General features: G+C 44.7%; 2 protein-coding genes across 4 annotated transcripts; one reads left to right on the top strand and one right to left on the bottom strand.

The window, feature by feature from the left end:
• The first annotated feature begins 15325 nt into the window (after positions 1-15325).
• Positions 15326-38224, top strand: MRPS18A (mitochondrial ribosomal protein S18A). 2 transcript variants are annotated; one of them, XM_086628262.1, is made up of 6 exons: positions 15326-15426; positions 15647-15678; positions 18969-19073; positions 26308-26431; positions 27699-27765; positions 37476-38224. In XM_086628262.1, the coding sequence occupies exons 1-6, from the start codon at positions 15327-15329 to the stop codon at positions 37618-37620; spliced, it is 573 nt and encodes a 190-aa protein (XP_086484388.1). In that variant the 5' UTR covers position 15326; the 3' UTR covers positions 37621-38224. The 2 variants fall into 2 exon arrangements, with proteins under 2 accessions (XP_086484388.1, XP_086484395.1); XM_086628269.1 differs by lacking the exon at positions 37476-38224 and adding an exon at positions 33768-34016.
• A 1337-nt stretch (positions 38225-39561) lies between these two features.
• Positions 39562-58935, bottom strand: RSPH9 (radial spoke head component 9). 2 transcript variants are annotated; one of them, XM_086628242.1, is made up of 5 exons: positions 58709-58935; positions 58307-58469; positions 57602-57731; positions 56887-57033; positions 39562-39722 (listed from the first exon to the last, which is right to left on the bottom strand). In XM_086628242.1, exons 1-5 carry the CDS (start codon positions 58933-58935, stop codon positions 39562-39564), a joined length of 828 nt encoding a protein of 275 aa, XP_086484368.1. The 2 variants fall into 2 exon arrangements, with proteins under 2 accessions (XP_086484368.1, XP_086484377.1); XM_086628251.1 differs by having other exon boundaries at positions 57602-57686.
• Positions 58936-71147: the final 12212 nt, after the last annotated feature.

Raw genomic sequence — 71147 nt, 5'->3', positions numbered from 1 at the left:
GAGCTTTCCAGGGGAAGGTATGTTTTCCAGCTCTTTCCTGTGCCAGTATTGCCGCCACCTGGAGATGAGAGGAATGAAGGGCTCCCAGCCATTTCCCTACCTTCATCCCTCTGCCTTTTCTCAGCCACAAAGCACCCTCCTCTGCTTCAGCTGGAGGGAGAGCTGGCAGCCTCCCAGCTCCTGTGGTTACCACGTCCCATGCGCGCAGCCTGTTGCCAACCCTGCTCTGAGAAGGACGGAGCCCTTACGCTCCGGGTAAAAACACAGCTCCTGGGCACCAGGGGAGGCTTTGCCAAAAGAAAGCAACCCCCACTGAGCGCACTCTCAGTGCTGCACCTTCTGGGAGAAGGCAACTTGCCCTGGGCTTTCCTGTCCTTGTTAGTTTAGAGTTTAAGTTGCAGATCTATGCGAATGAATACAGGCCTGTGTGCTCGGCAGAGCCGTGCACGTAAAGGAGAAGGGGTTTTCTGCACGTATTTTATGGCACTGTCTGGGTACAGAGATGGGAGGGAGCCTATACGCTGCATGTGCACGTGCACATTTTCATGTTGTCTGCACGTGTGTGCATGCGTATGTGCATTTCCATATTGTGTCTAATAGGCTCTTTGTTTCTCCAGAGAAGAAGGAAAAGGAAATCCGCATGTAATGAATCCATTTATTTTATGGAGCTCCCCTGGAGAGGGGCAGGGGAGCACGATTTATGCAAAAAAACAGGCAGCTGCTGTTGGGAGGGGGACATCAATCTGGTTTTGATTTTCATTCATAAGTGGAGGTGGCCACACAAGCCAAGGCCTCGTAAACTCCCTGTCGAGGAGAGTGGCCCATTGGTGTGAGGCTGTCAGAGCCTATCTGGCCATCAGTATCGAGCCGCTCTGCTTTGCATCTGACTAATTCCCGCCCTGTTGTTCTGCCTTCCTAGGACGCGTTTCCCCGTGCTGAGGCCTCCCATTAGAAGACAGAGGCAGAGCTGTACTGGGGCACAGACTGAAATCTTTGTATCGAAGGGCAAAAAGCCCTTTACAGAGCATTTGCAGTTCATGTCACAATCCAGTGTAAACTGTATACTATTAAAAAAAAAACAAAAGCAACATGACTTGTATGCTACAGTCCAGTTCCTCTCTGCCATTTATAAAAACACAAGGAGTGAGATGAGATGGAAAGACTCCTGGGCTGGAAGAAATGGCCTTGAAACTAGATAGCACTCATCAGTCTTTTTTTCCATATAACTCAATGCATATTGTCAGCACTGTAAGTGCAAAGGGACAGTGGAGAGTTTCCCAGTGGGAAACATGTCTTAACAGGGGCAGAGCTCTCAATAGAATTGCTTCATTATCTGATTCTTCATCAGATTAAGAGTCCATGGAGTTTATCCATCAGTAGCACAAGCAAAAACTGCCCTTAGCATACTCTAACTCACACTATGACTGTCCCATACGACAAGGAAGTTATATTTGGCTTCCTGATGATCTGCCCTAGCTGTCTGCGCCAGGCACAACTCATATGCAAAGAATCTAGCTCAAAATCTAACTAAGGATTTGTATTCTTCATCATCACCTCATGCATGCCTGGTAGAGATAGGCAGGTAAGTGGACAGACAGATATATCAATTCAATAAACCAAGAATGAAAAGTAGTCTTTTCTGAAAACTGTCCTCACATGCTACCAGCAACTAATTACTGGGCAAAGTTAATAAATTTTGTATTGTAGTTACTCTCTGTAACTCAGGTCCCTACAGACTACACAGATTGTTCAGTTCTCAACATAGAATGGTATTTTTAGATCCCTCAGATACATGTTGTCCTTACAGAGAACAGACAGCACTTGCCTGTTGACACTGAACTTTAAAAGATTTTCCCTTGGCAGAATTAAGGCCCAGTGGTGGGTCAGTGAGAAGAATTTGGAAGAAGAGGTGTGGTTCGCTTACCACTCCCTAAAATGCCCAAACCACCTTGCAGGAGAAAGATTCATTTTGAGAGCTGCAAAAAGGAAAGTGGCTCATTCACACATAACACCTTTGTTGATTTTCCAGGTAGTCTTTCCCTGGCTTTCTAAGAACTTCCTTCGCCACCTGCTTATAAGAGAAGCATGTTTACGCTATGCTGCCAGCAATATAGCCTCTGGCATCACACTGCTCTTGCATTACCAGACATTCTGAACCTCTTGTTCCCTAATATCTGAGGAAAAAAAGAAAAAAAAAAAAGCTGCTTTGAAAGAATAAAGGCCGAGTATACACTGATGTGAAATGCTGACTTGAAAGAAGCAGCCACATTGTTTGAATGTTTGTTTCTGAAACCAGTGGGATCAGGGCCTCTTCCTGAAGCCAAAAGTGGTAGGTCAACTGGGCCATCAGTTTTCAGGCCAAAAGAAGGAACTGCTTTCACAGGCAACACTGTAAAAAGCTCCCATAACAGAGTCTCATCTGTGGAGAAATGGATCAGGTCACAGAGCTTCCACCAGCAGAAGCTTTCAAGGACAGAGCTGCATCCATTTCACAATTTTGTTTTGAAAAAGACCTAATTGCGCACCAAGTCTCAGAACTACTAGCCCTGTAGCAGAGACTAAGAAAGATCAGCTGAAAGGCCTTGAATTTACAGTAAAGTGCCATTATACACACTTGATCCTTGAGAATCCTCAGTTCAATGATTTTAGTCCGTTTGAGACCAAAACACTGTGCAAGCCGAGTGAGTAGCTAAAAGTAAACAGATCACCTTAATGCTCTCCTGTTTTACATTCTCCTTCTTTGTATATAAACATGGGAATCTTTAGTAGCATTGCAAAGGATATTTAGAATTAGGGAAACATTGAACTGATCTACCTCTCCACCTCGTGCATGTTTTCACTTCCACTTACCAAGTGCACAAGTTTCAAGTCATCTTACCAACCAAATATCTTACAAAATCTTGGCTGAATAATACTGTATCTATCAAAATTTTTCAATGGTTCCTTCAACTACAGCTTGCACAACTCTTAATTTTAATGTGTTCAACTTCATACAGACCTACAGAGAAGAGAGGTACAATTATGTCCTGGTTATGGCTAAGTCCCTGAGGAACTCAAAGACTAAGACTCATTCCACACTGCAAAGCTCATTCAGCCAAAGAGGGCTGCTGGTGTAACTTGGAGTTTGACTTTTGCTTCTAAAAGTGTGTCATTTGATTGGTCACAAGAAAATGGATTTTCCAAATGTTAGAAAAATCACTTTGTGACTTGACAAAGTCATGCAAAAAGTCTGTGGCAAAGCAGAGAATTGAACCCAAGTGGCCTGCATCCTCAGCTAGTCACCTAAGGACACGGATCAGATGCTGCATTAGAAGCAGGACAGCTAGGAAGCATCCTGAGAAAATTTACGCCATCATCAGGATGTAACAACCCAGAAAACAGGAAGCAAAATAATCCTGGGAGAAAGGGTGAGCTGCCCTGACAGACAGACACAAGGGCTTGCTCACATATGCTACTGCATGGCTAGGGACATGGCATGCTGAATAGCCCACAACATTGCACTACATACATTTGCGTGTCATGCTATGATATTACACCTCTTCTCCAAATAGATGGCTCTGAGGACGAGAGGAAATAGTTCCCTGCAGTATCTCTGAAGATCAAGAGAAGCCTCCATACAACTGGTGTGAGGACTACACAGTGGAATGAGACAGCAGCTGTGAGCAGAGAAGGTTCCAGCCTGGCCTCAGGGCACCCACAATGTGCATAGTCAATTCTGCTACTCCTTATACAAAAGCTACAGGTCCACTGCTGCCTGTTTGGAAAGGGTCTTAGCATACAACCAGGAAAGTTGAGAAAAACTTAGAGTCTAGTCTAGTTCAGCTGACTGAGAACAAAGCCCTTTCTAGCAGCAAATAACTCAGAATGGCTCTCACTCCATCTAGGAGGTGACTTCCATCCAAGAGCTCCTCACCAGGAATTACACCTTTTCAGCCATCTCTCTGCAGTTTTTACAGACGGCTTAATGAAAGTGACTTGTAATCAAGACTTGTTTAGTAAAGTTCCTACCAGATCAAAACTGACCTCAGCTGGCTCCTGTCGCTTCCAAAAAGCTCCTGCTGATTTGGCTGACCATCTGAGCTCCAGGAGAATTGCATGTAAGCTCTGCATTTGCAGAGGGTAAATTCTTCTTTTCTGAAACACAAAGGAGACAGGAGCAAAGCCAACAGGAACAAACAGAGTCAATTTGTCTGGATGGAAATGTTTGCAGCAGCCCCTGCTCTAGGGCTATTGACCCTGAGCAGGACACCAAGACATCCTGGCCTCAGTGACACAAGCTTCCCCAGCCCCTCGGCCACTTTCTTTCTAGCTTTTTTTGACTGCTCCAGACCTGGACATCAGCACAACTTCACGCCGCAGCCACTTGCAGAGAGAACTATCCTTACAAAGAGTTATTTCTTCTTTCAAGGGGCAAATAATTTAGTCCCAAAGAGGACACTCAAAAGCACCCTGTACTTTGAAGATCAGCCCAGCAGGACTTTCATGCACTTTCCTCACTCCTCTCAAGCCCTTGGCAAAACTGGGATCCAAAACGATCGCTTTGATTAGAGACTTACGGCCACTTAAGCATCTGACTTCCATGCATGGCCCACCTGACAAGGCAGGCACACCTCCCCCAAACCCACGCCGGGCCCATAACGTTTGCAGGCTGTGTGGGCTGCTCTGCTTCAGGGCCGAGGAGCCTGCCGCATTCCGCTCCAGCTGCGTTGTCGGCAGTATCATGCTGTCAGGTTCAAGCCGTGCAGAGAGGGTTGTTTTTATAACCCTCTCTCTTTTAACAAAACTTTCCCAAGCTTATTCCTCTACATTATAGTCAAGATCACCTGCTGCTCAGGGAGATTCAGATTCTTAAAGGAAAATTGCAAAAAAAAACCAGGAAAGATTGACACATCGTGGCATCCAAGGAAGAAGAAAGCACTTTAACTAGCCAGTTACTCCAAATACTGAGCTCTGCCAACATCCCTTGCTCCTGACTGGCAACTTCCCTCCTTTCTTTGTTGTTCCCTGGTGTCACCACAACAAACTCTGCAGATGCTCCTCATACTGTAACCTGCAGCTCTCCTACTATCCCAGCCCTGGGACTACAGCGTGTTGCCCAGTAGTCATCTTTGAGCCTTGATAGATAGCCCCCAATGCCACAGTGACATGCTGGTCTACTCGAAAGTTAATCACAACTCAGCTCTGTGATCCCATAACCCACCTCTGCTGGCACGCCTTGGCCTTCATTATGACACTTCAACTGTTCTTGTCCCAGATTCACAGCACAGCTCCTTCCATGCACCTCAGTCCTAACTCGCCACCTCCTTTAGCCCACACAGACAGAAACCAGCAGATATGGAACATGTGAGTCGCTCTGCTGTATCAGTCCCAAGGTCTCTATGGTTCAGTATTTTACCTCTAGAAAAATTTAACAGACAAGTCAGGGGAGGATGTAAAATCCACTTAGTAAGCTGTCCACCACCCAAATTGGAATGATATAAGTTTAAAAGACTGAAACATTATGTTTATTAAGGCTTTCGTTATCAATAACTCCAGTAACTCCACGTACTTGCAATTCACACACTGCCCAGTTGAGAATATTCTCAGTAATACTGATGAGCACACTGAGTAGTGTTGCTCAGGTCTTTTCCTGAAAAGAATTAAATTAGAGCACTTGAAGATATTTGAGCAAATTAGTTTTCTCCCAATCATGCATTATCTCCTGGCATTCTACACGGAATTTTATTTGCTATTGAGCTGCCTTTTCAGTAAGCTTAGCTGGGTCTCTCTGAACTTCCTCACAGTTCCTCTCTAATCTTGACCAACCTAAATTTGGCTAGTGCTCACATACTAATATTTAAAGCTTCCACAGTGCAAATGGAAAAAAAAAATGCTATAAAAGGATTCTAAACAATGCCATTATTTTTTGGTTTAAAATTTTTGTATTGAATTTCATGCTTTTGAATCCACAGCCCTGCAGACCAAAGCCCCCTTCTTACCCAAAAGGAGATGAGCAGGCAAGACAAGGACAAGTTTCTTCACAGTGTGCTGGAGGATCAACTTCAACATTTCCTAGCAAGTTTAGACTCTGAGGAATATTTAGTCCACAACTTCTTTGATTAAACTATCAATGAGCGCAATGAAAGTCCAATGCCTTGTTGAGACAGGGATATTCTTGCCCGCTAGGAACTGGACTACAAAAAAACAACTTATTTCACACATGTGCTGCCAAAGAGCTGTCAAATGGAAACAACTTATTGTGAAATGTTTTTGTCATGAGAATGAATATTCACTCAAGAACAAAACAAAACCTATCAACCTCTCTGGCTTTAAAAACAAAAAGCCCTCTGGCCAAGAGTTTCAAAGTTGTTCACCACCCTCAGTTGGCTTGAGATCCAGGATCCAACAAAGTTCAAGAGCTGCTGCCCAGTAGGGCAGAGAATTGGATCCCAAACAGGTGTGGACCAGGTGTGAAAAAAGTAGAAGTTAACACACCACATCCATCACTGGACAGCACATCTGTAAAAACGGAAATAAATATTAACTCAAGTCAAAATCTTGTCTGGAGATGAGCAGAATTCTCCCCAGTGGCAAGTAAGAACATCACGTGGTGAGGACTGCAGCTGAGCTGATTTACTGCTCAACTGTGCTTGTATGGCTGCAAGAGGCTCTCGTTCCCTTGCTGCTGAATTGCTTCTTCTCAACACAAGAGACAAAGAGTCCTAGTGCCCTTCTGAATATCTCTCTGGTTCATTTTTCCAGTTGCAAAGCAAATGGTTTGAAGTTTCATTGTCTTGCCAGACTCATAAAAAGAAACTATCAAGAGCTAGCCAAATTGTGAAGAACAGCATGTTTTATGAAAACTCAATTAAATCTGGCCATCAGTATCTCACTTTCATCTCTGCTGAGCACTGTCTCTGCTTTCATGTTGCATGCCAAGCTCATATTCTTCTCTGATTCACTCAGTGAGATTACAGCTAACAGTTTTGTTTTGTTGTTTTGGGGGGAATGAAGGCAGTGTCCTTCTCGTTTATATACCAGATCTGCAGGGTACCAGAAACAAGTATCTTTGGGGTCAGGAGGGGAGTTTATTTCCATGTCTCAGATATCAAAATGGGAATTGCTTGTCATTATCATTCACACAAACAGACACTGAATGCCTTTCCCGGAAAGAACTGACAAAAATGAAATTAAAAGAGAAAAAGCACTGCACTGCAATACACTTTGGAGTATTGCAGTGCAGTGCAATACTGCACACTTCGGAGCACCTCATCAGAGCTCAAATCCTCGTTGAGCTGCAAAATATGGCAGAGGCCCATGTAGACCCCACAGTCCAATGTACCAGGACAATTGGGAAGTGTCACAAAAGTACTCTTATGCCCTTCTTTCCCCAAGGCAAATTCCCTTATCTGTCTCTAAACAGATTAGGTATCCAGCCAGCTGTGACTCATATTAGGATGCCATAAGAAATGCAAGAGCATATTGTGATTTCACCTGACTGGCAAGGAGGCCAACACTGTTATTTCCAGCAGCCTCCAAGTCTCTCTCAGGCCACTGATTAATGCAAGTAAAGAATTCCCTAAAAAATGCAATGCAACCGATCACAAAGCAGAAAACACATACAGCTAGTATGAAGTAAAACTGATTTTAATAGACCAACAACCATCGCTCCAGCCCATTTGATCTTTTTTCCAACATGCCAGTCCAGGAAGCAAGCTTGACAATGACTGAAATGAAACAGAGATATCCTGCTGTCTTGTACTGTTATCGCTCTTCTATTGTCTTCTACCATCTTCTATTTAGAAGACTAATAAGACTGCCTTCTATTGTCTACTGCTCAGTGTCATTTTTGTGCTAAGTGATAAAAATGCAGTGAGAAGGGCAGGCCCTGCTTTTATTTGTCATGATATTCGAGGCTTTTTATGCTGAACAATATCAGAAAATGAAAAAAAAAAAAACAAAAAAAAACCAAACCTAGAGAGCAAATACGTTCTTTCCAGATTTGCAAAATGCAAAGATAAATTGAGGTTCAGATAACTGTGTTCTGTTGATTAGGCAAACCTGCTAGGACTCAAGGTGGTGGCAAACAGAGGTGTGTACAAGAAGTGCCATGTTCTAAACTTCTAACCAGCTGGAAAACAGCAGCATCACAAAGAAATACCACTGGGAGGGCTACATCAACAGCACAGTTGCCTAAGTGAGTGCTCTTCTCAGAAATACTCAGAGGAGTTAGATGACTGAAAGCCTCCATAAGCGAAGGACTTTGAGGCAAATCCAGCTGATATATTTTTTATATGGTGCCAGCATAATTTCCCCGAATGGCTAAAGAAGAGGGGAAGTATGAAAAGGGTCAGTTGGGAATATATGTGCGTGTGGGGGAGGGGGGCAAAGAAAAGGCAAAACTAGCTGAGAACAGCCTCCATTTAAATTGCATACAGACCTCACACAAAGCACAGAGAATTGGTCAGTAGATTGAAGCCATCTGGCTGGAGGAGCCATAAGAGGAAAACCCTGCTGGAGATCTTTCCATCACGTCCCATCATGGTCCAACATCAGAGCACAGCACGGGCTTCCCCCACTCCAACCTCATGGAGCTAAATATGGGAAGAAGAGCAAGAAGAGGACTGTAAAGTTTATTGTTATGACAGAGTCTCTAGTCTTTTTGCAAAGTATAAACCCATCTGCCACTCTCTTCTGAAAACTATTTCAGTCTTGACTCTATGCCTTGTTACAAAAATCCCACTTCACTTTAAGTCTAGGTGTTTGATTCCTGGCTGAAACAGGCTGCAGATCCTGCTCAGTGCTGAGCCAGCCTATGTAAATCTCGACCAGAGTGATCGGAGACTGAGCTTGCAGATCCTCCTGCACTCAGAGACAGGGATGTGAAGCTTACAGATGTCCACACTAAATACACAATGAAGCAGTTTCTACAGAGATGCGTCAGTTTGCCAGAAGGAAGGACTGGACATCACTGGTTTTGCCTACGCTATCCCAAGGCCTCTCTGGTAAACCTCAGGCTTTGGTGGCAACAAGAGAGAAACTGAGTCAAGACTATACGTGCTGCAGCCAACAGCACAAAACACTGATGCAGACAGCTGGCTTCAGGCTTTCGCGACTTCCCAGTAAAAGACCACCCCAGGGTTCTCCTCATGCGAATGAACCAGAGGACTCCAGGTCTCCTCCTGCTCATCCCTGCCATTTACGAGCACGTCTGTTGTTGAAGGCTAACTCAGCATTTGTTTCAGTCCAGCCTGGAAATGTCTGAAGACACAACATTTTTATTCTAAAAACATATAAACATGTTTTAAAATGTATAAAACGTATTTTATTTTTATGGCCCACATAAACCCTGTGACTTCATTTAATGCAAATTAACACTGCTTGTGTCTCAGCACACTGGTATCTGAACATTCAACGATGTGGTGGTCTTTATGCCAACTATTCCTTACAAATTCAATGTTTTTCATTGTCTGTTTTTCTGAAGTCCCTCCTTCACCTGGGTTGGAAAGAAAAGGCACTTAACATCTGGAAAAATTAATGTTTTGGAAGTTTGGCGGTCTGATTGCCACGGTGTTGTTACAGAGTTTTTGTTCCTCATGATTCTCCCATGCAGCCCAAATATTAATTGCCAGAGATCAAATCTCAGTGCAAGTGATTCAGTTGTTTTCCATCATTTTGACTTGCCCATATGGAACATTACCAAAACATCAAAAGTCATTAATATTTTTTAAACACTGAAAATCTCAGAACGTATCATTTCTGTATCAGAAGTGATTTTCAGTGATCCTAAAGGTTTCTCCCTCTAACAAATGCCATCACTGAGGTATTTCAGCTGGTGTCAGCGATGCCATAGATACTGGGTATGAGAACAGTAGCAGTGAAAATATATAAGGAGAGGGGTGGGAGGAGAAACAACTGAAATGCTCTTGAAAAAGGAGGTTGGATTAATTTTCCCACTGGATATTTCTTGTTTACACTTAGCTTGAAATCTTGGAAGGAAACATAACAAAATTATTGCTCAGTTATTTTACTTCGAAAAATAACCATATCCACTGGGAAAATAAGAAAACCTTAAAAACATAAACAAGTTATTTTCAAGTGAGTTGCTCATTCTCCTACCAGAGTGCCATCTCTCCCTGCTCTCTTTGCAGCATTTCCTTCTGACCATCTCCAGCCACCTCTTCATCCCCCTCCGCACTTTGAATTATTAATTTTTGGCCCAATATCATTCTCCTTCACCCTCTAAAGTCTGTTTCAGAAGCTGGTTGTCACTTCTGACGAGCATGTAGTGACTCTCGACCAGGACACCTGATTGACCTATACGAGACGAACCCTGTGGGAGCTTCTGTGCCCTAACAGCCTTGTGACACTGGACAATCTTAGAATCATAGAATGGTTTGGGTTGGATGGGGCCTCAAAGATCACCTAGTTCCAACTCCCCTGCCATGGGCAGGGAAACTCCACTAGACCAGGTTGCCCAAAGCCTTATCCAACCTGGCCTTGAACACTTCCAGGAATGGGGCATCTACAAATTCTCTAGGCAACCTGTTCTAGTGCCTCACCACCCTCAGAGTGAAAAATTTCTTCCTTAGATCTAATCAAAACCTGCCCTCTTTCAATTTAAAGCCATTGCCCCATATCCTATCACTACACGCCCTTGTGAAAAGTCCCTCTCCAGCTTTCCTGTAGGCCCCCTTTAAGTACTGGAAGGCTGCGATAAGATCACCTCGGAGCCTTCTCTTCTCCAGGCTGAACAGCCCCAACTCTCTCAGCCTGTCTTCACAGGAGAGGTGCTCCAGCCCTTGGATCATCTTCGTGGCCCTCCTCTGCACTCACTCCAGCAGCTCCATGTCCTTCTTGTGTTGGAGACTCCAGAGCTGAACACAGTATTCCAGGTGGGGTCTCACAAGAGCAGAGTAGAGGGGCAGAATCACCTCCCTTGACCTGCTGGCCACACTTCTTTTGATACAGCCCAGGATACGGTTGGCTTTCTAGGCTGCCAGTGCAGATTGCCAGCTCATGTTGAGCTTCTCATCAAGCAGCACTCCCAAGTCCTTTTCCTCAAGGCTGCTCTCAATCCATTCTCCGCCCAGCCTGTACTTGTGCTTGGGATTGCGCCGACCCACGTGCAGGCTGACCCCCCTGCCCTCAGCCTTGTTGAACTTCATGAGGTTCTCACAGGCCCACCTCTCCAGCCTGTCAAGGTCCCTCTGGATGGCATCCCTTCCCTCCAGCATGTCTAAGTTGTCCACCACACAACTTGGTGTCATCTGCAAACTTGCTGAGGGTGCACTCGATCCCACCGTCTGTGTCACCAACAAAGATGTTAAATAGCTCTGGCCCCAGTACTGACCCCTGAGGAACACCACTCATCACTGGCCTCCACTTGGACATTGAACCGTTGACCACAACTCTTTGAGTACGACCATCCAGCCAATTCCTTATCCACCAAGTGGTCCATCCATCAAAACCATGTCTTTCCAGTTTAGAGACAAAGATGTCGTGTGGGACAGTATCAAATGCTTTGCATAAGTCCAGGTAGACGATGTCAGTTGCTCTTCCCCTATCCATCGATGCTGTAACCATCTTCAGAAAGGTTTCTGTATTGCAGTGATTGAGTAGGATGAACTGCATTTTTGGTGCAACACAACCATTAGGTATTCCCTTCTCTTAGTCAGACTTAAGGGTTTTTTGTAAGTTTTTGGTTTTTTACAATCAGAAATCTGATTTGAATTATCCAGTCATTTTTTTATGTAACTATAAAATATTACTGCCATATGCTCTTTCGAAATATGGACTACCCAACAGGATAAAACTGTGAATCTGTGTCTTTCTCATTACAACCGAGCATCCCCATAACTGTTCTCAGGATTTGTAACATTTAATAAATGTACATGGCTAACGAGTCATTTGGAAGAACTCACTAAATTTCCTCTTTTAAAATTGGATGATCAGTTGTTGGACTTGAACACATTTCTGCTGCTTTTGATCACCCAATATCAAATTACAAGCTATAATTGAAATCCTAGACATTTTGCAACCCACTTATCACCAAATTCAGAAGGTTTACTAATTTTTCAAGAAGGGGGAAGGGAGGCAGGCTGTCAGATGCAAAATGAACACTGACCTGCACTGACCCCTTCTGGAAAGCACCAAAAACGAACCATTGGAAACAAACCTGTACTGGTCTGGGGGGTGCGTGTGGGAACTACGTGACCTAATAGCTTTTTCCATCTCGATTTCTATGACTTTTAATCATGTTTAGTTGGAAGAGCCACAGCCTTCATAAGCTATTTGCACGGGTAAGACTCTGGAGCAGACATATATGTCATCCATTAGCATCCAATGGTCCAGAAAAGGCCCAAAGGACCAGAAAAGTTTCTTTGTAGTTGGAAGCAGAAAATAGTAATATGTTATAGGAAATAAGAAAAATAGTAAAACATATTCCATTTTTCAGACAAGAACAGAACACAAATTAGTATGAAAAGAAAAACGGAGCCTTACAGAACATCTACAATGTCTAATCCCAAAGCAGTTCAAACAAGGGAATATGATGTCTTTGAGAAGAGTTCCATAAATCTCTAGAGGCCATAAGCAATTAGGACACAAGTTTCTCATCTAAAATACAATATTTTCTTGCTCCTGACCAGATCCACACTTGGGAGAGCAGGTTTAATTTTCATTTAAAAGGAAAAGGAGTTATTCTTCAATGGCCGGTGACAGCCTGTTCTCTTCCTTGGAAAAGTCCAGTTCTATCTAAACTGGACAACTCTCCACAGTGCTGACAAATCACAGACCATGGCTGAACCGACTTACAGAAATAAAACCACTTTCTTTTCTCTCTTGTGTATACGGATGTGGCATTCAGGGCTATTTTTCCCTGAATACAAGGGCCTGATGAAATAAACACATTCAACAATTATCTGCAAGAAATCTGAAATATGTCAAATTTCCAAACTTGGAAAGAGATGATGGGCTTCAACTCAAATTGGCACATGCTTTGTTTGTCTCCTTGGGACCTGATGGTCTGCATTGCTAACGGTTGTAGAAAATACTCAGAAGACAAAGAAAACATCTCGGGAGAAGAGACAATTCGCTCAACCCAGAGACTACAGGGTTTTAAGAAAGCAAGTCTTTTCCTTCTTTGCATTAAATTATATGTCACTTAAATTCTTTTAGAGACAATATTTGTTTGAAGGTGAGGTGAGCAAGCGGAGTACTTACTGTGTCTGAACTATCACCATGTTCCTGGCCTCCTTCTGTCCAACCAAAAGCCACAATGCTGCTTAATTATCTTAATCAAAAGTCGTATGACATGGAGAAACTCTTAACAGCCCCTTATCCTCTGTCTATGTATCTTTACCATAGCGAACCAGCACTAGGCTTACCAACTTGGTTTCTGTCCCATGAAGAGAGTCAGCCCTTTAGTTTTCCCTCACCACAAGAGGCAAGGAAGCCAGCAGAAGAAATTGCATTTAATTTAAGCCATTGAATAAACATTCCTGGCAGGTTTTTGCAGCCAAAATCCTTCCACTAGGATAAAATTCTCTATATAAACTAAAAAAAACCCAAACCTCTTAAAATTGTGACATCACTATACCACTGTGCCTAGAAATGTTCCTTCTCCTCATAAGGAAGCTATCTCTAGACTGGATGGCAGTAAATATTTTGTTTGGCTCTTATGTTTAAGCGCTTGGACAAGCTAAAGATCACCCTGCTTCCAGAAATCATTATATAGCATAATGCGGCGAGAAAGGAAGAGTTCTCTTCCGGCAAGCATTCTTACTCAATTTGTTCTCCGAGTAACTGGGATGGCCCTATTTTCATTGCTTGGCATAAAGCACAAGACTCTGGATAGAAGCCCTGCCTTCATTCCCACTTCTTTGGAAAGTCCCGGAGTTGAATGCTTAGATCTGCCACGGAAAGAGATTTGCATTAATTTTTTGGTCTGGTTGCCTGTTCTACAGGCTAATGGGATGATGATATCACCTGAAGAACCTGTCCAGTTTTATTCAGGACAATGTAAACAAGTAAAAAGCCTACTCTCACTGTCCCAAAGGGGCATACATTTTCAAACCATACTGTAACAAGACGCAAGTGTAACAAACACAAGGAAGGAGGTGGAAGGCATCCTGAAAGAGGAAGATCACATTTTATTTCACATTGTATTTTACATTTACGTCACAATTTATATTTTATAGCACACTGCTGCTAGAAATTCAGGAAAAGATACAAAATGTCTTGTGTGAACACTGTTGACTATTGATGGAATAGAACAGCATGAATGTCCATCAATGCACGTGACTCCCAAGGGATTTTGTCTCACTCTGTTAGTTTTGCTCCCTGGATTTTTTTAAACAGTTGAAATGACAGAGAGAAAGCAAACACTTGGGGGAAACCCATGATACACCTTTACTATGGAGTACAGTTCAACTGAACCTCAAGAACACTCTTATCAAGACACAGCATTACCATCTAAAACGAACGATTTGCTGGTATCTGATATCCCAGCTGATGCACTCCCTCAGCGGCACCTCTAGGCTACCTTCCACCAAAGGCAGGTGGAAGAAGCTAAGAGATGAGGCATGCTAAGAAAGATGATGGGAAAGTGATCTCTCAGCAGCCTACGAGCTGCCTGAGACCTGATCAAAGGCAAATGGTATTAAAACAAAACCAGAAAGCATCTAAACTGGACCGACTGGTTAGAAGAGTAAGCTTACAGCCTGGCAACATGCTGCTTCAAATCTTCACCTGCTGAATTACATGAGCCAGTGTAGGAACATGCACTGACCTCAGCATCCCTGGCGCATGCAGATGTAAAACTGGCAGATTTGAAACAAGCCCCTTCCCTGCACCCTGCAGCTGGCCTGAAATACACCTTGATGCAGGACTCACCTTGGAGCTCATCCAAACAGAGAAGTCTCTTCACCACAGTCTAAGCTAAACCACCCCTTGCTCCTCCTCTCACTGGAGAGCCAGGAGAAACCCAGGTGCTGTAGCAGGACCATATCTCAGGCCCCCATAATACAAAGCCTGCACTACCTCTAGATTCACCTCCACCCCAAGTGGATACAAGCTCAAAAAAAACCCAAAACTCCAAAACCCTAACATAACAACAACAAACCTTAAAGCAAACAGTCAAACAAACAAAACAAACAAACAACAACAACAACAAAAAACAACACCCCGGGGAAGGAAAGATGCTGGGCAGGTGAATAACAGCCTCCCGCCTCCCCCTTCCCCTCAGGTGACAGGGGCGGGGGCAAGACGCGCATCAAAATGGCGCCGGCAGAGCCCGCCTTTCTGCCGGCGGAAGCGGGAGTGACGGCAGCGCCGGCGACGGCAAGATGGCGGCGCCCGGCTTGCTGCGCGGGGGGTTGAGGCGATTGTTCACCGGGTTTTTCGGAAACGGTTGGGCCTCAGCGCCGGCCCGAGGCCTCCGGGAGGGTGAGTCCGGGGGTGGCCCTGGGCGAGGAGCAGCCCGGGGGCCGGGGCGGTGCTGTGGCACCGCCCCGGCCCCCGGGCTGCTCCTCGCCCCGTTGCCTCACCGCCGTCGGGAGAGATGGTTGTATTGACTGCAATTCACCCCCTCCCCCCAAAAATACTGTTTCTTTTAGTCTGAATGAGACTCATTTTGTCCTCCCATCTCTTTTTTTTTTTTTTGCAGTCGTGGAGGTGACCGAAGGCAACACGACCACAGTAAGTCCCTGCTCCCCTTTTCCTCAGTAGCTGCCCCTCCTGTGGTTTCTCCCTCCTTCAGCCTCCCGTTGTGTGTGTCCGGGTCCACCCCGCGCCCTAAAGAGGGGGGGGAAAGGGCAAAAGTGTCGATTTTCTGCCTGAAAGACATCAACAGGGTTTGAAGGCAAAGCCAAGGTATGGCAAGTGCAGGTAAGTTGGATGGAGGATTTGGCAGCCGAAGGTCGGGGTCGTCACCCTGTTGCTGGTGATGGGCGGCTCCGGTCAGAGCTGCCTGTGAGCGCCAAACCCCCCACCGCACCCCTGGTAAACTGCAGGTAACACAAAGTTTGCATCTTGTAACACATTTGGTGATAAAAAGTTCTCAGTGAAAGGGATATCATCAAAGACTTTAAATACTTTAAAACTTTTCTGAAAATAAAATGGAAGTTCTGAAGTAACTAATAAAGAAGAGCATTTTCTCAGCTATGGTTTAAGAAAGGAAGGAAAACACTAAAGCAGTAGAATTAGAATTTTGCTTAATTAACACCATCTGATCTGTTGCACTTTATCAAGAGAATTGTCTTTTTATTTTTTAGAAGAAGTACTGAAATTACTGGGGGAGGAAAGGATGTGTAATTCTGCTCACGTTACGTATGCCAGTAAGAGTGTATGCCTTGGATGGAGACAAGTAGCACAGATACTTTGAAACATGTAAATACGATGACGAGAGTGGAACAGGAATTATTTGGGAATAACTAGAAGACAGTGCACTAAATGCTAATCTATACATACATAAATAATAAGGAAGGAAAGGACTTCTTTGCTTGCTAACAAAACAGACAAAATCTGATTGTTCATGCCTTTGAAAGTCTGAGTTTCCTTCTTGTCATATTTGTATTAGTAGACATTGTCAGGTTTGAAACCTGAATGGAGCAGGTTACTTATATTTTAGATACATAATATCTAGTAGAATATGGCAGTTAGCAAGATCTCTACAACTGTCAACAAAAATAAGTTTTAGGTGTGACGAAGAGAAGAGAAGAAAAAGAGACTTTCTAAGCGCCAGACTACCGATCTGCCCAGAGACCTGAAAAGAAGAGCTTGCAAGCATGCCCTGAAGTTTTTTTAACAGAAACAAGGGGGAAGTGTACACACTCAACATAACACACAGTGGATTGCTGTACTTTGCACTCAGTCAGTTTCAAAGGGGATGTAAATTATAATCCTGAAGTCCGAATGCATTAACTGAGGCTTGAAGTAAAAAAGGTATGCATTGCAGTAGCAGAGCCCTTTAGAAAAATAATTCTTCCTGGTTCATTGTAGAAGCATAAGGGACAGTTGGATTTTTCTACTGTATAATGTCCTAGCATCAATCTAGAATCCGTCAGTGCCCATAGATAAGAAAAATCTTGTAAAAAATGATGTAAATTGACCAACTAAAAGGTGATACGTTTCTCAGCATATCCTCTGGTTGCTCCATTTATCCTACCAGCTCCACATCAGTCTTTTCCAAATCCATCTTTCTATGCTCATCTGTGTGTCCTTGCTTTTATCAGCATTGAAGGAAGTGTTTGACACAAACAACATGAATGAATCCCAGAGAAATCTAGATTTCATCAGCATACTGAGAATGTAGAGCCCTTAGATTCCCTTTTGGTTCTTTAAAAAAAGAATAATAACTGAGCGGGTTGTCAATATTAAAGTCCTCAGTGGTTGCAGAATAATTGCCAAAAACTGTACACTGAAATTTATCTGAAGAAAAATTGATATTGACATAGCATTCTGAATCTTTACTCATTTCCAGGATGGAATTACAGTCAAGGTATAATCTGAAGCCAGACTGGCAAGAATCAAGACCAGATACACTGGCTTCCCAGAAAATAACTTTACCAATGAATAGAAAATTAGATACTGGCCTATGTTTTATATTCATAGTTTTGTGGTTTTTTTTTTTTATAAAACTGGCTGTTCTACTTGTGGGGGGAGGAATCTTACTTAAAAATTGACAATATTCTCTCTCTTCGAGGTACTGAGATGCTTGAACTACAAATAACTTACCTGCTTCCATTTTGCCATCACTAAACAAGAAAGACACAAACCCATGGTATAAAATAGTTCTGACAGTTCAGCTGGGTGCCAGTGTCCCATGCACACTTAACAGAAAATGTTATGCTTTTCTCTTCCCAGGTTCTCAGACACAGAACCTGACAGTTCAGTCTAAATCAGTCAGCTTTTTTCTTAATAGTAACACTGCATTCCACCTAGGGTTTCTTTTTAAACTCTCTGGCGCTTGTGCTATTTGAGGCTGTTGGTTGGTGTTCAAAATCTGGTTTTAATCTTAATTTGACCAGAGGAAACTTTCAAAATATTTTTTGGGAAAAAAAAAAAAGATGTAGTCTTATAGTCTTTTCTGTCTGTTCAGCTGCAATTTGAGATAGCGCTTGCTTCTATTCATAAGTCATCAAAAAAAGACAAGTGCACATGTAGATAGACTTCATATTCCTAACATATCTACATTTAGAAAACAAATTTCTCAAGTTCTTCCCACACACTTTCTACATCTCTTTGCATGTTACTTTTGAGAAAACTTGAGTGTTAGATGTCACCACTTTGTAGTGGTCTAGAAGAGATTATAAAACTATCTCCTAAAGGAATTGTTCAGGGAATTAGACTGGACAAAATATTGGTGTATTTAAAAAAACAAAACAACAACAAAAAAACACCACACAAAAAACACCCACCCACCAAACCCAACCAAAAAAAAAAAAACCCAGAAACTCACAGACATCTCTTAACAATCCTTTCTTAAATTTAACTTTTGCTCAGAATTTTCCCTGGTGGCGATTTATAATCTAGCAAGTGCCTGCGTGTTTTGGGCCACAACATGCATCTGCTATTCTGTGACATTCTCTTATTCTCAGAAAAAATGCTTTTTAAAGCTTTTGGCTAAAATGCCATTACAATTTCAGGGTGAAGTGGTTCAAAGGAGTACTGCAATAAACGGAATTCAGGCAACTGAGAACTTCACACTGACTGTGAACTAGTTTACTTTCAGTAAAACATATACAAAAATTTACCAAATGTTTCTCTATGCCCCTTGGATTTGTTCTTTTCCCCATAGTCTGTATGTTTACTAAGTGCTTGGTATATCTATTTATAAGCAAATTTAATAATGCAGATACTGTTCTCCTTACATCTGCGCAATGCTGGTTAACATGTTGTGGACTTGATGAAAAGTATTCCTCAAGTCACAGGTGCAGGTAGAGGTCTAAACTGTGCCTGATCATCATATCCTTTGAATTGTTTCCTAGATTGAAGGGAGAATTATAGAGGATGCTGAAACACCAACTCCTCCAAACCCTTCTGGCCAGTGTCCCATCTGTCGCTGGAACCTAAAGCATAAGTACGATTATGTGGTAAGTTTAATGAAGGAGAGTTCCCCCATCCTCATAACTAGATAAATATTGCTCTCAGATCTACAGACTGCACAACCTGCCCCTCTCGTCTTTTGCTGGTTCTGGTAAAGACTGTTAGCTCCATCTCTGCTTCTCTTGGGTGTAGCAAGAGCTTCTAATGTAGTAATTGTTTGCCTTGGCTGATGGTGTTCCTGGGAAAAAGAAGGATGAGCTCATCTCAAATAGTAGGTTTGGAATTATACACCTGGCCATCTGATCTGAGAAGGGCATATATCTCTTTTGTGCCCAGCTGCCTTTCAGCATTGTACTTCTAGGAGAATCAAAGTGGAGTGCAACATTTAGTCAACTGATTCAGCCTGTTCTAACTCCAGAGAGGCCAGAAGACTTGACTAGATCAATTACATGTCTTCAAGCACTACAATTTCTCATTGGGTCATTGTCCACTAAGGTAATAACTGTTCTATGTAACTTTCAAAACTCTTGATGAGTATGAAGGAGAGCATACGTGTTTACATCTCTTGCAACAGAAAAAACAGGTTTAATTGAAGCTTTTTGTAGGAAATGCTAATTAGAAGTTTATTAACTCGAGAGGATGACTAGCGCTAAATGTAGAAGATGAGAGGGAAATCCTGTAAAGCTTTAAAACAAAAGTACAACAATCAAAAATGCTTTAGAATAAGAAGCCCTGAGAGGGAAGATGCAGAATGCAACTTTACAAGAGGTCATTCAAAAGCAGAGTTTACAAAAGGACTAAGTGGCCCCCATGCAAACTAAAAACCCAGTACTGGAGTTAGAAAAGAAGAAAACCAGACAGGAACATGCTGTTACTAAGATAAGGCAACAGAAAACCCGGAATAAGTTCATGTCAGTAGATTAGGGCGAGAGAGATACAAATGCATCTGGAGGAAGAGAAATCTGTGTGAAGAAGAAAGTCCATTAATGAGAGGAGAAGAGGACTGAAAGCCACATTGGCTGCAAAATATGAGCTGCAAATTGGCTGCTCATATGCAGTCCTAGCACACACACACAAAAGAAAAACTACTTTTTAATATCTGGGTAGTAATGGCAATCTTGCAAATGTAGAACAACAGGAAAAAACAGGTGCAGAAATAACATAAGCATTGAATTAGGTACAGATCAGCAGGCCTGAATTGCATGTAGCCCCAAGGTCTTAAGGGAATTAGGTAACAAATATATTACTTCACGTACAGCATTTTTTTAAAGCATGAAAGAAATCCTAAGAAATTACCAAATGGTTTGAAAATAGCAAGTGAAATACTAAGTAGTTGAGAGAGGAAGGAAAATGATGATGATGATTACCACTTGGTAGATCAAATGTTGCAAATTCCAAGTAAAATGGTATCAACTAGGAGTAAAAACAAATAACCTGTTGGATAGGGCTAATTATGACTCATAAATTACAAAGAATAGGAGTACAGAAAACCTGCCAGATAAAATATTTGCAATTACTCCAGGTAGGTGAAGCAACAGATGTGAGATGTAAATGAAATATCAGTTTAGTATCTTTCAAAGCCTGTGTTGCAGAAATTAAGTTTTCTAGGTTCTGAGTGTTTTCAGTGATTCTGACTTAGGCTGGATGCAATATTACACAGTGAAATAAATTGGGAGCAGGGGATTATATAGTCTTCTCTGGTCTGGTTTCTCAAAAATCTGAGAAAGCTAAAAATACAATGAATTTGCAAATGATAAATTAGGAGAAATGTCAAATACCATTAAGATATGGAAAGTACTACAAACATAGATTGCATTTGGTTTGTGTTGCCCGTGTTTGAATGCAGCGATTTCTTGCAACTCATTTCTTCTTTGTGGTTGCTGAATTGTGTTGTGATCAAAACAGATCGATTGCTTAGACTGGAAAATACTTTCTTAAAGTTAACACAGTTTTATGTGACTTTTAAATGCGAGGAGTCAACAGCATCATTAAACTGGGTAGTTCTACATATTTCCAGAAAGCATTCCATGAGTCACACATTAACAACTCCAGAGAAACTATAAACTGATGCTCAGGAATTAAATGAGCCATGGAAGTCGATTAAATCTTGGAAATTAATATATAGACTCACTTTCTACTGCTGTCTATGGCAGAAGACTCTGTTGCATGTAGAGGTAGCAGTGCCATCGAGAACCAGAGAAGCAATTTTAGACAATGTGGTGCTGTAGAGCCTGAGTTCCAGGATTAGAAGTAGGCTGTTGGTCCCAATAGACAATGTAAAGCATGAGTCTTAGATGTGTTTGTAGAGTGAACTAAGGCTACGAGTTGTGGAGAAGAGTTGTGGATGCCCCATCCCTGGGTGTTCAAGGCCAGGTTGGATGAGGCTTTGAGCGACCTGATCTAGTGGAAGGTGTCCCTGGCTGTGGCAGGGGGATTGGAACTAGATGAACTTTAAGGTCCCTTCCAACCCAAACCATTCTATGATTCTATGCGTTTTCTTCTGCACTTCAGTTCAGTTTGATTCTTAGATCCTGATTTCTACTGTTCAGTATGGAGACAAGAGAAAACCAAATGTGAGGAGAGATGCTGCAGCCAGAGTCTTGAGAATCACTGCTGAGATCGTTCCCGAGAAATTGTTGTCCTGAGAGACAAACTAGGAACATGTCCATCCTGGCTGTAATGTAGTTTTTGAATGCATATGCATCTGATGTATACATATCCAGTACTCCTGCTGTAGGGCAGAGGAGAACCTGGACAAAAAGCTAAAGAGAGCAGTGTGAACTGCTATTCCAGAATGGTAGAAGTTTCTTATCTGAGTATTTAGAAGCATTCCTCTGTGGGGCTGATCAGAACTAGGAGAAAATTCAGTTCTGGAGTAGACCACCTCTTCTGCTTGAATAAGTCCCTTACATGTTTGAATGCTTTCTAGCAGTCATGGATTTTCAGGCTTTTAAATGTTAAGGTGGATAAAATCTCCCTTTTTTGCACAAAAGCACTCTCTGATGTTTTTTTTTTTTGCTGCAGCAGTGATGAGCAGCAGAATCTTGAAATGCTTAAATAATAAAGTGCAGGCATTTAACTGTGTGGGTAATTAAACAGTGGCACAGTTTACTCACTGGTGGTTAATTGTCCTAAAAGTCTGTAAATTGAGAACAGCTATTTTTGTTAAAGATACTGCCTAGTTCATACAGCATAACCTATAATCTGTGCTCAGTAGGAGATCAGAATAGATGGATCACAGTGGTTCCTTTGAGATTGATAAGCTGAGATCAGTCAGTTGCACAGAAGGGAAAGTGTGAGCTTTTTTGCTTGGGACGCTTGTAATTGGACTGAATGAGGCACTATGAAAAGGGAAGTGTTGAATTAGCCCCTGAGGGAGCTGAGTAATATGACCTCATAGGACTGTCCTTTTGTCTTGTGCAACTAGCACAGTCTAAAGTAGTGGCATAATGAGTTACTTTGGCTGTCAGAGAACTGGGGGACCAATGTCTCCAAAGTTATTAATCAACTGAACAGGCATTGTGAGCACTAGCAGGTCATGATTCCAACCTGCCTCGGCTGTGGTGTGGAGGACTGCAGTTGTCTTTGCCAGTTCAGTCTTTAGTCTCTGCTGAGGCTCGGGATAACAGAGCCTGAGGTGCAAATTCTCAGTTTGTGGTCTGTGTGTGTCTGTCCATTGAAACTGAGACCTCAGTTGATTTTTTTCGTATCCGTTAGAGATAAAAAATTATTTTGGTCACTGTCAGGATGCAACTGGATTGAAACCTGTGATCCTGTTACGAAATGCCTGGAGAATGGCGTGCAGCTCCCAGGAGTGAGGGAGAAAGGAAAAACTAGAGTCTTGTATAACTGGATATAACAACTGGCAGACTTGTCTGATACAGCCCAGTAGTAATTTGGCTACACAGATAGAACTCTTCGTGTGGTAAATGAAGGTTTTAATGAATCGCATGCAGCCAGTCAAGGATCCTGCTTTTCAAAGCGTCTGCAGATATTAAAATGCAGAGATGCCTCTGCATTTTGGTTGCCATCCATTCACAAGAACGTGCTGTACATAGTGTTTCGCTTAGCAAGTTTATCCAGCCCTTTTAGAGGTGAAGGCTAAACTTGTTTTTCGTTTTCCCCTTTATCCACTTCAAACATCATTAGTCTGAGTAGGCAGTAAATATGTCATCTTACTTTGGCAGCAATTAGGGGAAACCAAACTGCAAACTCTGCCTGTTAGCCCTAGATTAATTCAATCCAAGTTGTTTTCATCAAGTGCTGCAGATTACAGGGGTGGGAATCTGGGACCAGCCTCATGGGAGCTGTCCAGTGATTAAAGCAAATCCGTGGTTACAGGCTTGGCTGTCCACTAGCACAAAATGTGAATTTCATGGAACACGACGGCACCATGAGAACCTGCCAGATGTATTTTTTTTCTTTGACCGCTCCACATACTGTTCGCTTCTCTCCGCAGCTGCCCTGTAAAGTTGGCTGTACCTGTCTGCTTTCTCCCTGTGGTGAGATGCATCTGTGTGAGTACTCTGGCAGAGGCACCTGGCCTGTTAAGTGTGGGGATCTTCAGAAACGGACAAAGCTGCTGTTGAGTGTGCAGCATTTTAAGCCAAACGGCGTGAGTGTAATTTGGAGCTGCGGTGGCTGGGACATAGATGATTTCAGTTAAGAAATGACTACCACACAAGGGTGTTGGTCAGTTGGTGACACTGTTGGTCAGAGATGATAACAAAGAATGGATTTTCCTGATTTTTTTCCACAGGGAGAAGAAGAAAGACTATTTCCCTTTGCTTCTCGCCTCCCCCGTTTGCATGGAAACATTTGATAACAACCCTGTGACTCTTATGAGGCGTGGTGGTAATACAAGAAATCACTTGGACCACACACACCCTTCACAAGAGCCTGTGGCCTACTTAGGCTTTCACGGCTGCAAAGACTGGAACAGCCTCAGACTTGCCATCAGCTCCCTTTTTCCTCTTTTCCATAGAGTAATGCAGCAGACTGGTAGAAAAGTCTAGAAGGTTTTTCTCTTTCTAGGCACTTGGAGCTGAACAGCCCTTTTTCACTTAGGGAAGTGATATGTTTGTGCTAAATGGCAAATTGAGCTGTTGGTGATTTGGAGAACTGGATGCCTAAACAAGATGAAAAAAGAGGATGGAGTCTTGCTCTGGTTTCCTGAATCAAATCCAGTGCGTTTCAGGAGTGGCCAAAAGTCAATGCCCTTGGACTGTTTGGCTGGCCTCCGTCCAGTTTCCACCAACGCAGCTGGCACCAGCTGGTCCCCTGGTTACTATTCTCGTTGGCAAGGCCATGTGTTAGCTGGGCTGAGGACGCTTTGCTTCCGTTTTAACCATAAAGGGCCTCTCAGGAGCTTGCTGCTAGCTACTCAGCTGTGCTTTTCTTCTTCTTTGGCTATAACATCGCTCTGTATAGCAGTTGATAAGTCATTTTGTATTACTGAGAAGTTGCCTGACCTGCTGTTTTTTCGAACGAGCTGTATCTGAAAATCAGTCTGAACACTTTGTAGACAAGTGGAGGTAGAAAGGAAGCCAGATAAGGGAAGAAGGAAATTGTTGTGTCATGATGATATTAGTGAGGGTGGGATTGAAAGAGGGGCGGGGGAAATACAAAAACAAACCACAAAAACCCAAGATAAACAAAAAACTTCTAAATTTTGACTGCAACACTTGTATGACAGCATCTGTCAGAATTAGTCATGACCAGAAAGCCATACTGAATTCCAGCAGCCCACTGCAGGGCTGAGCTGGTCTTCTGCAATGGGGGTGGATGTATAATTCCTAGATAGCTAGGTTTTCTGATTCTCGTTTTATGTCCACTTGTGATTGTTTGCTTTTGCAAGGGCAGTAAATGAAGCTAGGAATGCACCAGGGAGCTCTTTGTAAAAGAGCAAAGATAGTGGGGTGGGAGCAGGTCTGCAAATCTGTGACCAACAGGCAGAGTCAGGGTCACCTAATGTGAAGAGCAACAAATACTCTTTGTTCTTGCCTGTTGCCCTAGACAAGGGGGTGTAAAGTGCTGACGTATCTGGTTTGAATTCTCATTCTGTCGGGGTGCTCACTGGCAGGTCCCGTCCAGCCTGCAGGCAGCCTCCACATGGTCCAGTTACCTCAACTATGAACATGTTTACAACAGCAGTGGAAAAGTAGACTCTCAACCAGCAATAAGTCTTGTCAACAGATGGGGAAAAAACAAGCACTGAGTCTCCAGAGGCCCTCTGGGCCAACTTACGCTGACGTCAGCATGTCAAGGGGACCTGTCTGTATTGGCCTAAGGGGTACACTTGCACTGGTGCTGTCTGTGGGAATGGAGAGCACATATCTAAATAGTGGATTGTTGTACTGTATACAGTTAATGGGATACTCGTGCAACAGCTGTTGCTGCTGTGTTTAAAAATTTGTCGTCCCAGCCCTGTGATACTATCTGATCCTAGAGATCCTTTTAATTTTGTTTTTATTAAAAGTGCTTTACATTTCTAGAGTTCTTAATTGGAAAGGTCAACAGCAGCGTTATCTAAATGATTCTTGAATCACAGACGAACCCTCGGCATGCTCCGCATGCTCCTTCCATCCAGCGTGGCCATAGCAACCCCACCTAATGCACGCACAGTCAAAGGACTGAAGGCAGCAATTTATCCTATTAGGTCTTTCTCATCAGCACACGTTCTTTTTTTACAAAAAGCTTCTTCGTGCGAGATCTTGGACCATTTCCCTGCTCTCCACCCCTCTGGAGAGACATGAGGGAAGTTCCACCATGGGAAACTGGATAAAAGTTTGAGGAGTAGCTAGCAGAGAACAATTGTGCTCTGAGGGAACAAGGAGGGGGCCAGAGGTGATCTAACATATCTATGACCTTTAGGATAGCAGCTGTGATGGCATTTCAAGTTGTGTAAACATTGTCCATCTGTAGGTCTTGTGTAACTGTGCCTGAGTACCTAGGACTCATTATCTTAGCTAGAATCTTGTAGTGACAGTGAAGTAGCAGGGATTGCAGCTGACGTCTTGTGTTTACACTAGTGAAGTCAGGGGAAGACTCAGACCATCTGAGTGACCTTACTGAGCTAAGCTGGCAGGCGGAGCAACAGCAAGCAAAAGCCACTTGTTGTCAAGCTGCAGCCAAAATGCGTAGGAAGGAATCATTGTTTTGTTTTGCTTTGTTTTGAGTTCTGTACACAGCATGAGGGTCAGCACAACACCTAAGGATCACAGCAGTTATAGTAGCTGTAGCTGTAGCACTGATGGTTTTGCTCTTCTCTTGCTCCCTCAGGACGTCTTGCTGCTGAGTCAGTTTATCCGTTCTGATGGAGGGATGCTGCCACGAAGGATCACAGGCCTCTGTTTGGAGGAGCACAAGAAGATTGCTGTCTGTGTGCAGATGGCTCACCGTGCAGGTACCCAGCCTTGTCCTGCGACAACCCCATACTGTGGAGTACCCATAGAACCCCTTTAGAGGGGTCTCTCACCCAGTTATTATATCTCAATGAGATGTCATTGTCCGGTCATCCAGCCAACTCATTATGGTCCAAGTGTTGGGACAGGATGATAGACCAGAGACTACTTGTTCCACTTTCTGTGTATCTTGGCTTCTGCCTTGGCAGCAGACGTTTATCCCTGTAGATGAGTCTACCATTGCAGAAAAATCTGGGAAGTGACTCAGTCTCTAGTAACTAATGATTAAATAGCAGCTTCTGAAACTACTTGATTTAACGTAAGCTTGACCTACCCCTGTTAATAACATGCACCTGTCTACCATCTGCCATGTGAAGACTTTTTTGCTTTACGCTGGGAGTGGGACTCAGGTTGACACAGTAGAGTATTGTGAGTAAAGTAGGCTTTATGCCTGGTTCTTGAGTTGTATCCAAGTTCATAGAATAGAATCATAGAATGGTTTGGGTTGGAAGGGACCTTGAAGTTCATCTAGTTCCAGTCCCCCTGCCATGGCCAAAGGGACACCTTCCACTAGACCAGGTTGCTCAAAGCCCCATCCAGCCTGGCCTTGAACACTTCCAGAGATGGGGCAGCCACAACTTCTCTAGGCAGCCTGTGCCAATGTTTCACCACCCTCAGAGGGAAGAATTTCTTCCTTAGATCTAATCAAAATCTACCCTCTTTCCATTTAAAGTCATTACCCCTTGTCCTATCACTACATGCTGTTGTCAAAAGTCCCTCTCCAGCTTTCTTGTAGGCCCCCTTTAGGTGCTAGAAGGTCTCCCCGGAGCCTTCTCTTCTCCAGGCTGAACAACTCCAACTCTCTCAGCCTGTCTTCATAGCAGAGGTGCTCCAGCCCTTGGATCATCTTGGTGGCCCTTAAATGGACTGAGAATTTTGACAGTCAGATTTTCATCCTGGAGATAGAATCTGATTGGATACCAGTCCCCTGTGTCCTCTCAGAAGGCCTCTCCAGTGAGCCCAAGTGTCTGTCTTTGGTGTGGATTTCCTCTCTATAGCCAGCAGAACCTCCCAGCTTCTCTTTGGCTGGGGCGCGGGTTCAGCAGTGACTAAAGATAAAATACCCTTTTTACTGTGCCTGAGTTTTTGCTGTGCTGTGCCTGTGGTGACCTGTGTTGCCTGGCTTACAAGGTGTAATGTAGCCTCTGAACGCTATAGAGGTAAAGAGGCACTGTAGAATATTCTCACACCTTTCTTTCTCTGTTTCAGGTTTGTTGCCAAACCACAGGCCTCCACTTCCTGAAGGGCATATTCCCAAGAAACCCAAGCTCAACAGGTGAATAGTCTTGTCTTCCCACATCTCTTCTTTTCAGGAATAGATTGGAAGAGGAAAAGCAGTTCCTTATAACTGGGTAAAATATACCTCAGGCAACAGGGCTCGTAAAGAGTACTCACAGCGTTTCAGAGAATCATGGAATCATAGAATGGTTAGGGCTGGAAGGGACCTTCAAAGGTCATCTAGTCCAACCCCCCTGCAAGGAACAGGGATATCTCCAACTAGATCAGGTTGCTCAGGGCCTCGTCCAACCTGGCCTTGAACATCTCCAGGGATGGAGCATCCACCACCTCTCTAGGCAACCTGTTCCAGTGTTCTACAACTCTCATGGTAAAAAATTTTTTCCTAATATCCAATCTGAATCTACCTCCCTCTATTTTAAAACCATTACCCCTTGTCCTATCACAACAGGCCCTCCTGAACAGCCTCTCCCCATCTTTCTTGTAGGCCCCCTTGAGGTACTGGAAGAAGGTCTGTCACAATATTCTCTTGTCAGTCTTTTGAGGACAAACAACATCTCATTTAAACCATTTATCCACACAGGATTAGAACTGCCACACATGTTAGAGTCTGCCCTCCCTTCCTTCGCTGCACTTGCCTCCTCATCACTAACACTCAGTAGAATGCCAGAGATGGAGTCACTGCATCACAGAGTAGTTGAGGTTGGAAGGGCTTCTGGAGATAATCTAGTCCAAGCCCCCTGCTCAAGCAGGGTCACCTAGAGCAGGTTACCCAGGACTATGACCAGTCAGGTTTTGAATAAGGGTGTTCTTTACACCTTCCCTTCAGGTATTTTTAAACATTGGTAAGACCCTCCTGAGCCTTCTTTTCTCCAGGCTGAGCAGTCCCTTCTCTCTTCGTCTTTTTGTGCCTGGCCCCCAATAGCAGGGAGGGTGCCCAAGAAGAGGTACCAGCAGTGAGTGGGGGGCTGAGCAGCCAGCAAGGGCCCATCACGAGCCTGTTCTACTCTGCCCAATCCCTGTTTCCCCCAGTCAGCCATTCGCCCTCCGCCTGCCCTTCCTGTGCAAACAGGCTCTCTTCCCCCTCCCTGGCCTGAATGGCCCCTGGCCTTTGGTGGGCGAAGGAAAAGCCTGTGGCCACCTCCTCTGCTGTGCTGGGCGCTCAGAGGTGCTAATCCCCTGTTTATGACCTCACACTCTGTTTCCATGGGGATGTCAGAGCGGTTTATGAACCTCGCATTAGCAAGCCGTGGGGTTACCAGAGGCCATGGGGCTGTTGCTGGGAGAGCTTAGGCTGCAGGGCTGGGGGTAGCTGGAGACCCCTGCAGTTCAGGTCTGACTTTCCGCAGTGCAGATTTGAGGCAAGATCTTGGAAATGTCCCTTGGATACTGACAGGCTGTGCACTGGGTATAAGTGAGGATCAAATTAGAGCACTCTACGTTTGATGCAGCCCTGTTGCCATTCAGATACTTCAACTCTGAAAACTTCTTTCTTGTATCTTACAAGTCTCTGAAGTTCTTTAGAAGCTGTGTCTATCTAGCAGCTGTGAGGTGGAGCACATTATCTAGTTAGCATTCACATAGCAACCCTGCATAGCAGGTTAAGACAGGAAATGGTAAATCCTGTATCTTGCTGGAATCACACCAGGACCCCAGATCTTATGCCTGACTCTTATAAAAATTGTTCTGTAGACTTCTAGTGAGAACAAAGAACAGATACCTCCGGATACATTCTACATGCAAGTAGGTTTGCTACACCTCTGAAATTAGGAGATTTAAATTGGAGATTAGTATCCAAGCGCTCCCTATTGCATTGCTTGTCCCTCCCTACACCACCCTTGTTTTTCTTCTCCCAGCAAGGGAATGTAACAAGCAAGGCAGAAGCAGAGTTTAGGAAAAGAGAGGAGAGCTGTTGCTGAGGAGATGGAACAGCATTGAAATAGGCAGGCTTTGGGGACTGGATGGAGACAAGAGTATGGGATCAAGAAATCAGATTGAAAGTTTTAGTGGTGGAACTGGAACTAAACAAGTGAGTCCCAGAGCCAGGATAGAGCACAGACGTGTTTCAGGAGTGCTCCCCTGGTCCCTCATGTTATTGTCGTCTCAGCCTGCTGGAAAAGGAAAGCTCTGCATGTTGGAGCCTTGCAAAATCTTGGCCATTGCAGTTCTGCGAGAGTTTTGACTGTGCATGCTCCCACCTGTGCTTCCCACATTGCTCTCTGGAACAGTAGCTGGCACCACATAAGGCAGGAGATATAAATTGCTTCCTTTAGCCTGAAGGGAGGACTGAAGGGTACCCGCATGCTGAAGACATTCAAGCAGTACTTATTTTGGCAATGAAGCCAGAGCTCTTATCAAAAGTTTCCCACATAAATGACTCGTCCAGGCTTACTTTGTTTTTGTCTCTGTACTTGTTTCTAAAGCTTTCTGTAAGCCTTCAGTAATATGGGAAGCACTCAACCAGCGGTGCTACCAAATGCAAGTGAGTGGCAGGGGAGGACGAACAGAATTGGCTGGGACTTTAGAGTAGAACAAGCTGCCTGGCTCAGTGCCATGAGAACATGACCAGGTCGTCCTCTAATCCTGTCTGGTGTAATATCAGGGCTGCGCACCTAACTTAGCCCGTCCCTTCACTGCGTTTGTGTCCACTGGGTTTTTAAAGATCGGTCCATGAAAGGATGAACAGGATGTACAGAGAGCCTATCATATCAGGCAGTACACTGCACAGTTAAGTGATGTATTTTCCAAATCCTTGAGCTTCAGCTCTTCTTGAGATCACTGCACTGTTTGCCCTAGTTGTCTTCACCTCTCTGCCTAAATGAGAGGTAACAGTGCCTTTTTGCACAGCTGCTGTAGCCCTGGGAATGCTAATGGAGGGAAACTGAGGTGCCCCATAGTATGCTTGGGCCCCTTGTTAAAGTTCTTCCAAGACAAGAACACAGGTGACGTACGTTCCTTAACATCAGTTTTAGCAGCCCTTGCGCTTTCCAGCTTTGCCTGCAGTGATGGCTTTTTCCATGCACCACTAGTGGATCTACTCTGAGTGTGGTGTTGAAGTGTGCTCTTCTGCACCCCATCCCCTCCAAAATAACCCTCACCAACCACACTTCAGGAGCAGATTGAAGTGCCCATGTTGTAGATGCTGGACCTATTGAATTGCCACCAGCTGCTTGAGGGACCTTTAACCTGATCTGTGAAGGAACCAGGGATCCTGGCACAGCAGCTTTCCCATTGCTGTGCACTGATGCTTGCAAAAGTGAAAGAGGTGTCACTGTCTTGGCTCTGCAGGAGTCGGGTCATCCTTCGTCAAAATAAAGTAGTAATGCAGAAACAGGCCAGTGACCAGAGATGGAGACAAACTTGTGTCAGGGCTGCAAACTGAAATGGATAGTTCTCCCAGGTGGCTAGTAGTATCCAGTGTACCGAGAACTTAGTGCATTCCCAGTCACGTCCTCCATTCCTGCTGTCTCTCCCCCTCACTCATCTGCACGTACTCTCTTGCCATCAGGAGCTTGCTTTGCACGTGGAAGAAAGCTTTGCGTACAGAGGACACAGTTCCTATTATACTGTTCCTAAATAGGAAGGTGCAAGGCGAAAAGAACAGACAGAGCACTGGAGAGGAGTATAGTCTCTCTCAAGACTGTGACAATAAGCTTTGCCCTGCTGAAGGACAGCATTTCTCTCAGTCTTATCTGTACTTTTGTGTGCTCACCCCTTCTGCCCTAAATTCCTCTCATTGCCCCCCTGTAAGCAATCTGTTGTCTAACTCTTCACTCTGAATTGAGAAATCTTGCACTTTTTTAACGGAGGGACTTCTGAGAAGTCACTGTCTACTCCAGATGTTACCTCACATATTTCTGAGAATTCTTACCATCTGGGGACAGAAAATCTTACATTGAGCTGAAAAATGTTTTGCTGATGGTAGAGCTCTTGACATTAGACTACACCATCAGCTGCTAGAGTGACGGTACCGAGATAAAAGCCTAAGACAACCTTAGGAACTGATTCTACTCACATCACCTGAAACTGAAGGAGATTCATTGTGGGGAGTGCAACTTGAAGCTGGAGTCAGAGCCCAGCACCTCTACCATAATACAGACATGAGCGTTTGCTTACTGCATGTAGACTCTGTGGATGTTCTGTAGACTCAGAGCAGCAACCCCTGTGTGGCAGAAATCTGGCAGATTAGTTCATTTGGATGACCAATCCCTATCATTTCTCTCCAGTCTTGCAAAGTTCTGGTTAATGCTCCCTTTGGCCAGTCTTCTTCTAAGGTTGTGTCAGTATTTTTGAGAGCAGCTTCATCTGCTGCCAGAAGAGGAACAAACCACACTGATGAAAAACTACTTTGTCTCTGCTCTTTGGCCCTGAGATGATGCACAGGCCAGCTGCACAGGAAGACCTCTGTGGCTCCTGGGCAAAGGTGCTAAGGAAGTACATAAAGAAGGGCTTAGGAGCTGTGTTAATGTATACTTTTGAGAGCACCAGAAGACTGCTCACAAGCTATTCCTTGGCTGCACTTGTGGCTATCTTGACCAGAACGTTTGGCCTGTGTCACAGTCACCCTGCTTAAAGTGAGCCTGCTTCAAATACAAAGGGTCTGGCATACACTGGCCATCACCTAGCTGAGATTAAAATGTAACATGCCACTGCATGGAACTATCAGCAAACTGTCTTAACAAGGGTCAGGGGTGCTGCCCTGCCATTGATCTAGTCATGTGAAGTGTGGATTTATCATTCAGAACCCCTCTGCCTTCTCTGCTCCTCTAGAAGATGCTCTTCTGGTGCTTACTCAACTATGTTTTCCAAAAAGCAAAATCCCTGCTCTATTCTCTGAAGTGGTTTTATTGTCTCCATTGTACGAACTTTGGACGTTCCGTCCTACATGCCCCAGATTTCTCTGCTTTGCACTGGGTCACTTGGCAGCTGGCCTCTTCCTACCCATCCCATTTCCTGATCCTGTTTCTGCAAGAGGAAGAGCAGAATGCTTTGGGAAGTAGTGGCCTGCAGATCCCGCCTTGTTCTTGGTCATCCAAGTGTCTAGCGCAGTATGGGATCACCCATCCGGGATGTAGTGTAAGGAGAAGAGGAGATTGAGAACTGCAGAAGAAGGTACAACATGAAAGTGAAATGCCAGTTTGAGCCCAGCTGTGGTCATGGGGGTGGTAGGAGACATGTGAGAACACCTTGTGGTCAGAATTCAACTAGAGAGCACTCCACAGTGCTCTCTTCTCCCCCCCTGCAGTTGAGACACTGTCCAGGTGAGACTTAACATGATATTTCTCACTTCTTGGACTTCAGTTCTTTGCCTTTTTGCTTTCTGCCTGGTCTGGTTTTGACAGCAATAGCTCATGAATGTTATCACTGCTTTACTACCTATGGGCGCTTTTGCAGAAATATGGCTGTCAGAGTACCCACATCATCCATAAACTCTTGAGTCTACCATCCTCTTCCTCTCTTCCATATCGTTTGTCTGCAGAACTTGGGACATGGAAAACCAATGAAGTTTACCCCCATCAATGCAGAATTACTCTATACAGTTCATTTTCTCATGTTTGGCCCAGTCTGGGGCTTTCACTGTTTCCAAGAGATGATTCCACAAGCAAATCTGCCTTGCAGCCAAGGATTGTTCCCTCATCCTCATCCTGAATTCTCCCTTTCATAACTTTATGCTGTTATTTCTGCATCCGTTTGTGCTCCAGCCTGGCATGTTCCAGTTAAGTGGTGCAGAAACAAAATATTTTCACTAGCCCATGAGGCCAAGGAAGTTCTCAAGGATTTCACTAGTACCATGCAGAGTGACAGACTGTTCTTGTATTCCAGAGGCATGTGTGTAAGGTCACCACACACCAGAACCATTTGGGAAACTGTCAAGCACAGCTGTGTGTCAAACTTCTGTCCTTGCTTTCAGGAATGGAAACCTGAACAGCTCAGCAGTTTTCTTTCCAGCAGGGAGGTTGTTACGTGGATGGTGTCACCGAGTTCAGGCTAGCATCTAGATGTTTTTGTGATGTCAATATAGCATTCATTTTCTTTTGGCAGGTCAAAAATATTGGTTAAAGCACAAACACTGTGAAGTTGTTCCCTTTCCAGAAGGACTGAGGGATGTCACAGGTTCCCTGAGTCTGGGCTCTGTCAGCAAGAGGTGCTGTAGATTATGGAGTACATGATTTTAAGTGCTCAGCTGCCACTCCAGCTTTCCACTGGAAGAACAGAACTCAGCACAGATAATATCCAAGTCAATCCCTCCTCCATCAACTGAACTGAAGAATTTGCTATGTGTTAGGAAAGAGGCAGGTTCCATGTGAACTCCTCATGAGTTATAAAGTTCTCGGGCCTTGTGGACACCTTTCATCCCTCGGAGCAGAATCTGGTTTCACTGCTATCAGCGTTTTACTCAGCAGCATGTGGTTTCTCTCATCTGCATGGAAACTCTGCTGTGCATAGCATGTGCATTCAAAAGCAAAGAGCCAGAGCGGCTGCAGGTGAGCAAAGCCAAGAGGTGTCATGGGAAGGGATGTGGCAGGGAGGAGGCAGTCTTGCCAGCACTTTGATCGAGTGTTTCCTGCAGTCTGTAGCCCTCTGCTTTCTGCTTTTAATCCAAACAAAAGCCAGACTGAAAAAGTTCAGTGAGGGTTCAGAAGTTCAGCCTTGAACTGCACCAACTTGGCCTTTGCTTGGGCTGTGGGCAGGACTGCAGTTGCCCTATGGGTAGGTCATTTCCTTTACCCAGCACATGGAAGCCCTGTGCCTACTCCTAGCTGTTAAGCAGCAGCCTCTGAGTGGGGGCTTTGGGGCCCTCCTTCTCACTGAATAAAACCCATGGAAATGGACTTCCACATGCCACAGAGATTTCAGGTGGTTGGAATGGCTGCAGGTTACTAACCACAGTTGTTTTCATCCTGTTCATATCTTGCCTTTTCCCATCAGGGAAATCCCACCAGGATTCCCATCACGCTTTATCCAAACGACTCATTTGTGCAGCTGGAGTCTAGGGATTCTTGTTGCTGCCCAGGATCTTACAGTACTCAAGGGGGCAAGCAGAGCCCCAAGGTGGGTTGCTGGTCCCTGAGATTCACAGTTCTGTCCCCCTTTGTCCAGAGTGAGAGTTCTGCATGCTGAGATAACCCGTTAGGAAGCTGCGGACCAGCTGCATTTGGCATCCACATGGAGACCCTGTCCTGACAACCCTCAGCTGGTTGAGAAAATTCGGACCATCTGCCTGTGTGTGTGTGTGTGTGTGTAGGTTATTGTAAAAACTCCCCAAGACAAACAGTGTGGTTGGATACAAGGGAAAGTTGGGTGACGTGGCTAGAAAAGGGGGTACGCTACCTTACATGGACAGCAGAGTTTGCAGAAAAGTCCTGTGTGCTGGGCTTTGGAGCTCTCATATGTGACTTTTGTGGATTGTTTTAACTCTCAGGAAGAAAAAACTAATCTGCAAAACAGTAGGAAGTAGGGTTAGTCAAAGAGGAAAAGGAACTTTGTAGACTGACTGCTCCCAGGCATCAGGCTTTTGCCACTGCTGAATCAAGGTAAAAGAAAAAAAAAAAGGCAGCAAACAAAATAGGACAAGTTTGAGTTTGGGACAAAGCAAGTATTAAAAGCACTAAAAGCAAATGTGCTCCAGGAAGGGAAAGCGTCCAAATGTCTGTTTCAGCTAACAATGAAAAGCCCCAGCCTGCAGTCCCCAAAGGAAGCCAAAAGCCTGGACCAGAGGGCTGGATTAGACCTGCTCAAAAGAGAAATAACAAAAGCTTTAAAATCAGGCCATTACTAAATCCTTCTTCCTATGCAGAATTGGGGTGTGCACTTCCAGCCCCCACACAGAAACAGAGGGATTTCTTAAAAAGCCACTGTCTGTCTAAACCTGCACACAGCATTGATGTGTATCTCACATTCACACATTCACTTCTCTCCCAGTGAGATCATTTATTATCACGGGAGCTCTTTCCCATAAGCGTGTGGACACGTGACCAGAACTGCACTTGGCACACTGATGCATTAAAACAATTTGGGATTTTTTTGCTCCTTCGCTGTAAGAGCAGTCTTGCCATGTCAAAACTTGCACTACAGGATTTTCCCTACAGCAAGGGGAATGTGCAAAGAAAGACCTAGCCTCACGTGCCTGTCAAATTACCCCTACAGCTTCTCCTGGAGGAGCTGCCTTGCCATGGTTCTTTGTCGGATTCCAAACTGGGGACCTGCATTTGGACTCTGAACTCCCTTTGCTTGTGAAATTAGAGACAGGAGAGTCTCTCCTACTTCCTGTCCTGATGTTGTTATGTAAGGGATTCCACTAATGCACTAGCATAGCATTAAAGGTCAAAAGGGACTAATTTAATGCACACATAGGAGAAGAAGTGGCTGGATCTTGCTCTACGCCGTCTCTGAAATCCCTCCTGCTCTTGCTTCTAGGTGGTTTAACTGTCATAAACTCCTCAAAGCAAAAGCAAAGCATTTTGGAAGTGGCTTCATTTCAGTGGCAGGAAACCTCCAAATGTGATTAATTTTTCCATTTGTGCTGTTCGGGATTGCTGAGGAAAAATACTGCTAGGAAAATGGGCTGCTGTTCTATATTCTGTAGCTGCCTGGCATAGCAAGCTTTCTTTGTAGTTCTCAGGAATGTGCCAAATGCCTTCAAACAAATGCATTACATGGTCTCTGTCCAAAGTTCTTAATATTTCAAATTTACACGATGCAAATAAAAGGTAACAAAGCTGTTTGGGGAGAGGATGACTGATTGAGGTTACGTTAAGACCATGGGATTACTCAACAGAGGCATGCAAACATCGCTGGACAAAGTTTATCAGTCTGTTCCAAATTCTAATTTGTTGGAGCATTGTTTGTGCAGATTATGGTAGGGTTTTACTTTAAATCTTTATTGTCTGAAAAGACTCCTCTTTCTCTAAGGACCTCCGTTCCCCTCTCTACTGGTAGCAAAAGATTTTAAAGCCTAACAAAACTCCGGGCCACCCAGCCACAGGGTAAGATTTCCAGTAACTGATTCTGGGTCTGAAATCCCCTGCCTGTTTGCAAAGCCAAATCGAAAACTTCAAATGGGTAAAACGCAGAGGATATTTGCCTCCGCGAAATCTCTTGCTCTTCACAGAGATTTGTAGTTGTGATGATAATTCCATTCTAGTACCTCTTAGACTGTAGGTTCTGACTTCCTGCACCAGCAAGTTGCAGTAGTATTGTACAGACAGCACTAAAGCAAATTTGGACATAAAAAAATACAAGACTAGGCCAGAAACCCATCCCATGCAGAAGAAATAAGCGATTATCCACCAAAAGTAAACAAATCCCTTTTTAGAGACTTTATTTCTCACACAGTTTAGCCTTTGTAATTAGTTTACCTTATTGAGGCCAGCTGTTGAAATAACACCTCCCATAGAGCCTGGATGCATTCAGTCTTGAACTCAGTTGCAATGAAGGAATTTGGCACTGCAGTTTAGCTACAGGTGGACAACTTTGCCAGCAGCCTGGAGACTACACCTGATCTGTTTTGTGAGGCTGGAAGTCAAGCAGGTGCCACTGGGTTCAGCACAGAGGTGCAGCTTAGAAGTTCCAAAAGAAACAAGAATTTCTTTCCAGTGGTCCCTTCTGAATTGAAGGAGCTCTGCTCACGGTTATTCCTTTTATAAAGAGCCATGTGGGGAGGCAAAGGCTACAGTGCCTGCTCCTGCTTCAGTTGGAACCTTTTCTCAGTGATCAGTCAACTGAAATGCGTTTGTGTTGTTTTGACAGGTATCTGACCCGCTGGTCCGTCAGATCTGCAAAGCCCATCTGGAAAAGGGGCCCTAAGTGGTGCAAAAAAACCATGCCAGTCGGACACCCTTTGTTGAAGGATAATGTGAAATATACGCACAAGCCTCTCTATTTAAACCACTAGTGGCCAGAACTGGCATAGTCGGTAAGCACAGCTGTTTTCCACCGTTCTGCCTTTTTTGCAAGTTTGTCAGTATCTCCAATTCTCTTATTCCAAAACTGTCATTAGTACTTTATATTGTCTCCAGTGAATAAGCTGGGATCTGCTCCTCTAGGAGAATACAAGATTCAGCAAAACAAAGTTCAATGTGCAGAATGATTTGGAGAAAGCAGAGGGCAAAGACTTTTACCTCAAAGCCAGATAGGGTCCGAAGGCTTTTGTTTCACTACGGTCCACAACTGCATTTGGAAAAGGATGTTTCCTTCTTTTTCCAGCAATGAATGGTGATTCCCCATTAATGTGTGTTTCAACTCAGATTTGCCTCATTTCGGCTTTCATGACTGTGATACTGGTGGAATAAGAAGACTCCTACAGCACTCTGTTTCCTTGGCTGTAGCAGAAATTGTTGGTGACTACTGAAATTAATTTTTTTTAATAATCTGTGCTATGCATAACTTGCAGCAGAACACCTGTGGCGGTGGCAGACAGGCCTGTGTGCGTCTTACATGTCCTCTTAGGGATTCCTGGCTTGTGCTTCGCTCCTGGATCTAGCAAATACAGAACGTTGACATCCCTAATGACTTGGCCTGTTTTTTTCACCTTGCAAATACATTTGCCATAAGTCTTACATGTCAGAGATATGGCTGCTTCCTGGGATAGTTTGAGGCTGATAGATGTGCATAATTTTCCATCCTGTAACTAAAACGTGCCACCATTTCTCTCCCTGTGCAGTACATGTGTGTGCTTCCAGCTACTGACCACTGCTACTTGAGAAGTGCTACTTATGGGCCTGGCATGCAAGGCTCATTAAATTTATCAGGGTCATTATTGCTTTGGCTCCATTTCTTTGGTTTTTATCTGGGGGCTACAAATCAACACAACTTTTTATGTATTACTATGCCACTTAATCTTGTACTGCTTTTATCAGAATCATCTGCTAATACCTATCAGCATGGGCAGGAACAAAGGGTAAGGATAAACCCGTATTACCCAGGAAATCAAATTTGATTATAATGGTTCTTTTTAGCCTTACTTTGTGAAATGGAAGCCTTACACTCAGCCCCTTGAGCTGGCCAAGACCTTTTTGCTTTGGGAGACACAGCCAAGACTTCATTAACTATACTGAGATAAAATCTCTGGCTGACCGTCTCTTATTTTATGAAGCTTTGAAACCTACAGCCCTTCAGAAGGGAAAAGATTTTTCTTTCTTCTTCTGTGTACAGAAGTTACTATGTCTTCTAGCCCATGTAGCCCTGCTCAGTCAGCTTTACTAATAGAAAAGTCACTGGATTAAACCTCTGCCTTCACACGAACCTGAATGAGCACATTTTGCAAATGACCAGGTGATGCCCACAGTTAATTTTTTTCTACAGTTCAGTGCCATGAGCTGGAAAGACCCCTCTAATTTTGGTGAAACCTAACATCTGAAAAACAAAATATTCTTTTCAATATGCCATTTTAGAGTTCAAGGTTTAGTACTGATCCCTTACAGTATGCATCAGCTTTCTACTCTGACTCCAAATCTATTTTTGTTTGTCATTCATGTGTGAGAGCAGGCATTCATTCATGTTGCCTCCAAATGAGTTTTTGTGTAAGCATGGTGTCTTTGTAATCAGACAGATGGCCTAGGTTTGATTTCTGACCTAGGGCTTCACTCGTCATGGAAGAAAATGCCATTTGTTATCTAAAGGATCTGCGGTGACACATTACAGGGAATTCAATCTGGAGTTGAGGGAGGATTGCACACAGTGAAGCCCTAGGAAAAGAATTGGGGCCAGAGTCCAGGAACAAAAGAAGCCTGCTCAAAGTGCAGAGGTTTCACACATTTATTAGAAAAAGCAATAAACAAAAATCTCCTAAGTATAAAATCTAAATAATATCAAGCCCTTGTCCCAGACAGGAGAGTCACAGCATGAAGGGCAGATCTAAGTTCTTCTCGCCAGTGCCAAAGTAGACGTAGCCATATTGCTTGGTCATTGGGACGTGGTAGAAGGTCAGTCCCAGCCACAGCAGGCTCCGCAGCACCACCACAGTGCCTCCCTTCTCTAGCTGGACAGTCCAGGAGCCTGTGCAAGAACACATGCAATTGAGTCACTGCAGAGGAGAAAGAGGCAGCATTCCAGGTGCAAGCTGTCCCTAAGCTGGGAGAGGGACTGTAGTGGGTTCTGCCTGACCAGTTAACAGTGCACAGGGCTGCACTGGAGTTTGTGACACCTGAAAAGGGGGAAGGTGGAGATACCAGAAACCTTGATGCCCTTTCTTCTTTTGTCAATTCAGCGTAACAGGCTTCCCTCATTTCCAGATGTTTGTGTCTAGTTTCACATAGTAGCATATTCCCATGGCTATGATGGAAATGTCATATGCGTCACAGGAAGGGACCCTTGTTGCTCCAGAGTTGTACACTTGATCCCTAGGAGAGGCTACAGCTATTCTTGGCTGCCTCTGAGTGGGCAGCAGTTACTCTAACAAGCTCTACCACCTACTTGGTCTAGCTAATAGCTATAGAGAGCCAAGACTACCTATAGCAATCCTGCATAAGTATGACATTTATTCTTAAAATAAACTTGTAGCATTTGTAGTGGGAAGAGGAAGAAGGCACTTTCCTGCTCCAAGGAAGATTGGTTTCCCTGATGAAGCAACTGTGGAAGAGGAAGAAGAGAAAGTGAAAAGCAGGGTATTTCCTATCTCAGCTAGGTTTACGGAAAAGGTTAATTCTGTCCAGTATTTCTTGGCTCCACCGTTGAAGATGATGTGTCTGGTAGGGGCAAAGAGATCAGTTTCCGCATTAATTTTGCTTTGGCTCTGCAGAGGAGGTTCAGAGCCAGTGTGAAAATGCAATTTCTCCTGGATGCAAGGAGCTCTAAGCCACTGAGTATTTGTTTTGTGTCTGACACAACAGCTTGGGAACAATGCCAGAGGGGAGGGGGCTGGAGCATCAGCTTGGATTCAATGCCAAAGGGCAAGGAGCTGCCACAAGAAGAAAATACCAGCTTCAGCACCAAATCAGTAATGCCTAGAGGCCACAACGTAGGGAAGAGGTTTCTGCTGAATCTCCCATCTAAAAGCAAAAGCAGCAGGCCCGAATAAAAAAAAAAAAAAAAAAAAAAAAAGGAAGTTGGAGCTGTCAGGCTACTACTAGCCTAGAGTCGAGCAGTCAGCCTATCTGCACTCAAAGCCAAAATCTGCCAATTCCAGAGTAAGCAGAAAGCCCATAATGTGTCGGGCCAGTTAGGCAGTATTCATCCTTGTAGATAATTTTAGGCTCATCAATTTATGCAATGACTCATGCTTACTCATGTCACGGTTAGCCTGGGGAAGGGCTTCTGTGATTGCTGTCAGCTGCCAGTCCTCCGCCTCCCACTAACTTCTGACTCTTAGCCAATTTTAGTCACATCCGACAAAGGGCTGAAGGGCTTTAACACTGCAAGTTCCTACAACAGGTCGCCACAGGAGGTGGCCCAGGGGTTGACTGCAGCTCCCGAAGCTATTTTGCCTGCCAGCAGCTGCGAGGAAGCGCTGGCTGTTTGGCTCACCTGGCAGCCAAGAGGCAGCAGCTAGTTGGGCCACTGGTGTTTGCCTAGCTTTGGGCTCTTGCACACTCACTTGCAGTACACGTAGTGTCTTACGCAGTTCACAGCAAACTACAGTAGTATATAAACGTGTATATGGTGTCTGCAGAATCAGAAAAGAACACAATTCAAAGCCCTTTAAAAACCATGTGTCACAAGTTGTGCTGCTCTCCTGTTACCTGTCTCTTCTCTTTCTATCTCTGTACTTGTCAAAAGTTTCTTGGTCACCATTGTTTACCCTGTCTCCTTCAGTAGCAAGTCCAACAGGTTTCTCACAATATGCACAACGTAAGTCCTGTGTCATCTTTGATCTGTTACCTTTCAAATTACCCTCTTCAGTTATGTGCAAACATGGAACTACATGAACAGCAAGAACCCCTACCTTCCATGACAGACTCTGGCTGCAGGATAGAAGTACAAAGGACACATTCTCAGTCTTTAAAGGCTCGGGAGATTTCTGCACTGGAGAACTTACTTCTGACTCGCTTAGCTCCATGTTTCCACTGGAGACTAGAATCGCAGTAAAGCAAAGCAGTACTTAATATATGGCAGGATCAGTACGGGTGTGTGCCATCTTTTCACCTTCCTCGCACTGTGACATTCTTTGCACAGGTCCTAGTTAAAACATGAGCTAGTGTCTTCACAAGCAGCGGTTTCACATACAAGGCAACCCCAGTCTCCCCCCATGGAGTCTCTCCAGTGCCACTCATATGGACACAAACTGGACTGGATTTTTGTCATACCTGGAGTAAAACCACGTATTACAGTTCAGCCACTGGGATTACAAATTCTGACTGACTGGGTCTGCGACAAAATCTGCATGTTCTTAAGAAACTTCACTAGTTGGATAGCATAGAAACCCAGATGAAGAACATTTCAAGACAGATTATCCAGTGGCTGAAGCACTACAGCCATCTGCTGTCAAAAGACAAGCTTTCAAACAGTTTCTTGAACTTTACCACTACAAGTTTTCAGCATTTGGTAGTGGCAGTAGCTAGACTGTGCATAGGGCTGTTGAGCAACAACAAATAGGTCTGAATGTAATTGTGACAACTTTTTCCATTTCTCCTTTGAACACTCAACTGACTCGGCTTTCAGAGCAGGGTTCTTGCAGCTTGAACCTGCAAAAATGATCTGCAAGCCCTTCATCCAAATTCTGGTCGTTCTTGCTGCATCTTTACACATTGGTTTGCAGGGGGGAATGTAGACTTTTGGAAGAGTTTCTCTGATAAAAAGATAATGGAATGAGGAACTCTCATTGTCTTTGATTTAGGACCAGTCCTCTGAGAAGCAAGTCTGTCAGGGATGGGACTGTGCCTTGCCTTGCTGGGTGGTGAAAACCTTTAGGGATTATCTAGTTTGCTAATGCTTCCCAACATACTGGAAGCATCCAGCAGCCTTCGTACATGTGATAGCTTGTATATATATGTTCACATACACAGATGAAACCTCTGCCCCAAACTATTTACAAAGAACTAAAAGCCTGGGGGAAAGGTGAGAGGGAAAATAGGGATTTTAATGCTCTCAGGAACTATGTCTGGATTCAGACTTCTTTTTGTTGAACAAATTTGCAAAGAAGGTAGAGTTCATCTTGATTAAATTCTCAATCTGTGTTCTGGGGCAATACAGTACATGGATCCATGATCTCCACAGAACGTTTACGCAGTGTCACGCAGGCTTATCAGTATCTGCAGAGCATTCATCAGCAGTTAACTGCTGATCAAAGGAGCTTCCCATACACCTTCATACCTGGCAGAAATGGACAGATGTAATTGAAGACAGCTCCATTCACTTTTATGCTAGAACTCTGAAGGCTGTCATGGGCAGCTGCTTCATTTCCTTTCCATCTGTCCAAGCTGCAAACTGTCAAAGGGCTCAAATTTGTCATTTCATAAATGTGAGACCTTTGGGGAATATTAAGTTGTATATTAACGGCTCTTCTCTGATCCTTGGCTCTGCATCTAGTTCTGTGCAAATATGGACAATAACGTTTTGCTGATGCTGCGTAAGTCTTCCTGTGAAATGAGGACCTGAACAAAACAAGCAGGTTACTGAAGGGCAATCCAAACTGAACTCGATATGGGTTGAGGACAGGAAAAGTCATAAGAAACTACCTGTAACTGTCATTTTCACTCAAATCCTGTTTTCAGCCAGAATGATGATTAGTCATAGAGCTGATCTTTATTCTGCAGAGCCAAACAGCAGCAGCAATGCCACCTTCAACCTTTTACTAGCCAGATCACTGGGGACATTTTTCTAAGCCAGCTATCAAAAGAGATTTAATCAGTATACTTTTCCAGACTTTTGCAACACACAAAACCCATTCAGAAACTGCATTTCATTCACAGTACTGGTGTCTGTCTTCTAAGAACACATTAAAGTTCTGGAACTTATCTGCTTATCTTGGTCCTTTTCTTTAAAGGAAAAAATTAGGGACCATTATCTCAGTACTTTTTTTTTTTCCATACCTCACCACATTAGCAGCATTTGAGGAAATGGTCCAGAAAACAAAATTAATATTTGAAGTCATGAGACATGGAGAAAGTTGTTCTCCTTGAAAGATCCAAGACAATTGTATTCTCTTCTATCACAGCTCAAATCTCACAATCTTCAAATAAAAAGATGCTTTTTCAGGCCCACCTTTCTTGTAGGAGTTTGAAATAATGATGTCATAAATCTCTCAAAGTACTTTAATCAGTAGCTAATGAATCATAGAATGGTTTGGCTTGGAAGGGACCTTCAAGATCATCTACTTCCAACTCCCCTGCCATGGGCAGGGACACCTTCCACTAGATCAAGTTGCTCAAAGCCTCATCCAACCTGGCCTTGAACACTTCCAGGGATGAACAGTATGAAATAATCACTTAAAACAAATATGCCTTCTTCCCTCCTTCACGAGAAAGCCTTAGAAATGCATTTAGTAATACAATATAAAAAGGGATGAGGAAAATTATGAAAATTAAATGCTTTGCTTTTATATTTTTTTTAACTTCCCTGCTATTACAAATGCTTCTTGGAGTGAAATCTTTGCATAGGTAGGTGTAGGTCTGTATTACCATAAAAATGCAGAAGCAGGATGCTGGGTTCAAATCCTTTCTAACATTGGCTCAGAATATCCCGTGGCAGCCCCTGTGCTCATCATTGCCCCTGTGTCAGACAACATGTCTCTTACCAGGAGGCTGAGAAGCTCAGAGCATCACTCTGGAAGGTACACCAAGATTCCTAGATAAAAGTTGTCAGGAAAAAAATGTAAAAATTATTATTATTTGTATCAGAGGAAAAACACTGGGAGACAGCAAGTAAAAGTTGTCTTTCCTAGCATTAAATACTGATTTTAACTCACATCTACATTCAAACTGTAGCCTGTATTGTCCTGTCCCAAAATCAGGCAGCAGAGTTAACTTCAGCATTCAAAGCTTGCTGAGGTGCAGAGAACTGGAGGTCATTGCTCTCACGCTAGAGATTTCTCACAGTAACAGTGCTCTGGTGAGGTTTAAAAGAGCAAGTTAATTCTTAAGCTGCACCCAGCAAATCTAAGGAAGCCAAGCACTGTCTGTGCTGAAACTATTGCCTGTTGCTGCTCCAGAAGGGAAGGGAGGGAGCTGCTGTGTGGGAGGAAAGAGCATGGGAAAAATATCCGCTGGATGAAGATCTGGAGCTTCCTATTCCCTCTTTGGATCAGGCTGTAGCCTCCACCCCTCCAAACACAGGCAGGAATTCTGAGGAGTTCCTTACATCTTTCCCAAACAAGAAAGTGCTTTGAAGATCCTGATGCTCACCCAGTGTTAAACCACTGCCTTTTTTATGGCCCTTCAACAGCTGCCAGGACACCAGGGCTGAATTTCAGAAGTCAACCTCCTTCTCAGCTTCTTCTTCCTTTCCAGTCGCCAATAGAAATCGGTGTCTCATCCCTTATGACTCTCAGCTATGGGCTGAATCTTGTAATTCACAGAGGCAATAGGGTGCGTGAGACATTAGCTTTTAAACAAAAGCCTTTTAAGAGGGCTGTTTGCAGAAGAACTTTCCTGCTGTAACTGGTCCACTTTCAGTATGACCTCTCATAACATTGCTGCTTTGGAGGTGATTCAGCAATGCCTCACTTCAGTGCAAGCTTGAGAAGAAACAGCTTTAAGAGCTAGACAGCCTGATACAGAGGCTCCACGTCACAAAAGCTCACAGAGAGTCATAAAAGTGACATTATCAATTCCTCTTCAAAGGAGGAAGTGTCTCAAGGGAAAAGCAGCTACAGCATGGTTGCACTTACCATTAACACAATATGCTGCCACAAGAGCAGGTTATAACATATCTTGCTGCAGTCAGTCCCGAGTGAGAGTGAAGTACTGAGTTATAGGACAAATATTAACACCCAGAGAGGGGCAACATAACCGTTTCCCTTTGCCAAAGCAGCCGCTGCTTGGCTGCGTGACCCCAAGCACTTAGCTCTGACAGAGCTACGCTACACCCATGGGATTTCACTTCCATTTCCCTCCAACAGAAAATCCTACACTGGGAAGAGCTTCCTACTTCTAATTTGTTGTCTGTAGGGAACAAAGACAAATTGCAAAGCAAAGCAGCTGTAAGGAAAGGTCACTGTGCTCTGGCTCTCAACAAATTTAGCCACACGGACATTTCACACGCAGCCTACCAGCCATAAGAACACATCCAAACACTCTTATGTGGGGCTCAAACTCCTTCATGCCACTTACTGGCTGCAAACTAAATCTCTTTCATTTGCTTGACACACCACCTGCACCCCATATGTTAACACTGCTGTCAATATTTCCAATTCCCTATATAACTGTTTAATAATAATTAAATAAAAACACAGACTGGTTGCAGGTTCAGTACTTTTTTAAAAAGCCATCAGAGCCGGGAAAGCACAGCTTACAAACAGTCAGATGCTGCCAAGCAGCTCTTCTTGGTCCTAATGCCTGCCATGTCTTTGACACACAAACGCAACCATGCCCAAACCTCAAAGTAAAATGATCTTACTTCAGAGGCTTTTCTCTCCGTTATCCTCTCCCACTGGGGATGCCTCTGCAGCACAAATGATTAAGACAGGCCTGGGCCTTCCGTTTATCCACAAAGTACCTGTTCCTGCTGACAAGGAAGACTCAGGGAACACAATGTTGTCCCAGATGCACAGTATTCAGGTGCCTCCGTGAACTGGGTGAAATTCAGGCCATACTTAGACATCTGACAACAGTGCTGCTTAATCCAGTTGAAGCAGCCTCTGCCCTCAAACCCTTGTTCCTCCCCTCATTCTTCCATCATAGAGACCACAAAAGTGCTTATTTACTGCTCAGTGAAGCAGGTCAGGGAAACGATCTGGCTGAAAAACAGTCTAGCCAAAAATAAAGTTATTTTTCCAGCTGGAATCTGGCTGCACAGACAGCAATACCAACACAAAAGAAGGGACAATACACAGACATAAATGAGCAGCAGAGGATGGGAAAGACTGAAAAAGCTAGCACAGAAGTAATACACATCAAATTACAGCCTCCCTTATAGCCCAATTAGTTTGCCCTTTAGTCCTAAATCCACCTGGTAATTAAAATAGAACTAGAATACTTTTTACTTTTTTTTTTTTTTGTAATGAAAAAGATGCAGACTTTGCACAGAAAGCGAAGTCCAGAACAAAGATTTGGAATGGGGCTGTGCACTAGAGAAAACAGCAAGACAGTATGCAATGAAAACTTAAAAGGAAGAGGAAAAACTGATGAAAATCCCTGCTATTTGGATTCTGACAACTAGAATACAGATCATTGTATCTTGGGTCTTCTGTAGTAAATTTAGAAATCTCTCAGAGTGGAAAAGCACCCTCTTTCCAAAGCACAAGTTTACGCTGGATCTCGTCACACTCCATATTTCTTGTTCAGCTGGTCGCTGTGGAAACGTTTTTGGAGCGTGCCAGGAGTCACGTAGCATCTACCTGGGGAGCCCCTGCATTAATCCGTCACCTTCGTGGGCTTCTGTGAGCCCATTGGTTGGTGGGAAGAAAAAGAAGGAGTCTCTCGCCCCTCCCTGCTCTGAATGAAAGACGCTTCCTCTAAATCTTGCTACAGGATTTCAGGCTCAATTCAGCTTCTTTGGGGCTTTTGTCACCAAACAAATGTGATGTCTTTGAAAGAAAGATTAACAGTTTGATGAAAGGATGCAATGGACAGCTTTGTTCTAGCCTGCTTCCCCCTAGAGCTTTCGGTCACTGTCACTTTCTTACCCACGGGAGAATATCTGACTCTGAGAGGAGATTATGGCCACCTTGTAAGATTTTGCCTCTCCTCATAACAAAGCACTGGCCATTTTGAGGAGGTGATAATGATGAACAGGGGCTGGATTAGGGGCAAAGAACCTCACATTGATCTCTGAATTCTGAGAGAACACAAAGCAGTCGATGCTGGGATTCAAAACCCACCGAATGCTTAGAGCACACCCAAGTCACTCTCCGGCAGGAGGGGCAAGACCACAAGCCCTGTCAGTCCCCCAGTTGTACTTCTTACCTCATCGTCAAATTAGCAGGACTAGTTAAAAGGGATTAGGACAAGAAACAGATGGCACGGATTATAAACTGTCAATGTTTCCATACTAAACTAGATACGAATTCTGGCCCAAATTACCTGAAGAGTTTACCAGTTTCTGAGCAGAATGTCACACTGAGCATATTCACACAGCACAGTGCAGCTGTGTTGATATTCAAGATAATTCTGAACACTGAAGATTGCTTAAGCATCTTCTAGTGCCTGGGATAGCCTAGCTATCTCTGCACAGCACAACTGCTGTAGAAATATACCCACACATCAACTGTCCCTTGTCCTTTTCCCTCCACACACAGCCACGCGCTCCTTCAGCATGCAAAATCTCAATCTGTACGATATATGTACAGTAAAACAAGACGCCTGTTGACTTCCTCCCTGCAAAAGTTCTATGGCCAAAGGGGCAGCAAATAGCAAAAGAAAGCTATACACAGGGCTGGCACCAATGCCAACTGCTGCACAGGCAGGAACTGTCACTCCTTACGTGGAGGCCCTTCAGAAACAGATCACTCCTAGCAAAAACTGACCTCGTTCTTGTTGCTTACCAGCCTGGGCTGTGGCACCAAGGACGCTGTTGCATCTTCCGCAGCCAGGAGGAAATGGCCTGCCTCTTGTAGGCAGGATCGGTACCTTGAGTTGACTCAATCCAGCTGGCTAATAATGATTGGATGCCATAATTCCCCCTTTTTGTTTTACAATTTTTTGTTTTCACAAAGGCTTTAAGGTGAGCAGAGACCTGGCCCATTCATTCAACTCCAGCACGCTTCCCTCACGCAAATACCACGTTGGGGCTTGCGGCTTTACCTTCTTCTCCGAAGGACTCTCGCTCGGGCTCCCGGCTCCGGTTCTGGCTCCGGCTCTTTCGGCTCGGGCTCTCGGCTCGGGCGAGGGAGTCGGGGCTTCTCAGGGTCTCGGATGTATCACGTCGGGGTCACCAGTTGTTGCTCACCAGCCTGGGCTGCGGCACCAAGGACGCTGTTGCATCTTCCGCAGCCAGGAGGAAATGGCCTGCCTCTTGTAGGCAGGATTGGTACCTTGAGTTGACTCAATCCAGCTGGCTAATAATGATTGGATGCCATACGTTCTGACTTCAGCGACACACAGACTGCCCTAGGCTTTTCCCTGCAAATAATTTTTCATCATTCCCTAGGGATCATTCCCTAGGCCAAGGCTGACTGATGTGGTGATAAAACTACAATTTCTGGTCCTACAAGGCTTTACCAGTATTTCCCATCAGTTCAGCAAGAAGTTCATCTCCTTTTCCTGTCCAGTGAAACTTTAAATACAATCCCTGGAAGGTTTCTATGAAGACTCTGCTTCTGCCCTGATTCTTTTACTGCAGCAGTCAGGAGGGCAAAGGACTCCACCACAGCTCTCAGTTGATGGGCAGCCCTGCTCCAGTATAAATTCATCCGATGCCTCTGACTAAACAAGACCCCCAAGGTGTTAGAGACCTAGGACCCAAAAGCAATGAATGCACTGCTTTATTACCCATAGACACAAAGACCAAGGAAAACAGACTCCTTTCCAGAAATCAAGGCAGACCATGGTCAGCCAGTCAAAAGCTATAATACTAGCTGGATCTGAAGTCCTCCTGCTGGGCTGCCACGTGAGAGGGTCCAGTCCAATCTTGAACTCCTGAGCAGGCAGTGCCCCAGCTGTAGGAGGGACAACATCTTGTATTGCTCCTAGGCAGCTCTCTTGGGTCACTGCAGGAGTGGCCTTAACAGCCTCTTCTAAAGGCTCCCCAGTCCATACATCACTAGCAAAAATGAAGAGTGTCTCTACTGTTGAAGGATGTAGGAGACACGCTTATGTATTTGTGTATGTCCACTGCATGCCTGTGATCGCTAAGAAAGCTATTGAAAAATCCAGTGACCATTCCAGAAATTGCCTAAGCTTGGAAGGGACAGACTCTTCTCCACACCTACAGTTCAGGAGGTCACTATACCACACACAGTCTGGAAACTCAGGCCATACCTTCTCTTCAATTTCATGCTGCTCTTGGTGATTTTCTTCCTCATTTTACTTTTCTGTAGTTTCCTTTTCTGTGCTCAGCACTGACAATACTAGCACCATAGTGCGCCCTGCTGGAAGGCAGCAGCTATGGCCATCTTAGAATTATTTCTAGGGATGGCTGACTTCAGTTTTAACAGAAATTCAGGTACCAATGCTTTAACTAATAACCCACTGAGCCAGCTATTCGGTTCAAGTCCCACATCTGAAAGCTGACTGTTCCGATGCACACTGATCTGTTTTACTCCTTCAGTACCACTGTGTTATAAAACTTGTTTGTCAAAACCACTTGTATAAATGTCAGGTAACTCCATGGGATGCTGTAGCTCAGCTTCACACATTCAAGGAGCCTAAGGATCACCTCTCCTAACCAGGAACGAGGATAGCTGTGAGCCACACTAGGTATTTCGGTTTACATTTTGGCTACCTCTTTTTATCCTTGCTAACACGAAGCACTGCGCTCTCATTCATTATGGGTCTTTTAGTTTGGATTTCAGTGAGACAGCTTGAAAAGCCTTGTCCCCGTGTGGCTCTTGGCAGGCTAAGAAGTAAAGTGCTCTTGCTCTCAGCTTTCACAGAGCTGGGGAGGTGCTGCTTATTGTTAAGCAATGAAAGAGGAGGGCTCAGGTCACATCTGTGAAATGTTAGCAGAGAAGGGAGGCTGGGTGAAAGTAGGTGGCCAGCACAGCATAGCACTTTGCTGGATTTTGCAAGGCCACTGGGGAGATAGGCAGCCATTTGTCTTAGAGCCCTGATAACGGGCCGACTTGCTCTCTGCTGGCTAGCTAAGGGTTGTAAATACCTCTGCAGACACAGACTCCTCAAACGGCTGGAGACAGAGGCTGATACAGGATTAATCGCCTAGAGGAGAGGTCGAAAGGGAGTTAATTAGCTCTGTTAATGCATGGAGATACAGCAGGTTTGTGTCTCCTGGCCTTCTTCCTTCCAGCATCTGGGCTTTTGGGGCAGCCAAGATGGGGCTACCATAATGGCCCTTAAGAGTGGCCAAAGGAAACTGTCTCCCACTTAAAAATGCAACCTCTCCATCTTCAAGGGCCTGTTAAGCACCAGCTCTGGCTAAACCAATAAAGTTCATGCTAATGAAGCTCAGAGGACAGGAGGTTAGTGTTCTAACCCAGGCTACTGTTCAGCAAGCTTATAGAAAGGCTAGTGCCCAAAGTATTCAGCCATGGAAACAGCTGCAAATCCTCTTGCCTGTTATGCTGTATAAGGAATGCTCCAGAAACACTGCACTTTCAGGTGAAGAAATAGAGCTGCAGACTGAGTGGCTCTCACTTCCTCCACAGTGAAAACAGCCAAGGAGCTGAAATGATCTTCTGCCTAGGCGCTTCTCCTCCTCCTTCTCTAGCTGAATCGTGAAACAGCAAGTAGATAAGACTCATTATGATCCACTCTGCCACTGTATACCCATTTAGAATGATGCTATAAAATCTCTCCCAGTGTTACAGAGTCAGCAATTACATCTGAGAGGTCTCAGCTCCCCAGTTTACTCTCCACAATGGACAGCGGTTAAGTCAGGAATCTCCTCAGTCCTTTTTTAAGCCCTCATGCATCATAGTTCAGAAAGCAAAGCCAGCTCTACTGAGAGTCCTGTGCTTAGAATCACTGTCTCAGGAACCCATTGCCGCTGATAATGAAGAAGCCCAAGGTCCACAGCTGTTGTCAGGTTTATAGCCATGCACACCAGGAAATCATCTGTTCTGGATTCCTACATACCACTGCCCATTAAGCTGAACTCAGTTACTCGTGTCCAGGACTAGCAACTTACATTTGCATTTGGCTAAAACACAGTTCTCAGGAAGACATCCAGCATGATGCTACGATACCAAGAGACACAGGCTCATCCATTGCACTTGCTAGCTGGTAATCATTTCACTGTTAAAATTTGTATATCTAGTTTTTCATTTTAGTTTTTCTGACTGTAATTTTCAGCTGGTGATTCCTGTTACGCCTTTCTCTGCTACACTAAAGAGATCTTCAGTACCCAATAGTTAAACTCCATGGAGTATTTACACAGTGTAATACACTCACTCTCATGTTCTTTTCCGTAAGATAAACAGATTGAACTGTTTATGCCTCTCACCAGCCCTTGAATTATTTTGTGGCTCTTTTCTGCAACTCTCCAGTTTTGCAATGTGCAGTAATCCAGTTCTGATTCTACTAACAGTATATGCAAAAGTAAAGTCACCTCCCTGTTCCTATTTTCTACGCCCTTGTTTATACATCTACAGATCATATTATCCTTTTAAGTCTCAGGATCAGACTGGGAACTGATGTTCAGTGGGTTGTGCCTGGATTTCCTTTCAGAGCCACAGCTTCCAGAATACAAGTCTGGCTTCCGTCCCTGCTCGTAGATACGTGATATTGCAGGTAGCTACACCAAAATGAACTTTATTTAAATAAGACCAGTTTACTCAGTCTCTGTAGCCGTCTTGCCCTTGTCAGAATTTGTTTCTCCACCAATCCTTTACTTCTAGATCATTTACAAATAAGTTGAAGAATATCAGTACTGGCACAAGTCCCAGCTGAAGCCCCTTCTGACCCTTTCCAGAAATACACCCATTCAGTGATTTCTGAATCACAACTACTAATGAAGATAAGTTTAGGGGAATATTTCTGCAATGCTGAGATTTATTAAAGGTTAGCATCACAAGCATGCCACAAGTCTCCCGAGAGAATGATTTCAGGAGTAACTTATCTGGCTCTGCCATTTTCAAATTTTAACGAAGAGAAAAAGTTGGCTAACTCTAGCCTCCCATAGCAAATAGTCTGAAAACTGGCTGAAACAGTATTTTATTGTCTTCATTTGATGTCAGTCAATATTCTTTCCAAAAGATTGAGCATTTCTGCCCTTCCACATTCTTATCAGCTTTTTACCATCACCATTTAGTGAACATTTCCAGTGCCATTACTATGCTTTCTTTTCCTCTCAATATACTTGAAAATATCTTCCCTACAGTTGCCATGGATTACTCCAGGTTATCCTGGCTTCCTTTGTTATTAACTCCAATTTATATCAATCATTAATTGTTCCCAACTTCCTGCATTTCCTTTTATATTGCTTTTTTTTTTTTTTTTCCTTAATTCTAATTCCTACTTTTACTCCACCAGTGAACTCTGGTAGGCTTTTGGCCAAAAGCAGCTACTTCTTGCCTGAGAGTCATGACATTTTTCATCCTATTTCCACTCATATCTTTTCCTATCTACATTTTTCTTTCCCTTTGCTTCTGACACACCTTTCCTCCTGCATTGTTTTTTAACAGTGCCATGTCAGTGTTCCTTATCTCCATATCAAAGTGATCTGAGTCAGTAATCTATAACAAACTTTCAGAGTCAAGTTACTGCTTTTCTGTACTGTAGTTTCAAAGCACCAAAGAACTGAATTTTCCATCCCCTATTTTGCTTCTTCCCAAGCTTTCCATTTTACATCAGTACTTTAGGCTTTCTCCCATCCACTTCCTTTATCCAACGTAGCATTACCTGACCATGGTCACAGTAAAATCATCCTTCTCCTTCTGTTTTCACTTTCCCTGTAATGCCAATGCCTATCAAGTGACTATTAGTTCATATCTACACAACATTAGGTCACCAAGTGAAAATGCTGTAGGCATGCTAGGAATTATTGCTATTTACTTTGCCATTCCAAAGCACATGTAAAACTGCCACAACTCTAGTTCCTGAAATGCTATCGCCCAGGGTGCTGAAGTCCATGCAGCAGAAAGGACCGCACTGGCAGTCTGCCAGCAGCTGAAAGGCTACATCTAATTGTGCATAAAGTTGAGCAGATTGTCTGCTTAGACTCGGGCAAACAAGCTTATCTTTAATGCAGACATATGGCCAGCAAAACCTACAGATCCCAGCATGCAACATTCTGACCAGCTGGCCATTTGGATCAGAATGAAGCATTACATCAGTGGGGTGACAGAAGATCAGTATCGCAACCCCTCCATGTTCAAAAATCAGGAGGCAGGCCACTCACATTCATGAGTTGGGCTCAGAGTGCTGGAGATTTTAAAGGGGATAAACCAATTGAATTTGCTTTTGAGACAAGGTTCACATCCTCCCACTTTTCTCTACAATCATTAAAAAAATGTATTTTTTTAAAAAAGCTAAGTCACAGTCACTTGCCTCTGGGAGCTGAGATACCAAGAAAAAACAGACTCACAGTACGGTTAGGGGAACAGCAGCAACATAATCTGAACTCTTAACATGTACAGATAACCTGATAGATAGACACACAGACAGAATCTGGAACCTGCAATCACCACACATATCACTGGTAAAGATAAGGGTGGCAGGCAGTTTTGTTACAAAACTCCAGGTTTTTATATCTTGCATGAAACTCTCTGCTCTTACCATTGTTAGCTTTATTTAACCCAGTTTTAACTTCCTTTCTTCCCACCTCTCAGCTGTCATATAAAATCTCTCTGCCTCCAACTTTCCATTCTGAAAGACACCTCTGCTCTCCTATAATGACACACCATACACTTTATGTCAGTTACCCCCTTGACAGCCATCACAGATGCACAGTCTCTAATTAATAAAGAAAACTATTCCAACAGAGTTGTTACTTTTAGACAGTAAAAAGCCCTTAATCTCTCTGTCCTGTTCTTTAGGTCTTTTAAGATGCTTGGGAAATTCTAGCCAATGCAGGCTGGGAGCATCACTCAGATGTCACTCAGCCCCAGTCTGCTTTTTGTGTTTGTTGAGGGCAGCGACAAGTCTAGCTTCAGTCACAATTCTAGATGCAGTGGATTTGGGAAATTCTACTTCTGCTCTGACTATAACTGTTCAAGAGAGGATCTAACCAGGAAAGGCAAGAAAATCTTCAGGTCAAAATGAGGGGATTTGCCAGAGCTATGAACATGTCAGGAAACAGAAAAAGCACTGTCTGCTCTGGGTCAGGACCAACATGCACTGGCAGAGTTGAAGGAAGGTGATCCAAGAATCAGAGTTTCAGTGCTTTGCAACCAGGAGTGAGTGACTTTGGCAGAGCCATACTGATGAAATCAGCAGAAAGCCTGGATCTGCCCTCTGTTCTTTTTTTCCCCTCACATTTTCACAAGCAACCAGTACTATAGGCAACCTGAATGCTTGTTAAAGGACAATGGCTTGATCTTTCTTTAATGTCAGAGCTTCTATCTGCGTGTGATAGAGTGCAATGAGAGAAGCTACATGCCTTGCTGATCCTGAAGCCAGTTTCTGTCTTATTTCCTTCGCCTGACAAGCTCATTCCATCAATCTCCAGGTTCAGTCCAAAAGAGAGCAGGACAATACAGTCAGAGCTGCACAGGCATCATGATGAATCTTCTCTTCTTCCATTAAGAAGCACTTAGCTGCACTTGAGCTCAGGTAGTCTTTGAGAGGTGACTTTTTTAGAGGAGACTGAGATCTGCACTAACAGCAACAACCTCCCAGGAAGGGGGAAAAGCTTCGTGCTTACACAGACCTCAGGTTGCCACAAGAAGACAAACATGATAGTGCCACAGCTGAGCCCCACTTTGGATCAGCCTCTGGGTAAAATACAGCTACAAGTCAAATTTAAAGACTCCCACAAAACTGCCATGTTCATGTCTAACAGACAGCATGACCTGCCAGTTGCCTGGCCCCTTGAACTAGGTGAGAAATGCTGCAGCATGAGATCTGTAGTCTTTCCAAGGTGACATTTTCCATCACAGCTGATGGGGCGCTAAAACCAGCTCTGTGATGCAAATTATCCTTCAGACTCTTAACCCTTGGAGCCTGTTTTCTAGTGGAAACATGGAAAGCTTTGCAGATTTATGTCCTACTGCAGCGGCTCTGTAGTTTCAGGCCTCACAAAATTAAAAAGTCTCCCTCTCACAAACCCTAGAAAATAAGAGGGGGAAAATTGCAAACGGTAGCAATAACTGATCATAGGAAACCGCAGATAAAATTTTCTTAGGAGGTATCTAGGACCTAACCCCCTTTGCAATATTCCTTTTTGAGTCAAAAGGGCCAACTCAATGAGCCAGTGTATGTAAAAAATGTGCAGTCTCTCCAGACTACACCTCTGGAACATGACTGCAGCAAGGACATTCCCAGTAAGTTGAACAATGGTTTAGGCTTTAGCACTGTTTATGCTCTGAATAGTCAAAAATTTTCAGAATTCAGGCAGGAGCTCACTAGGTTCATTCTCAGTTCTTTTTCTGCCAAAGGAAAGATTAGGATGGATAGATAGATATGAGACAAAGTCTGAAAAGCTATTTACAGCACTGGCAATTCACTGTCCTTCCAGCCAATTCCATCTGGCACAGGACACCTACTATCCTATCTTGCTACTTCAGGACAGGAATAAAATAGCAAAACTAAGTTCTGATTGTGTCCCAAGAATCTTTCTAGACAGCAGGATGTGGAAACAGTTGGCTCAATCTGAAAAATGCAGCAAAACAGCAAAAAGCAGTTAGAAGCAAATAACAAGTCATTCCCATCTCTTTAGAGAAATATCCTGCCAGAGAAATCCCTGGAAGAAGCTTTAAATATACTTAACAGCTGTCCAGCAGAACCACAGAGATGTGAACTGAAGATACATTCCAGTATGCACATCTTCCTTTCTACTTCCATAGTGATTAATCCCACTAGGATACAGATTATTCCACGCTACAGCATTTCTAACACAGTTTATCAGAGGAAAGTTTGAATTCAGCCTTTCAGAGATACCAGCTTAGTGTTAATGAGAGCCCATTTAGATAAAGAAGGCAATACTGGGTGTGAAATACTTCAAACCACATAAATTCCCTCTATCTGGTGGAGTTATCTCTCCTGGTAGGGACACCAGCTGTCACAGGCTTTACAGAAGTCAGGAGGGAATATGGCACTCAGGTAGAGGTCAGAAGACCTGTGGTGAGGATGTGGTACACTTACATCTTACCATTGTAAGCATTTATAATTGCTTAAAAAAAAAAGGAACTAATTACAATATTGAGTAAAGGATCAAGTTCCTTTACAGATTTGCAGGAGCTTCTCCCAAGCATACGAACTCCACAATAACCCACACCTTGTAACCTCGGTGTTTCCCGGGCTACTCAGACTGCCTTTCCTTTCATTGCATCTCTTGATACTTCTACCTTTACCTTTTGGGATATCATGCTCCAGAGAGTCTAGAAAGTCAGTGGATGGGTCCAGGTCAGCCTTTTCCAGCAGGGTTTTATTCTTCAGGTTAACAGGCTCAGTGAAATGGAAATAGGAACTCAACTTTTTTGCTTCTGTCAAAGACAGACCTGCAAACAGCCGTCGGTGACCATTAATACAGAAGCTGGGCTAACATACATTATACTATCAAATGCCATACTCTTTCTCTAACCCTCACAGCATAATACAGAATCACAATCTTTTCTCCAGTAGACTCCAAAGAAAGAAGAACAAAGGCCTGCCAGAAAGGAGTGGCTGTACTCCCTGATGCTACTCATGGCAGACCATGCTAACGGCAGCCCCAGGTAAGCAATGGGCACTGAGTTGAGACCAACTCTCTACGCCCATTTGGTTACGTCCTGTATCTAGATGAAGAATTCACCGCAGCTATAATTGCTAAACACTGACATAAGCTATACACAGACAAATGAAACTATAGGTTTAATGACTCAGAGCCATTACTGACTTCCCTCCCACCTTCCAGAGTTGAATCATGCACCTGAACATTAGCGGCATTGGATTCTCTCCTCCCTGTTTATCTTACCCAAGGAAAAAATAAACCTGAAATCAAAACATCAGCTAGAGAAAAAGTCATCTTAATTTACAGCCTTTATGATCAAAGCACAGTTGATCCTGATAAAGACAATGAGAGTTTACCTTCAAAGTTTCTGTTTTCATGCACAGACCCAAGAGGAGTCTTCACAAATGCCCCCCGGGGGATGATACCAACTGCTCTGTCTATCTGTTCTATCGTAGCTACGAGGCGGGCTTCCTCCTTGATCATGGGCTTTAAAGAAAAACAGGCAAATTTTAAAGGCAGGCCTTTCCTCGTTGTCATTTCTGAAAATAAACTCAAAGTGACGAGAGAAACCACAACAGATTCATCAGCTTGAAGCCCAATGGCACTAAGAGGAAGACCACAAATCGAACATTCTTTTCATAAGAATGTGGCTAGGAGCAGACAGTCTAGACACAGCAGAGAGTGAACTGTCCCTCCCTTCATCCATATTTTCCTCTCTCAATCAAGCTACTTACGATTTGTCTATTCAGTTACAAAGAATGGGACCTGCAGTTCTTATATAAAGCTTCAGACACGGTGGTGAGGATCTGTACCAATCGTGCATAATAAAACATAAAGGAGAAGGAATATTTCTGAGCTGTATCTATCTTCAGGAGTAACTGAAGTAAGAGTTCAATCAAGAAGCCATTGCTACACAACAACAGCAAAGAGGAAATTGTGTGTATTCTGCCTGAACACAGGCTCGGGCTGCTTATTACAAACAAGGAGGAGGAGCCACCATCTGTCCAGCACTAGGGCACAACGGTAGTGAAGCGAGTTCAAAAGTGTTTTGCTGTATTTACCTCCTTACCATCTTCAAACAATCTTTCAGCATCTTCTGCATTTATCTCAGTGTACTCATACTCAAAAGAAGGATCCCCCTGGAAACGGCCCGTCAGCTGCTCAGCCCGCGCAACCATCTCCTTGGTCACTGGTGGCAGAAGGCTCCACTCCACGCAGTTCGAGCTGCCAGCGACAAGCACGACACAGGCCCGAGCCCGTTGAAGAACGGCGCTCGATGCAGCCTTGCCAGGCCCCTCAGGGCACAGCGAGACCCCCAACAGGAGAGCTGGGCAACACACCCTGGCTCCTCAGCCCCCTCTCTTCTCCCCCTAGCCCCACACAGGCCTCCTCGGTCCCACCTCCCCAGGGAGGCACCCGTCCGCTGCACAGAGCGGTGGTGCGGCCCGGCGCGGCCTCCGCACCTGTAGAGGCGGCTGCGGGGCGCGGCGCGGTCGGGGCCCAGCCCCTCGGCGATGTAGTAGGCACCGCGCAGCCCCTGGATACAGCCCCAGAACCAAACCCGCTCGAAGCGGTAGTCGCGCTGGAGGAGCAGCAGCGAAGCCCCCAGCACCGCCCGCTTCTCCGGGCTCAGTCCCACGCCGCCACCGGCCGCCAGCTCCAGCGCGGCGGACAGCGACGCCGCCTCCATGGCGGCTCCGCGTCTCTGTTGCCGGGCAACCGTGGGGCAGGCGCCGCGGCGCTGGGGTCAAAGGTGACGGCGTGCTTCCGCTGGAGGGAACGGCCTGAAACGTCAATCAAAGTCAGCGCCGTGGCAACGGCGGGGGGGCGGTGCCGACGTGGCGACGGCGGGTCCCGCCTCTGCGCTGCCGCGGAAACGGCGCCGGTGGACACCATGGCGGCAGCTTGTCGCTGTCGCCGTCGTCACTGGGCGGGCTGGACCCCCGGCCGGGAGGGCGGCTGGCTCGGGCCGAGGGCGCAGCCGGGCAGGCCCTGCGGGTGAGGCGGGAGGGGAGCCGCTGGGGCGGGCGCCTCATGGCGGCTTGCGTGGCTCGGCGCCTGAACAGGCACGGGGCGATCGCACCTCTGGTGCGGTGCAGCCGCCGCCTGGGCCCGGGCCTTTCCTCCGCGGGGAGCTGCGGAGAACAGGGCAGTCGCGGCGAGGAGGCCGGGGGGGGTCAGGCGAAGGCTTCCTCTGGAGCAGCGAAGGTGAGAGCAGGGCCTTGGAGAGCCTGCGGGCAGCTGCTTGCGCGGGCACATCTGGCTGCGCCTGTCCTGTGTAAAGCTAACTCTGCCCTGAGACCCAGAGGCACGGACGAAGCAGCAGCTCATTAAGAATGCATTTAGGGGTGGCTGTCCTGCATAGGTGTTGCTCAATTTCAAGAGACCTAAATCCAAAGGTAAGTCCAAAAAGCAGCAGGGCATACAATTGTATTGCACCTTAGCTGGGATACCACAAAGGGCTCAATTTTCCTAATTTCGTACATGAACAGAAGAAAAAAAAAAAAAACACACCCCTCTGAATCTCACTACTTAGAATGTCATTGTTACAGATCTTTTCTAGCTCATGTACGTTTATAAATAAATGACTTATTTATAACTGACAACATTTAGATCACTCTTTGGAGGCTCATTTTGCTGAATCACAGACAGACAGACAGACATCCATAAAACAGCTGCTGCCCTAAAAATCTTGCAATCTGGCTGTGGTGGGTTAGGCTGCTCCGGCAACTATACCCGACACAGTCCCCTCTCACCCTCCCACACCTCAGGGATGAGGGAGAGAATCAAAGAGGAAAAAGAAAAGAGACCCGAGGGTTGAGATAAGAACAATTTACTACTACCGCTACCAATATATGTATATACAGATATGTACAAGGATAAACATATGCAAACGAGTGATGTACGGTGTAATTGCTCACCACCCCTTGACCGAGGCCCGTCTCGTCTCGAAACTGCAATCCCGAAACAGATAGAAACTCGATACTGCAATCCCGGACGAACGGGAGGCCCCGAGACAGAGAGCGAGAGAGAGAGGGAAAACACTCTGAGCACCCGAAAGTGAGAGTCCCGGAAGGGCAAAAGCCCTTCTTTCCGGCTGACCCTGACTCTTATACTGGGCATGACGCTGCATGATATGGAATACTAATTGGCCAGTTTGGCCCTCAATCTTAAGTTCAGGTACAAATCGTAAGGAGAGTCGTGGACCCCTTGTCCCAGCTATGCTCCCCCTTATCCTGTTGTGCTCCTGCACACTGGCAAGAACCCGGCAGACTGAAAAGTCCTTGAGACCTCAGTGCCATCTATAAACATCAGTGCACTATCAGCGTTCTTCTCAGAGTGAGTCTCTGAGTAAAACCAAAACACGGAGCTCTTCTAGCTGCTAGAAAAAAGAGCTAATCCTGGTCCCAGCTAAAACCAGGACAGTATCCACCCCTTATTCCATACCATGCACGTCATGTTCAAACCTTACGTATATATATACTATTCCCTTAGTTCATGAGTCATCCCTCTAAAATGTGTGTTGAGTTCATTCAGTCCGTAGCTCCAAACTTCATCTGTTGTAGCAGTCTCTCAGGGCAGGAAAGATGATGTGGAATTCACTCGGTCGGTAGAAAAGATGATGTAGTCCCTGTTGGGTGTGACAGCTGGAGCTTGTAGTTGGTATATCCGGCAACAGTCCATGTCCATTGTCTGCAGGTTGAAGATGTCGATCTCGAGGAAGTTGCTTCTGGTTCTGGCGAAGTTCATTCTTCATTAACCTGGAAGATTCTTAATATAATGGCATTAGTAAAATACGACAACCATAGCAATAATAGTATGCAATGACAGGGTTATTCAGCAATTAATATCATAAAATTCATTTATCGTCTGTTTTCGCCTAACATCAAATCTCCTTGAGGTACACATCGGACTTCCCCATCCTTCTGCATCACCCACCAAGTGCATCCAGGTCCTTGGGCAAAAGCAATCCCACGAATGGGTTTACCTTTACCCGAGGCAGGAATAACCCAGACTGTCTTCCCCATTATATTCTTCATGTGCACTACAGGGACTTTATCCCCCTCTACTGTACGTAAAAGCTCGGATTGGGCAGGACCAGCTCGATTGGCAGATCCTCTAGTATTGACTAACCAAGTGGCTTCTTCTAAATGTGTATCCCAGTGTCTAAAAGTTCCACCACTGATTGCTCTCAGTGTGTTTTTTAGCAGTCCGTTATATCGTTCAATCTTCCCAGAAGCTGGTGCATGATAGGGGATGTGATACACCCACTCGATGCCGTGCTCTTTGGCCCAAGTGTCTATAAGATTGTTACGGAAATGAGTCCCGTTGTCTGACTCAATTCTTTCTGGGGTGCCATGCCGCCACAAGACTTGCTTTTCAAGGCCTAAAATAGTGTTTCGGGCAGTGGCATGGGGCACAGCATAGGTTTCCAACCATCCAGTGGTTGCTTCCACCATTGTGAGCACATAGCGCTTGCCACTGCGAGTTTGTGGAAGTGTGACATAGTCAATTTGCCAAGCCTCTCCATACTTGTATTTCAACCAACGCCCTCCATACCAAAGAGGTTTTAACCGCTTGGCTTGCTTAATTGCAGCACATGTTTCACATTCATGGATAACCTGTGCAATAGTGTCTATAGTTAAGTCCACCCCTCGATCACGAGCCCATCTGTATGTGGCATCCCTTCCTTGATGGCCTGAGGCATCATGGGCCCAACGAGCTAGAAATTTTTCACCTTTATGTTGCCAGTCCAGATCCACCTGAGCCACTTTAATCTTAGCAGCCCGATCCACCTGTTGATTGTTTTGATGTTCTTCAGTGGCCCGCCTCTTGGGTACATGAGCATCTACATGACGTACCTTTACAGCCAGCTTCTCTACTCGAGCAGCAATGTCTTTCCACAATGGGGCAGCCCAGATGGGTTTACCTCTGCGTTGCCAGTTGCTCTGCTTCCATTGCCGTAGCCATCCCCACAGGGCATTTGCTACCATCCATGAGTCGGTATAGAGATAGAGCATTGGCCACTTTTCTCGTTCAGCAATGTCTAAAGCCAGCTGAATGGCTTTTACCTCTGCAAACTGACTTGATTCACCTTCTCCTTCTGTAGCTTCTGCGACCTGTCGAGTAGGACTCCATACAGCAGCTTTCCATTTTCGATGTTTTCCTACAAGACGACAGGATCCATCAGTAAACAGAGCGTATTTCTTCTCATTGTCTGATAGTTCATTATATGGTGGAGCCTCCTCAGCACGTGTCACCTCCTCCTCCTCTGGTGACATTCCAAAGTCTTTACCTTCAGTCCAATTAGTAATCACTTCCAAAATTCCTGGGCGATTGGGATTTCCTATCCGAGCCCTTTGTGTGATCAGTGCGATCCACTTACTCCATGTGGCATCAGTTGCGTGATGTGTAGATGGGACGCTCCCTTTGAACATCCAGCCGAGCACTGGCAATCGGGGTGCTAGGAGCAACTGTGCTTCCGTACCAATCACTTCAGAGGCAGCTCGGACTCCTTCATACGCTGCCAGTATCTCTTTTTCAATTGGAGTATAGTTGGCTTCGGATCCTTTGTATCCTCGACTCCAAAACCCAAGAGGTCGACCTCGCGTCTCTCCTGGCGCTTTTTGCCAGAGACTCCAAGCAGGACCATTCTCCCCAGCTGCAGTGTAGAGCACATTTTTGACGTTTTGTCCTGTCCGGACTGGTCCCAAGGCTACTGCATGAACTATTTCTTGTTTAATTTGTTCAAAGGCTTGTTTTTGCTCTGGGCCCCATTCAAAATTATTCTTCTTTCGGGTTACTTGATAGAGGGGTTTTACTATCTGGCTGTAATCTGGAATATGCATTCGCCAGAAACCCACAATGCCTAAGAAAGCTTGTGCTTCCTTTTTGTTGGTTGGTGGGGACATAGCTGTTATTTTATTAATCACATCCATTGGGATTTGACGACGCCCATCTTGCCATTTTATTCCCAAAAACTGAATCTCCTGTGTAGGTCCCTTGACCTTACTTTGTTTTATGGCAAAACCTGCTTTCAGAAGGATATTGATTATTTTTTCACCTTTCTCAAAAACTTCTGCTGCTGTATTGCCCCATACAATGATATCATCAATATATTGCAAATGTTCTGGGGCTTCACCCTGTTCCAATGTAGTATGGATCAGTCCATGGCAAATAGTAGGGCTGTGTTTCCACCCCTGGGGCAGTCGATTCCAGGTATACTGGATGCCCCTCCAAGTGAAAGCGAACTGTGGCCTGCATTCTGCTGCCAAAGGAATTGAGAAAAATGCATTAGCGATATCAATTGTAGCGTACCACCTGGCTGCCTTTGACTCCAATTCATACTGAAGTTCCAGCATATCTGGCACGGCAGCACTCAATGGTGGTGTAACTTCATTTAAACCACGATAGTCTACTGTCAGTCTCCACTCGCCATTGGACTTACGCACAGGCCATATGGGGCTGTTAAAAGGTGAGCGGGTCTTTGTGATGACTCCTTGACTCTCCAGTTGACGAATCAACTTATGGATAGGAATTAGAGAGTCTCGGTTGGTACGATATTGCCGTCGGTGCACTGTTGTAGTAGCAATTGGCACCTGTTGTTCTTCGACCCTCAGTAATCCCACAGCAGAAGGATCCGTTGAGAGACCAGGCAAAGTAGACAGCTGTTTGCCTTCTGTCTCTATTGCAGCTATGCCAAAAGCCCACCGATACCCTTTTGGGTCCTTAAAATACCCTCTCTTAAGATAATCTATGCCCAGGATGCATGGTGCTTCTGGGCCAGTTACAATAGGGTGTTTTTGCCACTGCTTACCAGTTAGGCTCACTTCAGCCTCTAACACAGTCAGTTCTTGAGACCCCCCTGTCACTCCAGAAATATGAATGGATTCTGCCCCTTTAAAATTCGACGGCATCAAAGTGCATTGGGCACCAGTGTCCACTAAAGCCTTATATTTTTGGGGGCCTGATGTGCCAGGCCAACGAATCCACACAGTCCAGTAAACTCGATTGTCCCTTTCCTCCACCTGGCTGGAGGCAGGGCCCCTCTATTGCCTGTTATCAGAGGAATCAGCGGGATTAGAATCAGGATTGTGAGGAGTATCAGTCCTCCTATGTTGACTACGGGACCGCTCACGGTAGACTGGGGCGACGGCTTTCCTTGAGGAGTTGGAGAAGCTTCTACTTCTGTTGGTTTTTCCTTCCAACTCGCGTACTCTTGCCTCTAAGGCTGAGGTGGGCTTTTCACCCCATCTTCTCATGTCTTCTCCATGATCACGCAGATAGGACCACAGCTCACCCCGTGATCTGTACTGTCTCTCTCGAAAAGGGGAACGCCCAGTTCTAACAGCTGTGATTCTAGAAGGTTCAGGTGGCAAGGAGTCTACTTTTCCTTTTAATTCTCGGACCTCCTCAGACAGCTTTTCCACAGCTGCAACACAGGATCGTATAGAAGTATCCTCCTCAGACAGCCTTTTTTCTATAGCTGCAACACAAGCTCGAATGGAAGTATTATCATCATATCGTCGGAGGTAGGTGACCAGATTACCTACGGTTAGTAGTATATCATCATCTCCAAAGTCCATTATTGCCAGTGAGGTGGAATATGCTGGTGGCGCACTCCGTAGAATCTTTTGCCACATTGGTCGTGTGCACCGGACGTCATCTGGATCCTCACATCTTGGTCCGCCTCTCTGGTCATAATAAATCAACTCTCGCACGGCTAATTCTCTCAGATGCTGAATAGCTTTCTCTACACTGGTCCACTTGCTTATATTACATGGTATCTCATCCTTGTAGGGATACCTTTCCTTTACAGCTGCCAGGAGCCGTCTCCAGAGGCTGCGAACTTGTGTCTGTTTTCCAATCGCTTTATCAATGCCTCCATCCATAGCAAGGGCTCCTAGCTGCCTGGCTTCTCCACCATCTAACTCCAGACTATTGGCTCCCATGTCCCAGCATCTGAGTAACCAAGTGACAATGGGCTCGCCTTTAAGACGGCCATAATCTTTTCTAATATCTCGCAGCTCACTCATTTTTAAAGATCGGGTGGTTATTGTCTCATCTACGCCCTCACTTCTCTGGCGTGAAACGGAACGTTCCCGCTTCATTTCTCGTGATGGGCCTGGTTGCTCGCCATCATCATCCTCTCCTCTACGTTCTGACTTTTGTACACATTTCCTTGGTTGCTCTTCCTCATCTGGTTGTTGTGATGGCCCTGGCTGCTCTTCCTCCTCTGGTTGTTGTGATGGCCCTGGCTCTCCTTCATCATCGTCTCCTGCATGTCTTAACTTTTGTACACATTTCTTCTTTCTTACGGGGGCAACTGATGCCGTACTAGTCTGAGTAGCTATAGTGCTTGTCATGGGGGTTGGACTGGCAAGCGCAATAACACGAGAGATAAATGGGTATACACCCCTAAATGATTGATTGACTCTGAGTACATATATAATTAAACATATATTCAGGAGACCTTGTAGCAAATTCAAAACCGTTGAAATATTCCAATAATGTTCAGCATTATCAAAATCAACACCAACTTTTGTAAATGAGAAGTTACTGGTATAATTGGCAATGACATCAGCCAGGTGATGCTCAGAGTTAATAAACGATCTCCACATCACCATCCGCCTCTGCAGCACGGAATACAGAGACTGAGCTGGTGCCAGCACCCAGGATCTTATCAGTGTTACACAGTACATTATAGCAAACCCCTTAATTAACGAGAACCTGCTTTTTATAACAGTCCAGCACTCAGAGCCAGTAAATCGAGTAAACATTCCACCTAATATCATATAAGGCAGATGAGGCACTAAATAACGGACTTCTGGGAACACGTATGAGAGCATTACAAGCAACACTCCGGCCAGCAACATCCTGGAGGACAATGGCAATCACAGCAATTTACTTTTGTTATCTCAACTGCTCGTGCCCCACGTTGGGCGCCAATTAAGACTGTGGTGGGTTAGGCTGCTCCGGCAACTATACCCGACACAGTCCCCTCTCACCCTCCCACACCTCAGGGATGAGGGAGAGAATCAAAGAGGAAAAAGAAAAGAGACCCGAGGGTTGAGATAAGAACAATTTACTACTACCGCTACCAATATATGTATATACAGATATGTACAAGGATAAACATATGCAAACGAGTGATGTACGGTGTAATTGCTCACCACCCCTTGACCGAGGCCCGTCTCGTCCCGAAACTGCAATCCCGAAACAGATAGAAACTCGATACTGCAATCCCGGACGAACGGGAGGCCCCGAGACAGAGAGCGAGAGAGAGAGGGAAAACACTCTGAGCACCCGAAAGTGAGAGTCCCGGAAGGGCAAAAGCCCTTCTTTCCGGCTGACCCTGACTCTTATACTGGGCATGACGCTGCATGATATGGAATACTAATTGGCCAGTTTGGCCCTCAATCTTAAGTTCAGGTACAAATCGTAAGGAGAGTCGTGGACCCCTTGTCCCAGCTATGCTCCCCCTTATCCTGTTGTGCTCCTGCACACTGGCAAGAACCCGGCAGACTGAAAAGTCCTTGAGACCTCAGTGCCATCTATAAACATCAGTGCACTATCAGCGTTCTTCTCAGAGTGAGTCTCTGAGTAAAACCAAAACACGGAGCTCTTCTAGCTGCTAGAAAAAAGAGCTAATCCTGGTCCCAGCTAAAACCAGGACACTGGCTTAATACAAAATGCAATAAATAAGTAATGAGATGGTGCAGCTGCCTAGACAAATAGAATTTCTGTTTGACGTCTTCAGGAGGTTTAAGCTTTTATATGTGTGCGTTATATAAATAAATAAATGTGTATGCACTTACATTTAAATCCATTGTCACGCCATAAATTCTTGGATTTCTTTTTCGTCTGTTTCCTGTTCACTGCTAAGTAAAACACTGATCCTGGGACCACCCCTTTAACAGTCGTCACCTGCTTCTCCATCAAGTGAGATGTTTAATGAGCTGTACAGCACACAGTCTGACCCATTAGTATTACTTATGCCACACAAAAAGCAACTCAGATTCCTGAGGGTTAACCACCTCTATTTGACATGAATCAGGCAGAACACGCAGAAGTGACCACAAACTTTTTGTCCACGCTGTCACCTACCACTGTGCTATAGACTGATTTTTCTCTATGGGAATAGGAATTTTCAGGCTTTGTAAACTCATTTAATCACTGATGTCTCTAGAACCATGTGTTAATATTTTACATTATAGCTGTTATCTGGCCAGTAAACAGTAGAACTGCAAGGCGAACCTATTTCATACAAGTCAGAGAGGCAACCTGAGACCATAATGAATTTCTGCCACTGTCAAGCACTGCTGGATTCAAACCAGATGCTAACAGCTGAGAGGTTCTTTAGCTTGTTACGGGTCTTCTAAGCCACCCAGTCTCCAGTCTTTGCCTGTCCTAACTGAAGATTATCAAAAAGGAAATCTATAGCTTAAGGAAATTCTTCCTGGTTCAGTAAAGTCTGGTGGGTAACTGTACTCTGCTTTGCTTTGTCTTGACCCCAATTACTAAACGCTGATAAGGATCGGGAAGTAAGTGGTTGCATTATTTAACAAACAAAAGGTCAAAAGCGCTGCTATTCAGCAAGGTCAAAGGTTACCATCACTGTTATTAAACAGTTTGAAGGCAGTTTCTCCCACCTATTGCCATCGCAGGCTCAAGCAAGGAGATCCTCGGCAGTCGGGCAGCCGGGGGGAAGAGAGGCACCAGGCATCATTCAGTCGACTGCTGGCTGGGCAGCTTTTCTTAGAGACCTGCTTCAGGGAGGGAAGGTGCCATGCTCCAGCAATGCAGAGCAGCTCCCATCGGAGGACTGAGCTCTCCTGCCTTTGCCCAGAACACAAAAGTACTTGTGTGCCAAACAGCTTCAGCTCCTCCCAGCTCCACCCCATTAGAGTTGGCATCCTTTCGGGTGAGAAATCAATCTTTGGTTGTCTTCCACTTGACTCAGGCAAGGTACTGAAGCTCACAGAACTATTTGCATCTTGAAATACATCTAAGTTACTGCTGAGTGCACAGTGGCTCCTGTATGTTTGCACAGCTTTATGAAACGTTTGAAAAGGCTTTTAGTGATGTAGTAGGAAGTAAGCGCATCTTCCTTCATGTTCTTTAGTGTACCTGATCTCAAGAGAAAGAAAAACAGTTATTAATCCATGTCACCTTTTTTGCTGGTACAGATTAAGAAGGCTGCCCTCAAAATACACTTGCAGGACAACTGTTGCACTGTCCTGGGCACCCATTAGACTGACACTGCTTGCAAGTTATACTGCTATCCATCACCCAGGTCACTTCTTCATGTGGTAGAGACAGTCTGCAGTTGGTTCTGTTGCAGCAAGAAGTAGACAGGGATTATTTCTCCCAGGTGTGTTCAATATAAAGTTATTCCTCTCAGGTGTGTTGAACGTAAAGTCTGATTTTCCATCCCGTTATCTCAAAAGTTTGGACTGTCTCTGGCTTCAGAAACATTGTGGCTTTGAATCATTTTCCTGCGTGTAAGACGTTACTGTATAAGGCAAATCAGATGGTAAAACACAGTAAACAAAAAAGGAAAGTACAGAGTTTTTCTCAGTAAGGAAGGCATAATAGATGGCAGCTTGACAGAAGGAGGGGAGATTGTAGATGACAAACAGTTGAACAAACTTTAAGGACTGCAAAGCAAAGCCTTGAGCAATGCTGAGCGTAAAATAAAAAACTGGAGCCAAGTAACAGTTTAACAGCAGCAGAAGGGACTAGGGATGTCCCTACCTGGTATAATACAGGACTTTCCTCTGTCTCAGAGATTGTAATAAATAAACTCTGGGAATACTTTGACTGCAAACTGTTCAAAGAAAATGGATGTAGGTCTTTAGGCTTGTCCAGCACCAGTGACATTTTCTCCATTAGTGAGACCTGAGCTATCTGTGCGCAGCCACAGAGGGACAGGGAGAGGAAGGGGTGAAGGTGCAATGTGTGATGTGGGCTGGGCTTCTCCACATCTGGAATCCCTGCAGCAGCATTCTCAGTAACAAGTCAGCAAGAAATCAGGCTAGTAGGTCAGGATGGGAACAGCTGCGCTGAGATAAGGAGGAAATTCGTAGGATGACTGCACTGAGCCTTCCCTGAAGATTCTCTTTGGCATAACTCTGGGCAGGCAATACGCCCAAAAAAGTGGTTATCCTGCCCTACTTAGGAAAAGACAGGCACAAGAGCTTTGTCATTTTGTGAAATGAAGTTTTCTATGTCTTTAAGGTTCATTTCATGCTTTTCATCACTCCCCTAATAGCATCTATCTTCCTGACTGCTCTTGGCACAGCAGACAGGTAAAGAGTTTACTGGGGTAAGAAGTACCAATGTGCTGATTATATCATCTTGCCTGGGCATCACATGAGTAGCTGTGATTCTTCCAGCTGGCAACTGAACACAGACGTCTGTCTGTGTGTTTTTCAGGTACCTAGAGGGGTGAGATGCAGCCCTCTAACCTTGCACCAACCATGCTACCAGTCAAACTGACAGCAGTCTGAGTAGGAGGATGCTGTTGAGGAACCCTGGGAAAGACAAAACAGCACGGTGAGAAACTGCTATGTAAGTGTAGTCCTGATTGTGGTTAGGCTTCAGGAAGATGTAATGCTTTGGTGTAGGTATTATCCACATTTCAGGCTGCCCATCATCCCAGTGTCTTGGCACTAGGAGTTAATATATTCACAAAAAAAAAAAAAACAAAAAAACGAAAAACAGGTTTTCTTAGACATCCTAAGCAAGGATAGGCACTAGGTGAAAGATTGCCAAATTGTTGTGGTGATTCCCTGGAAGCAGCTTGCTGACAATGATCCCTGGTCTTTACGAGTTCAGTTTTTAGGACTGACACTCATCTTGTCTCTACAAGCTGCAGTTGCTATAGCAAAATGGTGTAAGAGCATGTCTTATAGTGGCAGAGACCTGAATGATTCAGACTTTTCAGAGCTGTGACCAAGACTACATATCACAGAGAGGAATGAATCAGCAGCCATCAGTGAGCACAGTCTTGGTGTGACAAGGTTTAATCAACTTGTCCTTGGAAGAAAGCCCAACAAGTCTGCAGCTTGCGCATGGCTCCAGGAAGAACCTCTCTAAACTAAGCACAGGGGTGACAAAGACCTCGGTGATGTGTGAGAAAACCATGTGGCAAGCTGATGGGATGGGCGTTTCTAGTCTACTGCCTGACATGCCCGAGCAGAAGTGAGGAAGTGGATCCAGGGGAGCTGGGATCAGAGCAATTGACAAGGCAGATCTCATTAGCTAAAGATGATGTTTTCAGAAAACATCCCTCTTCTAGTAAGCTTTGCTTTTATATTGGCAGAGCTTATTCCCATTGGAGATATCTGCATCTCTCCCTTTGCCAGATAGAGACCACTGGCCTTTTCTCATGTCACTTTCTATAATGACTGCTATTTCCAAGACCTTTTTTTCCCTCAAAATACTTCCCAATCTGAAATTTCTGCTCAGTCTCAGACACCTGCTTAGAACTATTAATCTTCAAAAACATGCAGGAGCCAAAGACCAGCTCAGGTGAGGTAGTTGGCTTCAGATGACTGTCTGTGCCTGCCAAGCATCAAACACCCGGAGAGATGTTTGCATACCCATTCTCTGGGACGCTAACTCTTGTCAGCAGAGTTCAGCCTTCCCCTCAACAAGACTTTTGCTTTTGTGTGGATCCACTCTTCCCACCTGCTGCTGAATTACTTTGTTTGAACAACCCAGCTGTGTCGTGCTGACAATTTTATGTGGTTTCTTTTCCCAGTTATAGAGTGGAGCCAGGTAAATTATATCTGAAAAGAGGAGGAAAAGAGGGCTCACTGCACAGCATCTGCTGCAGAGTCTGTCCCTTCACGTGCAGCGCATGGCCCTCACCCAGCCAGCATTGCAGTTGTGCTA

Source organism: Tauraco erythrolophus, chromosome 2, assembly GCF_009769465.1.
Source record: "Tauraco erythrolophus isolate bTauEry1 chromosome 2, bTauEry1.pri, whole genome shotgun sequence".
In the NCBI taxonomy this organism is placed as follows: domain Eukaryota; kingdom Metazoa; phylum Chordata; class Aves; order Musophagiformes; family Musophagidae; genus Tauraco; species Tauraco erythrolophus.
This window is presented reverse-complemented; position numbering and strand designations above follow the sequence as displayed.

Excerpts from the sequence above, each read along its gene's own strand:
- MRPS18A (XM_086628262.1), top strand. The coding sequence starts at position 15,327 with ATGGCGGCGCCCGGCTTGCTGCGCGGGGGGTTGAGGCGATTGTTCACC. Across the intron at positions 15,679-18,968 it reads CCGAAGGCAACACGACCACA|ATTGAAGGGAGAATTATAGA; the intron begins GTAAGTCCCTGC and ends ATTGTTTCCTAG. Across the intron at positions 26,432-27,698 it reads GCAGATGGCTCACCGTGCAG|GTTTGTTGCCAAACCACAGG; the intron begins GTACCCAGCCTT and ends TCTCTGTTTCAG.
- RSPH9 (XM_086628242.1), bottom strand. The coding sequence starts at position 58,935 with ATGGAGGCGGCGTCGCTGTCCGCCGCGCTGGAGCTGGCGGCCGGTGGC. Across the intron at positions 57,732-58,306 it reads TGTTTGAAGATGGTAAGGAG|CCCATGATCAAGGAGGAAGC; the intron begins GTAAATACAGCA and ends TTTTCTTTAAAG. Across the intron at positions 39,723-56,886 it reads GGAGCATGATATCCCAAAAG|GCTCCTGGACTGTCCAGCTA; the intron begins GTAAAGGTAGAA and ends GTTCTTGCACAG.